The sequence below is a fragment of the Ailuropoda melanoleuca genome, chromosome 1 (assembly GCF_002007445.2).
Source record: "Ailuropoda melanoleuca isolate Jingjing chromosome 1, ASM200744v2, whole genome shotgun sequence".
NCBI lineage: Eukaryota > Metazoa > Chordata > Mammalia > Carnivora > Ursidae > Ailuropoda > Ailuropoda melanoleuca.
Window position 1 is genome coordinate 101,802,630 of NC_048218.1, and position 72,089 is coordinate 101,874,718.

The 72,089-nt window shown below is 37.2% G+C and overlaps 2 protein-coding genes across 3 annotated transcripts in view; both read right to left on the reverse strand.

Annotated features, from left to right (window-relative positions):
- Positions 1–1,900: 1,900 nt before the first annotated feature.
- On the reverse strand, positions 1,901–33,279 carry MLF1 (myeloid leukemia factor 1). 2 transcript variants are annotated; one of them, XM_019799227.2, is made up of 8 exons: positions 33,092–33,279; positions 15,499–15,646; positions 12,850–12,891; positions 9,031–9,114; positions 7,790–7,918; positions 5,923–6,082; positions 3,953–4,091; positions 1,901–2,199 (listed from the first exon to the last, which is right to left on the reverse strand). In XM_019799227.2, the coding sequence occupies exons 1-8, from the start codon at positions 33,136–33,138 to the stop codon at positions 2,097–2,099; spliced, it is 852 nt and encodes a 283-aa protein (XP_019654786.1). In that variant the 5' UTR covers positions 33,139–33,279; the 3' UTR covers positions 1,901–2,096. The 2 variants fall into 2 exon arrangements, with proteins under 2 accessions (XP_019654786.1, XP_011222722.1); XM_011224420.3 differs by lacking the exon at positions 12,850–12,891 and having other exon boundaries at positions 33,092–33,272.
- Positions 33,280–52,672: 19,393 nt separating this feature from the next.
- The window catches only part of RSRC1 (arginine and serine rich coiled-coil 1), a 411,289-nt gene continuing 391,872 nt past the window's right edge, over positions 52,673–72,089 (reverse strand). The window contains exons 7-9 of the mRNA XM_019799225.2: positions 61,650–61,756; positions 53,969–54,115; positions 52,673–53,324 (exon numbers count right to left, since the gene is read on the reverse strand). Of these exons, the coding sequence (XP_019654784.1) occupies positions 53,232–53,324; positions 53,969–54,115; positions 61,650–61,756 (347 nt within the window). The 3' untranslated portion in view covers positions 52,673–53,231. The remainder of the gene's footprint in view (positions 53,325–53,968; positions 54,116–61,649; positions 61,757–72,089) is intronic.

Below are 72,089 nucleotides of genomic sequence, written 5' to 3' on the forward strand. Positions count from 1 at the left end.
CATTCACCAAATTGTTGCTATCTTTCCATTCCCAAAAGATCCAGGGTTCCAGTAAGATCAATGGTTGTCCACAAAGGAAAAATAATATGAACTACAAGCTACAGAGAACCTTCTTCTTACACGGTTGACTCCAGCAGTATGGTAAAAATAATTCTTTTAAAAAAATTTTTACTTTTTTTTATTTTTTAAAGATTTTATTTATTCAACAGAGAGAGAGACAGCCAGTGAGAGAGGGAACACAAGCAGGGGGAGTGGGAGAGGAAGAAGCAGGCTCCCAGCAGACCAGGGAGCCTGACGTGGGGCTAGATGTCAGGACCCTGGGATCACGCCCTGAGCGGAAGGCAGACGCTTAACGACTGAGCCACCCAGGCGCCCCAGTAAAAATAATTCTGAAAAGAGGCAATTTCAGCAACATGTGAACATAAAGAATTGACATTTAATCTATGTCACATAGTTTTATGGGTGGCCCCACATGAAGCACTGTGTCATAAGAAGAAATATATATTTAATTCAACTTTTGTTTACTTTCTATGATAAATTGGGAGGGAAAAAATAGCTATAAATGCTCTAACTGCTATATGATGCGTAGAAGTTACACTGTTTTAAATACAATTATTAAAGTGTGTTTTCATATTTGAATATAATGATTCAAGTTATCATCAGTGTAATGATTTAAGCAGAAAAAAAATAATTACAACATCTGTTCTATTGGGATTTTCTCTATCAAGTAAATTTATGCAGAAGTGTTATTTAGAATTTATGCTTTATGACAACTTCCCAGTATGTTATTAGTATACTAAAGTATGCATAAGAGGAAAATGTTAACATCTTTAATTAATACATGCTCAATTACTTTTTGTTATAAAAATGAACAGACATGTATGCATCTTATTCTAGTAACTAATTACAGGCATGAAACACACTAATAAAATTAACAGGATGTAACATGGAAAACTAGGAGAATATAAGCACAGTCACAGAGTTCTATTTCCAAAGTGAAGAAAGCAAGATACTAGGATTATAGAGTGATAGTGGATTTTCTGTTCTTTCTTCCCCTCTGAAACAACAAAATTTAAGGGTTAAGATTTTATATTCTCATAAACTTCAAACTTTTCCTAAAAACAGATTAATGCTTGAATTCTAGAATAAAAAAGCTAAAGCTGAATTTTTAAATGGTATAAAAGGGAACGACTGAATTATTAAGTATCTTGCTCAAACACACATATCACCTGTCTAAGAAATTTTGAGACAATCAATCATTCAGGTTTACAGAATACCAAATGCATTTTTCTAAATGTCACAAAAAGGCTGAGCAGAGTTTCTCCAAGGACACTCCAACTTTAGAATGTTAACTGTGGAGACAGATTAAGCTATTTGTGGGAAAGGAGAGCGGAAATATGCTACCTTAAGAAGTTAAAGAGAAAGGTCAATGTAAAGTCTGATAAATGTTAAGAATGTAATATGGAACAAAAAAGAATACACTGTGTAAAGAAATAAGAATAAAACTCATATATATTAGCAATTTAAAATCTCTTTCCTTAAAATTCAGAATTATTTATTTTAATGTAATTTATCAAAATAATTTCTCATAAAACAGTACTAGGATAATTTCACTTTATTTTTTAAAATCTTAAAGCTAGCTGGCTATTATATAACACATAAAATCTGATTTAAATAATTTTACCTTTATTAACATCACTGTAGTATTGTGTTAGTGAAAACTGAGACTGTTTTTAAACATTTTACTTTCTTATAACTAATACATATGATAAACCTAGCTAGCTGTACATTCAATCTTGAATATATAAAAGAATACATAGCCAATAGGGAGATAATTGGGTAAGCAAAATCAGCTTTAAAAATTAGTATGTTTTAAGAGTTTTATAGAATGTTTAGCAACTTAAGTTGTTGAAAATCAAAGTTTTATTCCTAAAGTACGGACAATATAAAGCTAGCACATCCAAGAACATTCAGATATCAGAAGAAAGTTAAGTACAGTACTGATTTAACAAGAGATTGGTCTTATGTGTATAATCCAGCACCATTACTTTCTCTGTTAAAACAATCAAAACTAAACATATCAAATGCAAGGCTATTTATTTTTTGTTGATTTTCACAGGTGATCCTTTGATGTTGAGTTTGTCCACAAAAACATTTGATCTCCTTCCACGTTCAATGGCTGGACTTTGATGTTTCTCTCTGAGAAATAGAATATGAACATTAATACCATTTTAAAATGGCCAATAGTTTACAAATTAATACAAACATGATTTAACAAAAAACCAATGCAACTTATGGAGAGTTTTATCTAAAACTTCCGTAATAGCTTTGAAAAACATATGAGAGACTATTTCATTAACATTTAAGAAAGCAACAGCTGCTTTCCTGAGCTAGATTGAACTGTTTAACCATGCCATTCAACATGGTAGCCACTAGCCACATCATTTACATTTAAATTAATTAAAATAAAATAAAGTTTAAAATTCAGTTCCTCAGCTGCATCAGCCATATTTCAATGTGGTTCAACAGCCACATGTGGCTCTTGGCTGCCATAATGGACAGTATAGATACACAACATTTTTGTTATTACAGAAAATCATTCCTGAGAGTTCAATTGGACAGTGTTAGTTTATAGAAAATGCCACTGATAGGGCCACAGATTTATAGATCATCTTTATTTTTTATTTTTTATTTTTTTTTAAAGATTTTTATTTTTATTTATTCGACAGAGATAGAGACAGCCAGCGAGAGAGGGAACACAAGCAGGGGGAGTGGGAGAGGAAGAAGCAGGCTCATAGCAGAGGAGCCTGATGTGGGGCTCGATCCCATAATGCCGGGATCACGCCCTGAGCCGAAGGCAGACGCCCAACCGCTGTGCCACCCAAGCGCCCCTATAGATCATCTTTAAAGAGCAAAGCTTTCTCTAACAGGGACCTGGATTTCATAGTCAAACCTAGCACTATAAAGTTTTTTTTATCAATAAACTTTACAAAGTGAGACAAATATTGTCTGAAAGTAATATGGAAGCTAATTTTCTATGGAAAATATTAGAGTTTTAAATTCCTAAATAAGTATATTAAAAGATGCTAGCACATAAAATTCTGCTCAAGGCTTCTGATTTACTTGATACCCACTTGTCCACCGCTGATTCTGTGAAGCCTTCCACCTTTCGCAGCAATCCTCCACTCTCTTATGGCCTAGAACAGATTTCTGTTTTAAGGCCTGATGAGGCCTCTCTCTCTCAAGTGTAAATTTAATAGGAACTAGGTATTGTTTTCCATTTTTTCCCCAGAGAAACAAATTAAATCTTAACTCTAGAGTATACTAGAATATACACTAAATGTACAAAAATCTCTATAATCTTTAAGGTGTGGTTTCAGCACAGCTATTCCAATGGTAATCCTAAAGGAGGCTAAAGTTTTGGAAAAATGCTTCCAAAATATCTAATTTGTAATACCTAATATAGGTGCAAATAATGTTATATATTATGCAAGTATCTAAAAATGCATTTAACATTGACTTGCTGGGAATTTTTGTTAAGCTTTTCAAATAGAGGCCCTCTCTCCTTATCATATCTCTAGATACCAGTATCTTTACTTGGCATGAAATGTATGACTCCTACTATATTCAGAGTAAAATCTGTTTTATAAGAATAACTACATTATAGTATTTCACTTTTCCTTAGAAGGATTTTAGCCCCTATCTTCTGAGGCGTAATTTGCTAGTGAGTTACTAATCATACAATCTTAAAATATTATGGGTTTTTAGATACAAATTCAAATTTGTGTGGAATGCTAAGATATAAGGTAAAATCATTACATCCTTCACTAAAGATACTGTTGATACAAACAACGGATGTTAATCAAAACTTCCTGACACAGAGGTAAAGTTACATAACCTTTCTTCTAATTCTTCTTAAAAAAACACAATTTATTTTAGAAATAACCTTTACCTTCTTTTAAGTTCTCGGCAGCCTGAATTCTCATGACCAACACTTCGCATCCTAGGGTTTTCTACATTGCGCCATTGTCCCACTGGTTTGTACTTCAAAATCTCATTTTGCCACTCATTGTCAAAAGCATGAGCATCACCTACATTAAATATCAAAATAAAGGGGCAAGTATTAAGATATCAACTGTCAGTAACCGCCTTGGCTCCCACATACTTGATTCTGGCCTTGTGCTTCCATCAGCCTAACCTCAAGATAGAGGTGGGGAACTGTTCCAAATATAAAGGTTTTTGATTCAGAGTAATATTTCCTTTTTTGTTTGTTCCTCTTTTATTCCTATTGGTAATTTGGTTACTGACGATCTGGTTTTTCATGCACCTGCTGGATATCATATTATTCTATCCAATGAACCCTTTGACCCAATTACACTGACTTACAGTCTTTCTTCCTGGATCATCTTCCTGGTAATCATGCTTTTCCTCTGTACTTGGGCACTTCTCCTGTAACTAGCACTTCCTATTAACCTCACTGTTTTCCTACATAACTTGGCCTACCTGGAAAGCTTCTGTTGTCAATTTCCTAAGACAGGTTACTCATCTCAACTGTCAATTTGTTATGAAGTAGGTAATCTAACTTCAATAACAACAACAATCAGTAAATGATAATACTTGTTCCATCAGGTGGCCTTTATAATAATAATGTGTTCCCTCACTAAATTTTTCTTCAAAATGTTAATTACTGTGAAGTATTCTGTGTACATTTAACTATGACAAAACTACAAAGGTTAAAATTAAAGAAAGGTTAAGAAGTTGTAGCTTCTATCTCATTACATAAGAATTATTTTCTCTAAGCCAACCATAAGAGAATTTCTTTTTCTAAAATGATATAATTTAAGCCATTTTCATTCAAAAAATTTAAATTTAAAGTGACAAAACACTTTCATTCAAAATACTTATTGAAAGTAGGAGATGAATATAACCCAAAAACTACAATGAGAAGAGTTAAAACACTGGAAGGACTTAAATGCATTGAAGAATGAATATAAAATCTAGAAAATGGAAAGACGTACTTGATATATACATGATATATTATCTAACAATACAAGAAATTAAAATCTTATCTATACAAAACCTGAAGTGTCCAACAATACAGAATGGTTTAAATAAATTATGGCCCCTTCATGAAAACTTTTAGGTAACCATTTAGAATGTTTTTGAAAAATAATATCATAGGTGACTGTTTTCACAATTATAATGGCGAATTAAAATAAGCACAATATAAACTAGATAGTAAAATATCAATTTTGAGAAAAAGTGTATGTGTTTATATACACATAAAACTACTGGGAACAAATACACTAAAACATTAGTAGTTATTTTGGGTTGAGATTATGGATAATTTTACTTTTCTTCTTTATACTCTATAATACTTTTCAAATATACCTCAGAAATATTTAAAAACTCATTTTGCCTACTGGAAGTCTTATTAAATGGCAATCCAAAAGATTCCATTTTCCAAGTATTTTTTTAAATTTTTTTTTAAAGATTTTATTTATTTATTTATTTGACAGAGATAGAGACAGCCAGCGAGAGAGGGAACACAAGCAGGGGGAGTGGGAGAGGAAGAAGCAGGCTCATAGCGGAGGAGCCTGACATGGGACTCGATCCCATAACGCCGGGATCACGCCCTGAGCCGAAGGCAGATGCTTAACTGCTGTGCCACCCAGGCGCCCCTCCATTTTCCAAGTATAAAACAAAAAAAATAACATTACATAAAAATCACTATAAAAAAACAAATGTACTATGAAACAATGAAACCACAATTTTATTATTTTGATAAGGTAGTCCTTACACATATCATTCACAAAATACCTCAAAATGACATCTTATGAAATGTTTCTACAAAAAACATTGGGTTCTACCAGTACAGCTGTTATTTTAAGAGGAAGAATGCTATTTTCTGTGACAACTTACTTTCATTCATATTGATGAACTCTTGATTGACCTCTTCATCTCCAGTCTTGTTGTTCTTTGACTTTTTAATGACATGAGCTCGGTCATGAAGATGATGACCAATAGCCATTTTTTCTAGTCCACTATCAGAATCTCTCATTGCTCTCCTAGTTTCCTTTATCTGTAAAAATGAAGGAAAAAAATTAGTTATTACTTAAATATACAGAGAATGGATGTAATTCTCAACTCCTCAGGACCTGTTTACTTACAGAGGTAAGACCATAAATATACAGCTTTAAAAACACTGGGTACTCAGTTCCACTACTAACTTGCAGTAAAATTGTGGTAATTGTTCTCTGATATTTTCAGAACTGCTTAAAATTAAAATGTCTAAGGCAAATAGAACCAATACAATTTAAACTTTTTCTAAGTTATAATCAAATAGTATAACAAATAATAATTATATAAAACTTAGTGCCTTCAACACTGTCCTTAACACAGTGTAATAATTGGGAGTACATCCCTATTAAGCTAGGGCAACTGATTATTCAGCAGTCATGTTGATGGGCTTGAATCTCATGGGTCCTACATATCAACTCTATGGTTTATGAGACTATTCATGATAGCCAATGACTATTAATATTAGCATGGTTTGCTATGGGATGTCTACAACTGAATTGTTTACATTTAAGATGTATGTCGTTTTTAGCAAGTTAAAATGAAAATGCACTATGGCAAGAGCATCATTAAAAGTTATGTCTTTATATGTAAGAACTAAAAAATGAACTATTCATACCCACTAAACAGGCAAACCTAATGGTTTTTTGCTATAAATACTAATGAGGAAGTGTGGAAATGGGAACTCTCATACCAGACTTTGTGGGAGCCAACTGTTTCAATCACTATGTGAAAGTAACTTAGTAATTTTTACATAAAGATGAAGACACCCACCTCCTACAAATCAACAATACCATTCCTAGACTATTTGCATAAGAAGACATGGGTAAAGATAAGTGAAAAATTAGAAATACCTAAATATCAATCAACAGGAAAATAGATTAAAAACTGTTGTATATTCATATTTTGGATAATACATATAAGTCAAAATAAAGAACTAGAGCTGCATATAACAACTTGAATAAATCTCAGAAGCATATTACTGAGCAAAGTCAAGTTGCAGAGTACACACGCAGCATGAAACCATTTATATGAAGTTTAGAAACCCATAAAATAATTATCATATATTTTATGAAAGCATACATAAGAAAATTATAAAAACATACATGAGAATGATAAGTTCCAGATACAAGAAAATGGTTGTTTTGTGGAGAGAGTAAAAGGGAAAAGGAACCAGGGAGGGAACAGTGCACTGAAAGCTTTAACTGCATCTAATATTTTTGCTTAAAAAGAAAACAAAACAAGAGACAAGTTAAAGCAGATAGAGAAAAATGTTATGATTTGACTAAACTGGGTGGGAGGAATGTGGATATCTATTATATTATTTTCTATATCTTTTCTGTACACTTGAAGTATTTCAGGAGTTAACAAAACTCATTTACTTCAGATATAAAGTAAAAGTAGACATTTATTCATGAGACAAAGACTTCTTTTAGTGTCTGCTTACCTGGTCAACATGTAAAGGTAATAATAAACATCAATAGATATTTACATGAAAAAAGGCACCAGAGGTAGGGGTTAGGGGTAGGAAAAAAATGCCTTAAACTAAGTAAATACAGTTAGCATTATTGTTTTTCACAGTGATATGTGTCTTCTTCCCTCATCTCTACCCCCAGAGTATCAGATCAAGCTTTAATAATTAAAATCCAATATAGGTGATCTATCATTCCACAACTTTATGAAGTTCCAAGAATGCTCAGAAAATACTTACTCCTCCTGGAGCCCTACGGGTTTGAGTTGAGGCCTGGAAAACCTTTGGTGGTTCATCTCCTACTTTGGAATAAGTCATAACTGAGGAAGAACTAAATGAATGTCCATTTGGATCCACTGAAAGGTGACCCTAGAGGTAAATATAAATTTTAAGTCCAGAGAGCTTAGTCAAATACGAAGAATTGACATCAGAGGATTCAAGTAAGTAACAATACTAGCTAAAGTTCTACTAAGGATACCATACTATCAGTATGGAAATCCAAATGGCACCCCCAGGAAGATCCTCATCTCCTTCCATGTTAGGTTACAATTCTCACTCTCCTTGTGAGGAACAGTAAGAAGTGACTCACTCAGAGATCCTTAAGTCTTTGTGACCAAAGACTTGCAGCTCAGATTTAAATACAGATGCTGTGCCCTGAACCCTATGATGCTTTTACAGTCAGTGGTTGACCCCTGTGTGCAATTTTGCCAATGCTGAGCTAATTAGCCATACACCAAGAAGTTTTATACCTCCTGTGGGTACCAGATTGTTAGATTATGAAAATCATTAATAATGCCATTAAGAATGATTTGGACATTCTGAAATGATCCTTAGATTCTAAACTGGATGACTAAAATAATATGAGTCTTCTTCATATTGAATCAAGTTAATTTTTTGATGTTAATATTATGAGTAGAAAAGAGTATTAGCACTAGTTTATGACTATTTGGACTTTATGGATCTAATCCAATGCCTAAACATCATTCCTGAAATTTCTGTCTTCAGCTTTTTTAAAGAAAACACTAAAACTTGATTTCCTAAATGTTACAAATCCTTTTAAGTAGACAAGCTAAAAATAACTAAAAAGTCTAAATTCATATATAAAATGTTCATTTACAATAGTGATTTTCAGCAGGATAAATGTTTTTGAGGTTGTTGTGTTTTTTTTAATTTTGAAAGTTAATTAAAGCTTTTTCAAACTCGTAGGTTGTGAAATCAATTTGGTGGGTTCTGACCAGGATTTTTAAAATATGAACTAAAATAAAAAATAAGAGCACACACTGTAAATAATATGATCATTTTCTCACAAAACTTCTGTTTCAGGTTTATTTTTACAGTACACAAGTATTGTGTACTAGAGGTCATACTGTTAAGCTACATTTTTCAGCCACTGTGGACCACGATTAAAAAAGTTGAAAGCCACTATAATATAGGGTACCAATAACTGAAAATAATGTTCTCATCAATTTTTTAGTACTTACAAAGTTTCTTTGTATTTCCTGCATACTGTTTCGCATATTTAACATCATTCGGTCCATTGCCTGAAAAGGGTTGACATCTGTACGCTACAGGACATTAGGAAGTATGTTATTAACTATCAGTACAACACAAAAGCAGCAAATAAACCTTCCCAAAACAGCTGAAAAAATTTTTTTTCTTGATTTACTCAGTGGGAGCTCATGCAGCAATTGACCAGGCAAAGATAATTTAAGAACTATACAAAAAAGCGATTTGTTAAAGAAAAAATGGAAGCACATACAAAATCTCAAGCAGCCAACATATAAATGATTAGGGAGTTGCAACACTATAAACACATGCATACATACATGTGTATATATACACATACATACATGCATGAACATATAAACACATTTATCAACTTTCTCAAAACACAATTCAGTTAATATTTAAGTACTGAGTGGTGTATTCTGGGCTGGGACAATTCTAGCATAGAATAGTTTTCAAGTTTTTCCTTCTTCCCTCTCAATATCTCACCATGCAAATCGATAAAACTTGGGTATAAGATACCAATGTTACTTCCACCAGTACAACACAGCTGATAGAAACTGCCTCTGAGGTCTCCAGCTCTCCTTTACATAAGAGGATCCAAGTAACAGAGGCTAATTCACTCTACTCGTAGACCTGGAATTTGCTGCCTACCGTGGAAGGCTCAATAGAACATTCCCTGTAGGCATGGCATATGCTTCTTTAGAAGAATAGTTAATTCCTCTAGAACTGTGGTTTCTTAGTAAAGATTGATTTTGACTCCCAGGGGACATTCATTAATAATTATATTCATTTTTGTGTGTCACAACTGAGGAAGGGGGTATGACTGTCATTTAGTGAGTAAACGTCAGAGACGCTGCTAAAATCCTACAAAAAATAGGACAGCCCCCCTAGAATAAGAATTATCTAGCCTAACATGGCAATGGTGTCAGGGGCTGAGCGGCTCTGCTCTCGAAAAATCTTTTAAGTTTTACCATTAGAACAGTCACGAGAAATTAAAAAGAGAAGCACACATTTTAGTGTGCCACCTGATACATTGTTTACTACTATAAAACAGAAGGAGCATTTGATTCAAGGAACTCCTCCACTCAAACAGGAGTCTTTTAATCCTGTAAGACACTGTAGTTCAATGCCAGTATTTCAGCCCCTCTAGAGATTCTTTTACTATAAGCCAAGCTGGGACTCAATAAAGAATTATCAAAGGCCTGTCTACGTCTCTGCCTTCCAATGGGTTTTTATTACTTGTAACAATGGGAAACAGATGAGAAAACCAAATTCTTCTTTAAAACCTGCACTTAACACCATAGGGAACAACAAAGGCACATTTAGGAGATACTGATATATCTTTGGGTACACAAAGGACTGCAGTAGAATTAATCTGCATTTCAGAGATTCAACACAATTCAGGAAACATTCTGAATACTTTGTTTCAACACCAGGTTGAGAAATCAGGGCTATATAAGAGATAGAATTCCTGAGTTGGAAAGGCTAACCCAAATCAGAGGAGAAGGAAGAAAAGATCAGATGTTTGGGTATATTCTGCCCTTTTCTCAATTCACTGTCAAATCACCATCCAAAATGTACCTGTACTTGGCCCAAAACCTTGGAGTGACAAAAGTGTGGGAACAAATTAGAGCTAAGATTCCAGTGGGCTCCTAAAGACTTTGGGAACTTTGTACACATGCTCTTCTCTCTGCCTGAACGTTTTTATCCTGACTCTCAGCATAGTTTCTTCTCATTATTCCAGTAACACCTCCTTAGAAGGGCCACCTATAAAAGTAATCTCTGCTTCACCTCCCGTCTGTCATTATATCATTACCCTGCTTCATCTCCTTCAGAGCACTTTGAAGTACTTTATCTGAAATTATTTTGCTTTTTATTGCCTGTCTTCCCACTCCATAGAAATCATCTTTGTGAAGGCAGGGCTATCTTCTCTGTCTTATTCATTATTATAACCTCAATACTTTTAAAGTAATTCCCTGGCATATAAGGAGGGCTCAATAAACATTTGCTGAATGAATGAACAAATTATCTCTAGCTTGGCTCAAACCCATATATTCAATTGTTCACCAGATAAATCCACCTGGACATACTACAGATGCCTCAAATGCCCAACACCCCAAACTGAAATGATCCTTTGACCACCCCTGCTCTCATATCTGTACTGTATGAATGCGCCATTCCTTAGCTCAGTGGCATTCCCATCTAGCTAATTCCTCATGCCAAAAAATGGGCGCAGTACTTTCCTTTTCCCTCTTTACTGTCCTTTCAACCCAGTAAATCCCCGAGTTTTACCCATTTCACCTCTTTAACTCTCAAATGAGACACTGCAGCCATTGCCCTAGTAGAACCCATTACTAAATTTCCCAGAACACCCCAACAGCCTCCTGGCCTCCCTGCCTCAACTAGCGTTCCCTTCTAATCTGTCCTTCCACTGAAGGCACAATAATCTTTCAAAAATGAGAATCTGCCTCTATTACCATTATGCTGAAACTTCATCAACTGATTCCCCTGTTCTTTTTTTTTTTTTTTTTAAAGATTTTATTTATTTATCCGACAGAGACAGAGACAGCCAGCGAGAGAGGGAACACAAGCAGGGGGAGTGGGAGAGGAAGAAGCAGGCTCACAGCAGAGGAGCCTGATGTGGGGCTCGATCCCACAACGCCGGGATCACGCCCTGAGCCGAAGGCAGACGCCTAACCGCTGTGCCGCCCAGGCGCCCCTGATTCCCCTGTTCTTAAGATAATGTCCACAGTCCTTACCAGGATCAAAAGAAGTCCCTGGTTACCATCCTATCTTTATCTGCTCTCCAACTTATGCTCCAGGGCCAAGTGATCCTAAACATCTTTGAGCTCCTGAGCCACCAGCTCTTGGCACATGCTATCTCTTCTGTGTTGAACACTCTTTTTCTCCTCTCCCTGCTTTCCCTTGCTAACTCCTATTCAACCTTAAGGTCCCAGAAATCTTCTCTGATTAACCTCCACACCACCACCCTACCACCAAAAGGTCTGGGTAACCGGGTTTTTTTCCTATCTGTGCTTTCATAGCATGCTAAACTTCCTGATCATTTTACTCATAACTCTGTGCTGTAACTGCTTTTTTAATTTGTCAATTTGTCCCACTGTAAACTCTGGTGAGAAAGGACAAATATTAGGTATGTCAGACTTTAAGGAGACAGATAAGTCTAATACAAGAAGAAACTTTTTCATAAGAGAATAGATGCATCCATAGGAAATGTTCCAAAGTCATGCTATTCTCTGCTACTCCCCAGGCTGCTTTTAACTGTATTAGAAACTAGCATCACAGAAAAGAAAGAAACACAAGTGGGAGAAAAGCTGGTTGTAGAGTAGCCATACTTAGATGTGGGAAAGGAAAAGCTGCACGAACAAATTAACTTTAGAAACTTTTAGAAAAAGCAGACAATCTGAGCTTCTCCAAATGTGCTCCTCTAGGTACAGTTTGGTGCTTTTGCATCTTTTGGAAAGTCATCATAAGCATGCGGAAGTGTCCAAACTTTCAAACAAACTATGGGAATCCCTTTTGTAAATCAAGCGAATATTCATCTGTTAAAATGTATTTTTTCTTTTCTGAAGACTGATTTTATATATGTTGATGTGACTTAATTCAGAAAAAACATGCCTGAATACTCTAATACATAAAACAGGTTTCAGTACAAATTCTAAAAAGCTATTTTGAAAATAAGTGAAACTGCATGCCAATTCACCTTGAGTTAATAAAAAATAAATATTTGTCAGAAAATATTGCTAAAATGGTTTGTGTCTCATGATACGAACCATACCACCAAAACTGCCAAAAGGCACAAGAGAATTCATTGCCTAGAAAAAAAATCCAGTTAATTTTGGTTATGATATTTATTATATAATAATCCCCGAAAAACAAAGAAATGTACTATATAATCACATAGTTCAGAGCTAACAAACTTAATAAAAAAATCCTCAAAATATATTTTAAAAACTATCCACTTATTATTCATCATAGAGCTTGACAGGAGCCTGGAAGACAAACAGGGAGACCATATACCACTTTTAAATGTGACTACTGTAGTATTTACCAAGGGCAGTTGAAAGAAAAAGTCTTTGCTGTAGATCAAGACAAACATTTCTCAAAGAAAATGCAAATTCACACAAAATTAATTAAAACATAAGGCACAATGACTAAGATCTCATCTTTCCTTTGCTCAACTATTCCATATTTTTAAAAGATGAGCTAATCTTGCTTATAACCAATTACAAATAAGCAATTATTTACATTAATAACATTTCAAAAATAGAGATATTGGGCAAAAAAATTAATGAATATCTCCCAAGAATTAATACATGGAATAAAAAATATAGACTTCAGAAAGGATCACACACAGATTTAAAAATATGCAGGGTCTTTGATAAGCAAAAGAATGTTAAGTATAATAGATGGAATTAACTAATAGTTCACAAATTGTATTCCTCAGTAGATACAGATAAGTAAAAATAAAATTTTAGACAAACATATATACACATTAAAAACTTTCATTACTTGGAAGTTTCAAATACTGAAAGTAAAATTTAATTTTTTGGGTAAATGGTATATATAAAGTTTTACCATCATTCAGTGATAATTTTCTTGTGTAAATTATGTTGAAAAATAGAGAAAACTGTGTATTTATATTAAATTTTATAATGAATGTTATCAGATTACATATATTTATACTATATATTTAGAACAGTAATCTCCAAAGTGTATTGGATGCATCAATATAATTTCTCTATTTCTTTTCACTGAAATCAAAAACATTGTAGATTGACTCTGGTGCCATCACTCTAAATGTTAGATAGTCGCATGTCATACCTTGAATTATTTTTTTTAATTTTTTTTTTAAAGATTTTATTTATTTATTTGACAGAGATAGAGACAGCCAGAGAGAGAGGGAACACAAGCAGGGGGAGTGGGAGAGGAAGAAGCAGGCCCATAGTGGAGGAGCCTGATGTGGGGCTCAATCCCATAACGCCGGGATCACGCCCTGAGCCGAAGGCAGACGCCCAACCGCTGTGCCACCCAGGCGCCCCTGTCATATCTTGAATTATAAACTGCTTAATTAAATATATTTACAGATTAAATTATCTAGTTTTAGGGGCCTCTGGGTGGCTCAGTCAGTTGGGCAGCCGACTCTTGATTTCAATTGAGGTCATAATCTCAGGGTCATGGTATCGAGCCCCAAACTGGGGTGTGCTTGTCCCTTTCCCTCTGCCCCTCCCTCTACTCCTCCCCGCCCCCCGCTCAATCTCTATCTCTAAAATGAATAAGTAAAATCTAAAAAATAAAAAAAATTAAAAAAAAATAAATTATCTAGTTTTAAGCAAAACTAATCCTCCTAAAATGGACAAGTGGTTTAAAAATATGCCCATAAAGAAATCATGAACTAAAGAAAATGCTAATAATATAAACAAGAAAATAGCATAGCTGATGCTTCCCCTATTTCTGTAGGAGTCTGTTTTCCTTCATAAAATGGCTGATAAAGATGACAAATGTCAGAGAGCCTGCATGGTTCAGTTGGTTAAGCTTCTGACTCTTGATTTCAGCTTAGGTTATGATCTCAAGGTCATGAGATCGAGCCCATCATCAGGCTGTGCACCGGGCCTGGTGTTTGCTTAGGATTCTCTCTCCCCCTTTCCTTCTTCCCCTCCCCCCACTCATGCGCATACATGCACTCTCTTTCTCCCTCAAATACATAACAAAAATCTTAAAAAAAATTTTTTTTAAACTTTATGGCTTCACTAGAGAGAGAGAGAGAGAGAGGTTTTCTATGAATTTTTATTAAAGTTTAAATGGACTAGAACTGCTCACATGCTCAAAAAAGCCTATTGTTCTCTTGGCTGTGCTCTTTTCAAATAGCAGCAGTATTTCCCATCTTCTGCAGTCAATTTCTTTTCTTTCTTTTTTTTTTTTTAAGATTTTATTTATTTATTCGACAGAGATAGAGACAGCCAGCGAGAGAGGGAACACAAGCAGGGGGAGTGGGAGAGGAAGAAGCAGGCTCATAGCAGAGGAGCCTGATGCGGGGCTCGATCCCAGAACGCTGGGATCACGCCCTGAGCTGAAGGCAGACGCTTAACCGCTGTGCCACCCAGGCACCCCTAAAAGTTAATCTAAGTTTTGAAGGCCCAAAGTATCCATGCAAAACAAACTACAGACACATGAAAAATGATGGTTTAAGTTTGGCTTATAATATATAACTCTATGGTCCTAAAGTTTGATAGTGCAGTGGAATTTCATAAAGCTAACAATTCATTGTTAAAGGATTCAACTTTCCAACAGGTCCATCTTTTTATATAATAGTTATTTCTATAACATAAGCATTATTCATGTCCTAACATCATAGATATATTCTTCCGTAATAATTTTCCTCAAATTCCATAGGACCTTCTCACTAACTTAAAATAACTTACAGTCAAGGAATTTTCACCATCATCATGTCTCATATGATTATGAGCTCTTCCTCTACCATCAGAGATGCTGAGCAAGTCTCTTCCAAAAGGTTCAGAAAAACTTCTCATCATCTGTCGCATACTTTCTCGGTGTGCAATAAAAGAATCACTGTTGAAAAGACATATAATCATCCAAGAGTAAGTGTTGGAATTTTAATAATAAGTAGGCAGCTAAATATTACAAAGAATTATTTTGAGTTGATATGCTTGTTAAAGAGACAAAAGAAGAGTTTAGGCAAATGGAATTATCTCACAAAGACCCATTACTTATGAATACAAAAACTGTTCCATTTGCTATCTACTATAATTAATCTATGTATAATAAAAATACACCTTTATTTATCCCTTAGTGTATAAAAATGACAAATACAAAGTAACACATCTCAGGTAGCTTAAGCCAGCATTAAGGGAAATGGCAAAAAAGGACTGAAAAATACTGCTACCAGGTAGAGCTCATTTAGGCAGCCAAAAATATAAATTCTAGTAAGAACCAATAAAGAATGCTGGCTTATTTAGTTTTTAACTCTTGTTTATGAAATATGAGCACTGAGAACTATAGCTATGTTATGAATACTGTAAATATACATTATTGTAATAGTCAAAAATAAAGCTATAGATCACCTTTATGAGGCTTTTGTTTCTAGGAACTCTTCGTATCAGAAATCACCACATAGTAAAAATATCTCCTAAGTCTTTAGATAGCTGTTCTCAAACTTTTTTTGAAATTACCAAGTAACCAATGAGCAGGTTAGAAATGCAGATTTCTGTCTCCCAACAATATTCCAGTTGAATTTACTAGTTCTGGGTGTGATTTGTGGACATGCATCCCTGGTGACCTTATTTGAAGTAGTCTCTTCACCAAACTTTGAGGAATAGTATCCCTTCTGTATATGAAGTACCTGAATTAATTAGAACCCAAGCCTTTCTCCCTGAACCTAAGTTTCCACAGCTGTAAAATGAGGATAATATTGCACATTCCTGGTGTTGAGATTAAAGCACGTAATCTGAAGGCACAAAGCATAGTATGTGGTCCATAGAATATGTTGAATGTTAATTTCCCTTACCTCTCTTCTTAACTCATATATGAATGCTACTCCCTATTATTCTATTAATAATATTAAAAATCTCTCATTGAAAAAAGATATGTGTTTTATTTAAAAATACATATAACAATAATCATGTTTCAGGCCCTTTTCTATTTGTATAAATATCAGTGTTCTTAATCAGATGTTATCCCATTCACCACAAGTCCCATTCAAGAATGTGATATTTTTACTGCCTTATTACAGTGTTTTTTTAGCTTCATTTCAGTTGGAAAGTCACCCACTGGTCAATTCCTTATTGCTCACTCTTAGAACTTAAGGCACATCACCATTGGAGCGTACTTTACCAAGGCAATCTTAGTCTTCCCCATAATCTGTTGGAGTCCCCTAATAGCCAGTCCCCCTTTCAGACTTCTCCACCCTAGTGTCATCCTCCTTATGTCACTCTTCCCACTTATAATTCTAAACTCCAATCTTCTTATGTCATCACGAGAAAGCTCAAAAATTCTGTCTTCCTTCAGTAGTCCCAGGCAGAAAAACCTTTTCTTTTTAATTCTGCAGTATTTGTATACAGAAATGTATTGGTCCATTTATCATTAGTTCATTCAGCTTTATTGCTAGGTACATTGTACGTATATGACTATATCACAATGTAATCATAAAACTGTTTCTAGTTTTTTGCTATTGAGAATAAAGCTCCTATGAACATTCATCTGTTGTTTGCGTATATGCAGTTTCATTTCTCTTGTGTAAAATAACGAGGAGTGGGATTGAGTGATTAACTTTATAAAAAATGTGAACTGAGAGTTCTAGTTGTGCTACATTCTTACTGATAGTTGGTACTGTCAGTCTTTTTAATTCTAGCCATTTGAGTGGTGGTGTAATAGTATCTCATATTTTGTATGTCATTCATAGATCTTCTCTGATAAAACAGGTGTTAAATTTCCCCCCCCTATTTTAAAAAACCAGGTTGTTTGTCTTATTGTTATGGACTTGCAAGAGTCCTTTATATATTGTAGACATAAGACTTTTATCAGATATTAGTCTTGTAAGTATTTTTTTCCTAGTCTTGGTCTTGCCTTCTCATTTTCTTAACATCAACTTATTCAGCCACATAGCTATGGATTTTTGTTAGGTCTTCAGTTTTCACCAGACTATGACTTTTGTGTAGTTTTATTTCTGACTAAGTTTTCTATCTCCGTCTTTCCTTTCATCTTTGTTCAATTTCAATTCTTATAACATTGTACATATTTCTATAAGCTGCTTTCAATTGTTTTTAGGAGATGAGGGGTAAGTACAATTTTTAAAATGAAGGGACGAATTGGAATAGGAAGTTAGAAGTAGATAAACTGAGGGAAGTATGGTTTAAGAAAGTAAATTGTGTTATTTTAATGTACCTTCTGAATTTACTCTGTGAAAGTTAAAAGGCTTCCATTTTTATTTTATATCTTCTAATATAAGAAATTTATTTGTGGTTTTCTCACAAAATGTTTGATATTATTAAACTTTATTTCAGTTAGGAATATTATAAACTTGATTATCTAGTCTCTGGTAAACTAATGAACTCACTAATTTATATGGGTGGTAGGCAGCCTCTAAGATGGCCCCCAATGATCCCCTTCCCTTAAGTATGGGCTGGATTTACTGACTTGTCTCTAATAGAATGTGGCTTCTGCTTGGTCATTGTCTTAGCAAGATAACTCGCTCTGGGGCAAGCAGCGGCTACGCTGTGATGTAGCCCTGTGAGGCCTACATAAGTGAGCTTAGAAGCAGATTTTTGAGACCAGTCAACAACCACGTGAAAGAACTCGGAAGTAAATTCTCCATCAGTCAAGCCTTGAGATGACGGCAGCTTTGACTCATGACTTGATGCAGCCCCCTAAGAAGCCCTGAATCACAACCACCTAGGTAAGCGGCTCCTGGGTTTCTAACCAACAGAAATTATATATTAAATGTTCGATGTTTTAAGCTACTAAATTACAGCAGCAATAGATTACTAATACATATTATATCCCAAGGAACAGTGCATTAACACATCTAAAACTGTGCCCATTCTAAGTCTTCAATTTTGCTGGTTTTTAATCTAAAGACTGGGAAGGAAATGAATGCAAATCCATAAAAATAAGTAGTTTGTAGGTCTGTTTTGGCATTGTGAGGAAATTGTTTTTAGATTTTCAACAATTTGGAGACTATGTTTGGGATGGTACAAATTAAAATATAAGCTTCTATAAACCTCAGGAGTATGGGGTTTCTCAGACAGCTAATCTTACTCTAGAACAGTTGAAACGGAGGCACAAGAACCCCATGAAACTGTTGACTAGAAGATATAAGTCTCATGTATTAAAACACTGGAGCCAGAGAAAACCAACTGGTTTAAATGAGTACCCCTTCTCCAATCAAAAGTCACTAAGGAAGAGGTTCAGAACTGCAGGTATTGACTGCAATGCAGCTGCTTCTCTATGTAGCATGACCCAGGGGAGTAGGGACTTTAAGAACAGGAAGCAACTCTCCCCCAAAATGATGGAGACACCACCTGATAAGCAGAATGATTCAAATTCAGTAAACATGTATCATGTATACCGTGTGTCAAGCACAGACGCTGATTTGTGGTCTAGAGGAACTTACAGTCTGACAGAGAAATGAGACATATGTTTTAAAACTAAGATTATAAAACTTGGATATTAGTTTAGCTAATGTAAGAAATTGCCATAAATTCAGTGATTTAAAACAACAAATTTACACTTTTATAGTTCAGAGGTCAGAAGCCCAGAATGGATATCACTGGGCTACAATCAAGGCGTTGGCAGGGCCGGGTTCATTCTGGAGGCTGTGGGGGAAATCTGTTTCTTCCTTGCCTTTTTTCAAGCTTCTAGAGACTGCCCCTATTCCTTGGCTTGCGACCTATTTTTTTTTCCATTTTCAAAGCCAGCAGCATAGTATCTTCAAATCTCTCTGAGTCTTCCACATTTAAAGGACCCCTGTGATTAAATTGAGCCTACCTTGGTAATGCAGGTTAATCTCTTATTTTAAGGTGATTAATAATCTTAATTTCATTTGTAACCTTAATTCCTCCTTGTCATGTAAATGAACATATTCAAAATTCTGGGGTTAGGACATGGACATCTTTGGGAGAAGGGGAATTATTCCACCTACTACAGACATATTCTTAAAATCACATTTAAAGCATCCCAATTGTTCTTCCTAGTCTGCATAAAAGTCTTAGAAGATTGAAATGCTATAAAATACACCTGTGATTAACCTGGCACTAGAATACTGAATGGGATTTCTATGACTGATGATTAAGACAGTAATAAAGAACATAAGCCTACATTACGATAAGCCAAAAAAGTTCTTGAAAGCATCAGCTCCTGAAGTATCCACCTCAATGGCAGCATTGTCTCTGCACTAAATGGCCTGATTTGCAACCATTATTTCTTCTTATAATTCAAAGTGACTTTTGAGGTCCTTTTCTTAGACTACTAAAAGAAAAAAAAAAGTAAGAACTTATAAGGAAATCCTACCAATGAAAACTACCTTCTGTTCTTAATGTACCAAAGTAAGGCATCTAGTATACTTCTCTGCCCCACCAACCCCATTTCCTTAAACTCTCTGAGCTACTGTCTCCTTCCCTTTAGCAGTTAAAATCTTCCAGTAGTCATCTACACTTGTATCCTTTACTTGGAGCATTCACTTTATTTTACAAATGCCCCTTCCCTTCCCTTCACTTCTGCATTAAAGCTCCAAGGAGTCCCTCAACCTTCCAATTACTGAAACCCAAAGGTCATTCCTGTTCCTTGAATACGCAGCATGTCTAACTTTGGAGCAATGTATTGTTCCATTGTCTGATAAATGTCTCCTTTAAATTCTTTCTTTGTTCATTTTCCTTCTCATGCTTGACAGAGCTTCCTGAGTGTCATGGATAGGCAACTGGTGTGTAAAAATGTTGACATGCTCAGCCTTGAAGCAGTTGGTTGGGGCCTGAACCCGCCAAAACCCCTGGCGCTGGTTACTTCTGTCTTTCATCAGTCTTTCCTTCTTGTACCCCAAGATGCTTTGTAAATATTTTCTAATTGTGAGTGACATTAGAATGTTAAAAACTACTGTCTCCTAAAGACATACAGTTCCCAACTTATGATGGTTTTACTTAATGATTTTTGGAATTATGATGGCATGAGAATGCTACACATGGCTTATCTGGGCATAGAAATCTAGATCATTTCTCCTATTTTGAGGACCTATATTGCTTCATTATCTTCCTTCCTTAGTGTTAAGAGAAGAGTAATGACAATCTGGTTCTCATTCTTTCTAAAGAATCTACACTCTCATGGCTCAGTCAATACAGCATCTGCCTTCAGCTCAGGGCATGATCACGGGGCCCTGGGATCGAGACCTGCGTTGAGCCCGAGCCCTGCCTCCGGCTCCCTGCTCAGCCAGGAGTCTGCCTCTCCCCCTGCTCATGCGCTCGTGCTTATTCTCTCTCTCTCTCATAAATAAATAAATAAATAAATAAATAAATAAATAAATAAATAAATAAATAAATAAATAAAATCTTAAAGAATCTACACTCTCTGGAAGATCTATGGTTCTTTTCTTTATATATATATTTTAATGTATCAATTACATTATCATGCATCCAAGTATAGAACTTTTAAAAAAATCCTGACAACTCTCAAATTTCCCTTTCCGATCTGTGTTCTAAGGATTTCAGTCTTTGGCTAGTTTTAGAAATTGTTCTCAAAACATTTCTTTGTATATTTACTATTCTATCTGTTCCTTCTTTGTAGAACTTTGAACCTTCTGTGATTTTTGTCCCACATATTGGAAGAAATTCCTTGGCTCAGTTTCCCAGGTTACTAATTTAGTCTTTGTGAAAATTTTACTTAACTTGTTTTTTTTTCATTTTAAAATCAAAATTTTAATTTCTGGTATCTCTGGTTAGTTTGTTCAAAACAAATGCACTATCCTCCGACATCTCTAAAGTTTTTCACATTCGATCCATTTCAAACTCCTCTCAATGTGCTTTTCTATACTGCAGACACTAGAAAGCTTAAGATTTAGTTTCCTAGACTCTATTGCAGCAAAGTTTCTGGATTTAGGTTCTGCCAATTATGGGCATTTGAGAACTGGAAAGCAGAAGTGCGGCAGAGTCTGTGTGTGTACTATTACTTCTCTTATTTGGTAAGCATGGACACAGAGGTACAGTCTTTCTGTAGCAGTGTTGCCAAAACTCCGAGGGTGATCACTACAGCTTATGGGTATTGGGGGCCAGGCAAGGGAAATCCATTTGGCTGGCATGGCTCCTCACAGGTACACCATGACTTTAGAGCCCCCAGCAGTAGCAGCAGCTTCCCAATTCAACAATTCCTAGTGCGGGAAGTGACCACTGCTCCCTCCGTGGTCTGGACCTCTGACATGGCTTTGGGAGTCATTCCTGAAAGTGCAATCGAGAGGCTGTTTCTTAGGCCATCATAATGATTCTCCAAGCTGTTTAAAGCCCTGTAAAAAATTCTTTTCTGCCTAAAGTCAGTAAATTTTGTTTTCTACAACTGAACCAATGTAAGTAGGAAAGTATACATTTACTTTAATCCCACTCTAGCACTTCTAAGTAGTATTGATTATTCAAACTATTTTAACATGTTTCTTTTAAGTAATCTTTTCTTTTTTCTTTTCTACTTTCTTTTCTTTCCCTCAAAAAGAAGGCATAGGTTACCATTATTTCAAAGGGGAAATTTTTTAAAAATTCAAGTTAAAAATAGTCTTATTTGTGTTAGCCCATCCTCTTCATAAGTAAAGACTATTGATAATAAAATAACATACAGAAAATACTGTTCGTCTTTTCTGCTAGATTAAAAGCTTCTGGAGAATCATGAACGTCTCTCTCGCTCACTCCACTATCCAAAATTAGCCTGCAGATGTTTCTTTACTGACTGACGGAACAATAACTAAAAAAGGACAGGAAAAGAGCCATTAAAAACTTTTCAGCATTTTTAAAAGAATTTAAATGGAATATTATGCCACCTTTAAAAGAGCAAGGCAGATGTTTATGGGATGACATGGAAGGATTAACAAGATATACAGTATACCTCCATTTGTGTAAAAAATTCATATATATATGCTTATAAATGCACAGAACATATCTCTAGGAAGCTATGCAGCAAACTCGTCACCGTGGTTGCATTCGGGAGGGTAACTAGATGGTTGAGGGCCAAAGGTGAGAGGGAGTCTTTTTTTTTTTTTTTTGGTCTCAATAACCTATTTTATTGAAGTATAGAACACACAGAAAAGTACATAGATCATAATTGTATAAATCGCTGAGCTTTTTTCCCATCTTAAGCACTTTTTTTTAAAGATTTTATTTATTTATTCGACAGAGATAGAGACAGCCAGAGAGAGAGGGAACACAAGCAGGGGGAGTGGGAGAGGAAGAAGCAGGCTCACAGCAGAGGAGCCTGATGTGGGGCTTGATCCCAGAACGCTGGGATCACGCCCTGAGCCAAAGGCAGACACTTAACCGTTGTGCCCCCCAGGTGCCCCCCATCTTAAGAATTTTTAAATGCACAGTTTAAAGTATACTTACATTGTTGTGGAAAGGGAGTCTTTTATAACCATATACCCTTCTGTACCTTTTGTTTTTGCCATAAGCATGTATTACGTATTCCCAAAACACACTTTTGAAAATGTAAAGTACCTTGATACCTTATAAAATAAGGTACTAATTACCAAATGTTGGATGTTACTGAATTTTAAGTTTAAAAAAATTTTTTTCGGGGCGCCTGGGTAGCGCAGTCCTTAAGCGTCTGCCTTCGGCTCAAGGCGTGATCCCGGAGTTCTGGAATCGAGTCCCACATCGGGCTCCTCCGCTGAGAGCCTGCTTCTTCCTCTCCCACTCCCCCTGCTGTGTTCCCTCTCTCGCTGGCTGTCTCTCTGTCACATAAATAAATAAAATCTTAAAAAAAAATTTTTTTTTTCAAGTCGTCTAGTGCACATGTAAATATGGAAAATTGATATGGGAAAAGAGTTCTGCAATTCCAAATCATATGCAAATGTTCATTCCAGGCTGTATAAATGTGTTTTTCTTTCTTAATAGTAATAAAGCTTATCTCTTAGCAAATCCCACTAAAATGCTGTAAAATAAAGTATGCCAATTTATCTTATTCTGTGAAAACCCTAAAAGTATATTAGCTTGTCAAAGTTTGTGGTGAGATGCTACTAAATTTTATGTTTTAATGATGTAATAGTTCCCAACTGTTATCAATTAGGTATTAGTTTTAAAAATATGCTAAGGCAGAAACTGCACTCCAAACACATTGTGTAGTTCTGAGGCCTTATTGCCTTGATTAAACTTGGGACATAATTCCTGAAAATTGAGTGTAGAAATGTTATATTGTTTTGAATGATTGAGTCTACCAAATATGGTGCAAAGGTGAGTGTTTTTAACTTAAAGGATTTGATTTTTTTTAACTATGGTGATTAACTAACACTGCTTTGCAGTTCAGAAACACGGTGTCTCAGCAGTAAAGTTTTACTAAAAATAAAGAACAAGGTGTCAATAGTTCCATCAATCACAATTTAATCTTCTCAGAAAGCAGTGCCATTGCCCAGGTACACTTGATGATATTACAAAGTATTAAAAATAAAAAGATGAGTATTCTCTAAATAAATCTAACAGGGAGGCTGTATATGAGAGTGTTTCTAGACTACTTTTTTTTTTTTTAAAGATTTTATTTATTTATTCGACAGAGATACAGACAGCCAGTGAGAGAGGGAACACAAGCAGGGGGAGTGAGAGAGGAAGAAGCAGGCTCATAGGGGAGGAGCCTGATGTGGGGCTCGATCCCATAACGCCAGGATCATGCCCTGAGCCAAAGGCAGACGCTTAACTGCTGTGCCACCCAGGCACCCCTCTAGACTGCTTTATTCTACAGATTTGTTTATTCTTTTTTTTTTTTTTAAAGATTTTATTTATTTATTCGACAGAGATAGAGACAGCCAGTGAGAGAGGGAACACAAGCAGGGGGAGTGGGAAAGGAACAAGCAGGCTCCTAGCAGAGGAGCCTGATGTGGGGCTCGATCCCAGAACGCCCCTGTTTATTCTTGTCCAATATCAGTTGTTTTAACAGAAACTGTTAAATAGAAAAAGATAGTTAATAATGACTTAAATATCGGGGTGCCTGGGTGGCACAGCAGTTAAGCGTCTGCCTTTGGCTCAGGGCATGATCCCGGCGTTATGGGATCGAGCCCCACATCAGGCTCCTCCGCTACGAGCCTGCTTCTTCCTCTCCCACTCCCCCTGCTTGTGTTCCCTCTCTCACTGGCTGTCTCTACCTCTGTCGAATAAATAAAAAATAATAATAATAATAATGACTTAAATATCAATAGCAGGTTACCCGCTTACCTGACCAACATGATAATTTCCAACCACCTCCACATTAGGACCACTGCTGCTCTGGATGATTGATAACCACTTTAAAAATCACTTGTTTGACAAATCCATATTCTAAAAAATTGTAACATGTCAGTACTCTTACTTCTCCATTTGCTCTCCTGCCATAACTCTCTTGTCCTCTACATACCAATCCACTTAGGAACACTGCTGTACTTTCCAGCCTTCTCCCTGCTCATTGACAAATTTTATGCAAAGTCATAAAAGGAAAGTGCTCTCTCCAGTGTGTGCAGGTTGAAGATACTCTTATTGCAACTGAATACAAAAATTTCTACAGGAAAATTAATTAATCAAATTATTAACTGAATCTCTCAGAATGAAGAGTCGCTTTAGATAAATGTTGGGTATTAACTGGAAAAACATAATTGTACTAAATTCACTCAGGAAATATAAAATGAAGACACCAGACATTAGCTTTACTTAGCTATTATATATATCTTATTATTTCCAACTAAAGACAGACTTTAACGTATTAAGAAAAAAAAAGATATTATACATACGATGCAGAAAAATATCATAAACAAGGTCATTTTTCCATGAATTCTTGTGGGATTTTTAGTTTGGGATTTTTGTCTTATTGATAAGAGTGACAGGCACAGAAAATTTAACAGACTACTATTCCTAAATTTTCCACCTGTTAAAGGTTTCAGAATCACTACTCTAACAGGATCGTAGGTAACTAGCGTTATAAGGAAGTTGCAACATTTTTTTTTTAAAGATTTTATTTATTTATTTGACAGAGATAGAGACAGCCAGTGAGAGAGGGAACACAAGCAGGGGGAGTGGGAGAGGAAGAAGCAGGCTCATAGCAGAGGAGCCTGACGTGGGGCTCGATCCCATTAACACCGGGATCAGGCCCTGAGCCGAAGGCAGACGCTTAACCGCTGTGCCACCCAGGCGCCACAGGAAGTTGTAACATTTAAAAATTAAATGGATCAATGGCACACAGTGAGCAACTCAGGTTTGAACATACTGGAGAGCAGAAAGGGAGTTGTTTCATGCTTCTGAAATCAAGGTCTGAAGATCAAGTTAGTTTATAATTAAGGAATCAGAATTTGGTGTCTGGATCTCCCACGTTTTACTGAAAGGAACAGAATTTCAAGTAGTTCTAAGACCCATAAAGAGTTGTCTAAGGAACAATTGTTTAATTCTTACCTCAAAAACTAGATTATTCCAAACTACTTCATATCTAGATGATGCTTAATGCCAAATGATACCAAGCAATTGGAATTATTTTAAGTTTTATTACATGTGATATGGTACTGTGGTTATGTAAGATAACCATATTTTTCAGAAATGTATTTGGAAATACACAGGGGTTTCATGACAAGAAATCTGGATTTGTTTTAAAACACATTTGAGATATCAGCAGAAATAGAGATAGATAAAGCAAGTATGAATTTTGAAATTCTGGGTGACAGATACACAATTGTTATACTTTTATAGTATATGTTTGCAACGTTTCATTAAAAAATTTTAAAGAAAAAGAAATAGAACTATGTGGAGTTAAAGGATTTCATACCATCTGATGTTTTAAAATGGATGATTCCAAAGACAGTCCTTTTGCTTAGAGCTCCATACTCACTGGACATTTATAGCTTAGAATATGGGTACCAGTGTAGAGATTAAAATGTTCATTCTTATTAATATGCAGTCACTTAGGAAAACCAGTCAACTTTCCCTTTAGATATGTGGATGAGATTCAACTGCAAAGAAGAAAAATACTTCAGAGAATACTAGATTTTGTTCTGTGAACAAGTGAGTATTAAGCAGCTATTATTTTCCTGTAGAAACATGTAATTTAGTGAGATTTATTTTTCTGATTACATTGTAATTGGGCTACAAATTCAACAACTAAATGTGGCTCATTTAATATGTTGCCCAGGTTTCTCTTTATTTAAATAGAAGTAGGTATATTTATATGTAGAACAACTGTTAAAAACGTCTTTATATTTTGAGTGACATGAACAAAAGGCTGCTTGTTGGAAAAAGCATTAAGACAAAATTGTGCTCACAGTCTGGCTTTTGCACCTGTCTAAACCATTCAGGAAGAAATCTGGCTGGGCCCTGAAGTGAGTTCAATTCTTGTCTACCCAGAACAGCAGCTGTCCAGAGATAAGACTTTAAAATTTCTCTTGTTCAAGCTTGAATTCTTTTTTATCAAAACCAAAAATCTCCTGCAATAGCAAGGAACTATTTTATTATTTTTAAAATTAACCAAATGCAGAGTTTCTTTTCTCAGGTGAGAAGTCAATCGTTTTTATATTTTTCTACCTATTCATATTATTCTCTTGAAAATTAATGTTTCATTCTAGGAAAATAAATTGGATATATGGCAAGGCTTTAAAAACTTCATACATTATAAACTGGTCATTTCATATACATAAACTAGTCTAAAGTAATAATTTGAAACGTGGTTAAAGATTTAGAGAAAAATAATCTTCGTACATCCACAAGATGCAATACTTTGCAGATGCTAAATTCATATTCTAGAGAATATCTGAAGACTAGGAAAATGATTGTGGTATAGTAGAGGAAAAACAGTATATTTATGATCATAAAGCTTTGTTCTAATTTTGGAAAATATTTTTCATATATGGAAAATGGAAACAAAATATACCAAAATGATAAAATCTTGGTTGCGTGATTTCCTTTACCAAACTTCCTATAGTTTTCAGATTTTCCATGAGGATGCACTTTCATTTAAATCAGAAAAAATTTACTTATACCATTATGATAGCCATACTACCTCTTTTAGGATTGCTGCACAAACCACAACCAAACGGAACGATATTTTGCACCAAATGTACCTTTTCTACTCCATATTATTAACCTATCACAAGTTATGAAAAATAAAGTTTGCCCCCCCACCAAAAAAAAAAAAAAAGAACTCTTAGATTGGGAATAATTTCAAAATAAAAGGTTTCTTTTTAAGGGATAGTAAGTTTTACTTCCAAATTAGGTCCTGTTTTTAAGACCCTCTCAAATATATACTGACCAGTTACAATTTTATTTGACTAGTACAATACTATAGCAAAAAGCAATACATTATTCTTTATACATAAGGGTCTCAGATAAATGACATGGCAGTTCCGGTTATCAAGAGAAATTCCTTCCTTCCACTATACATAGTGGTGGCAAAAAGCTTATCATCACATTGTTATAGCTCTCTTGATCATAAAGAAATGTTCCCTAGTTGCAATGAGGTGTAAAGATCCATAAAGAAAAAACATTAGGTGATCCAAGTTTTGACACTAGAAATAATGCATATTACATTCATAAGAGAATCTTGAGGGAATAGGCCATGGCTTCACAAATTTATAATAGAGTTCACAGCATTAGGCATATAATAGAAACCTAAGAAGTATTTGAAGAACAAATTACATTTCCATAGGCAATTCTTTATTTCCCCACTGTTGAGAAGCACAGTTTAAAATGGTGGTGTGGTAGAAGGCTTTTATACTAAAAGGGGTGTAGGAATGGCTATGGCCCCCTCTCATCCTATAAGTACTTTCCTACTTTTGTGTGGATATTTACAACGTTCAGTGATAGACCCAAGCACTCTGATAGGATTAGATGCTACCAAATGGCATTCCTTGATCCAGCAACTACCTCATACTCAGGTTGTGCTCCTTGGCTCCTAATTCAATGGTTTATATCTAATGAACCACAGAAAGCCCCCGAAGTCTACCTTAGAAATTCTTTCAGTTCAAGGCTCATAATGCCTCATTCTATCAAATATGATCTTGAAATCTGCAAAGTTCATTTATAAGAAATATCTGTATTAGAATATTTCTGAGAACAAATTTTTAAGTGCTAAAAATCACAGAGGCTGTTAGGTGTCTTAACATAAAATGGGATCCTGAAAATCAAAACCTTAAATTTTAGCTGAGTACTCTCAAGCTGCCTTTATTAAATGATTAAAATTGTGGCAGAATACTAATTAGCACCAAACTATGTCATCTTGATGAAGACCCTACCTCAGACTTTAAGTCTGAAAACAAGTACGTGAGTAACCCAAACATTCATTGTTCACAAAAGCTTATTTAGAAAGGTGATTTTATTTCCCGTTTTATTTATTTTTATTATTTTTTTTTAGTTTTTAAAGATTTTTATTTATTTATTTGACAGAGATAGAGACAGCCAGCGAGAGAGGGAACACAAGCAGGGGGAGTGGGAGAGGAAGAAGCAGGCTCATAGCGGAGGAGCCTGATGTGGGGCTTGATCCCAGAACGCCAAGATCATGCCCTGAGCCGAAGCCAGACGCCCAACGACTGCGCCACAGGTGCCCCTATTTCCTGTTTTATGACAATATTCTCAATCAAGAAAATATCAGTGAAGGCCTGTCTTGTACATGGAATACATTCACTGTCAACTCAGTCAGTGAGTAAGTGAAAGCCTACCTCTAAAGGGCAAAATAATTTTTTTTAACTTAAAAAGATTATAGATATGTAAGTTTTAGCTCCTGCTAAGAGCAAAGAGATGGAAAAAGTAACATCCCGTGAATATATGTAGGGGTTCTTTGACCAAAGACTGGTCGTTATACATAGGGTGCCCTTAAGGAAATGATAACAATTTATAATTAAAAATGAGGCTGATAGATCTGTCAACTTGCTTCTGAGCCTTTAATATCTAATAGCTGATACATGGTAACATAGCTATTCTTTGTAAACCTGCATGATCAGACTTTCATTTCTGTAGCTCAGAAGATTCAAAGTTCATGCTTCTGCACAAAGTAGAAATTTTTAGACTGTACCAGATATAGGTAAATTTTTATACTAAATAATCAATGTTTTTAGAATATAGGATAGATGCCAAAATCATTTGAGCCTCAAATTAATTTTCCTATCCATACATATGTGTTTCTATTTCTTAAGCAAATATAAATGGGAAGGGAAAGTAGTATCCTTGAGAAAAAACTGCATGCCAGAAGTGCCAGCTTTTTGGCTTTTGTGTTTTGAACGAAATTACAAGTATTATTTACTTAAGAAGTTATATATGAGGGTACACTTGGCAACTTCCACTGAATTTCAGCTCTGCAACATCAGGTACAAAAGAAATTTTCCAAATATATCATAAAACACTAAGTGTTTAAAAGTGATATGTTGAAAAAAACTTCAGCATATCACCTTTAAAGTTTCCTTTTAATTTTCTGATGAAACATTTAAGTTGCAACTTTTAGGGTAAACATTGAAAATGAACATATTTGAATTCAAGACTATAGATTTTAATCGTTTTTTAATTCAAATCTTTTAAACATCTGACAGTTAGATTACAGTATTTTACCAGTTTCAAATTATTTAATAATTCTACTTTTATGTCCAAAAAGTATCTGTCTGCCCGCTTTTGAATAATTAGTAAATTAGTAGATTGTGCTTGTTAACATCCTTGATACTGAACTAATGGTTAGACAATGGTAGTGGTCAAATAAGAAAGTATCAACATCAACAACAGCATGTGTTGAATGCAAATACTTTCAGCAACCAACTAAACACCAGATTAACTACAATACAAAATGTAAAGGACACGAGATTATCATTAAACAACATTTACTGAATACTTTTTACATGTCAGATATTAATTTACCAGTAAAGGAAACCAATGACACATTATGTTAGCAATAGGGCTAATATTCATACAAAAGATGGTGGGCAAGGAACCCTTCTGTGTTAAGGTCAATGAATGATTTGATAAGGAGTCTGTAACCTTTAAGAATATTTTATGTTGGACTTATATTAAGTAATGCATACTCATTTTGTTTGGGTTAGAGTAAAAGGGGTGGGTCAAATGACAAATTACTTGAAATAAACAAACACACATTCTCTTTCTTTCTTACTCCCCCCCCCATTGTGTTTACTCTCTATACAGTTAATTGTGGACAATGAAATTATAAGCATTAATCTGTTTTATAAAGTTAATTACAAAAATTTTATCCTAACTTTTTATGATATGGCTGTCTGCATTTGAAGAAGGCTATGGAGAGTGACGACTGAAAGACCCACTGACATGTAACCGACGGTCCTTTCCATCCTTAGCACAGAGAAGAGTGTTCTTTGATGTATGCCTACTATTTGTGGTCTGTTACTATTTCTGACCCTGACTCTTGGGTTCATTGCCTTTGCTCAGACAGTTACCCAAGAGTTTAAATTACACTTTTGCTAGACGTTTTAAAAAAGGTACTAATTATACACTCACAGTTTAGTTAAGGCCATTGCTGTTTTTGATATAATTGAGGGCATAATGCAACTCAAAAGTTGTCTATCATAATCTCCTTAACTATTACCCATTGTAGTGATGTCACAATTACATAAGAATCATTTCAACAGCTCAACTAATCTATGGATATATTTAGTCCCTACTCTCAGAGACTTTTAAAAGAGCAAATCATAATACAGCACAAAATTTAAAATTTGTTAAAATGGCATTAATTGTAAATGTCCCAAAGCTCCTAAACAAGTCAACTAAAACAGCATAATAAACCTGCCTGAATCTACACACCTCTTAATTGTAATTTACAACCTTTAGAATAAGGTTGTAAATTTTTATTTTTCTATATTTTATTTTTCTATATTAGTCATTTCATCTTTTTTACCATTATTCTTTCAATTGTTACTTTTATGTTATTTGGTTTAAAAATAGTACTAACACATGTAAGCCAACAAATTTTCCTTTAAAAACAACAATACTATGTAGTAAACTGTTGACATTTTTTTTTTAAGATTTTATTTATTTATTCGACAGAGATAGAGACAGCCAGTGAGAGAGGGTACACAAGCAGGGGGAGTAGGAGAGGAAGAAGCAGGCTCATAGCAGAGGAGCCTGATGTGGGGCTCGATTCCATAACGCTGGGATCACGCCCTGAGCCGAAGGCAGACGCTTAACCGCTGTGCCACCCAGGCGCCCCTGACATTTTAAACTTAAAAAAAAAAAAAAAAGTCCCCGAGTTGCACAGTTAGAGATTTTAATCGATCAAAATTAATTAAGACACCAAGTCAAGATTCAAACTGGCAAAACACTTGGGCAAAAAAGTAACACAAGACATCCCGTCTTAGGAATCCAACTAGATTGTGTTATCATTTTTATATAATCGCCAAAGCAAGAACTAAAAAAAAACCCAAAACCAACAACCTCCCCCCCACCAAGAAAACTAGATTATAATGAAGCAACTAATTAAGTTCTGGATGCCTTCTTCCTAAGGCATCACGTTAATTCACTTGGAACTGTCCACAGGTTTGACATTTGTTTACCTGAGGTGTTAAGCGCACCCACTCTCTGCTTCCCTGCACCATTTGTACTTTTGACAGAGAAGTCCCTTTACAAGCAAGACTAGCTTTGTAACAAAGCAAGCAAAGAAAACAAACAGCGCGCTTGGCAACCTCCAACCACTTCGACGTGAGACACAGCACAACTCTCCAACTTTGCTGTGCTCTCAGAAATGCGCATTTATGAAAATGCTGTTTTAAAATGTTTTCCTTTTCAAACAGTTGTCATCTTGTAAGACATTCCCTGCCTCTCACTTGGAATTGAAACACGTGTGGATAGGGTCCTCTAAGCATAATTCTCACCAGAAGTTCCACCTAGAGGGCAGTTACCATCACCTGCAAAGCTCGGCGGCTGCGAAGGCGGGCCTCCGAACGCGGGAACCCACCCAGGCACCCGAAGTCCGGCCAAGTGGAGAGCAGCGGGCACTTGGGTTTGTGTGCAGGGGGCCGGCTCGCACCTCTCCCCACCTCACGCTTCCAAATCCTTCTCCCCCCTCCCTCCCACATCCCCGATACTTCTCCCTCCCCACCGCCCCCCAATCCTTCTCCTCTCCTTCCCACACCGCCAAATCTTCCTCTCCCTCCTCAACCCCCCCATCCTTCTCTCCCCTCCCTCCCACATCCTTAAATTCTCTTCTCCCTTCCCTCTCACTCCCTCGAGTCCTCTTCTCCAAGCCGCCTCGTGAAGTTACTCAAATTCTCTCTCGCCTTCCTCACAGTTTTAACTCGCACTTTTCCCTTAAAATAGCTCCCTTCAAGATCCCTAACTCCCGCGCGACCGGGGGCTCGCGTCTCCCGACACTCACGAGAAGAAGGGATCATCCTCAAAGCTGCTGCTCAGCATCCCGAACATCCTGGCTCTGTCACGGGCGGCGGCGGACGCGGACAGACTGGAAAACGATGTAACTCGCCGCGGCCGCGACCCGAGCCAGCCTTCCTCACGCGTCAACGCCACTCAGCCGGCTGAGAAGGCGGTGCCCGCCGGGGCTGTGCGTGACGCCGAGATGATTTCCCATTGGACGCTGGTTTCCTGACGTCACCAAGACGAGGCGGGGAATAGTGCGCCGCTGCCATAGCAACTGCGATCAACACAGTGGAGGCGAGAGGTTTGGCTTCCCGCCAGCCAGGCAACCCTTCATGAAGCTTTCTGAGGGACGAGATAGCTTGTTCCCTGGCCTGCAGGAACACAAAAATTAGACCACCCTCTGCGTGACCTTGGGCAAACCGCCCTCGGCTTCGAACCCCAACTCTCTTTTCGGGAAAATGGAAACAGGTCAAGATTTGGGCTAGATGGCTTCCAAAGATCCATTCACTTGCCGCATTTTGTGATCCACGGGATCAAAGTCTTATATCCAAAACACTCTGTGGTAGTTGGTCAAGAGCTGTGCACAAATACTGAGAATAAATGTGCAACAAGTTTTTGAGTACAGTTAATAAACAATGTACTCAGGGCCTGCTTGAAGGAAATGAAGCTTATAAAATTTCACAAACTTCTTTGCCTTATGTGAGCCTAAAATTCAAAGCAATATTTCCCGAAGTGGGAGTGCTTAAGTTTTACGTAGACATGGTATTTAAAAACAAAATGAGCAAGTTGCTCTCTTTTTGGTCCTCCTTCCAGTCTCCATTTCAAGGAACAAGTCTCACTTTGATGCCAGCACGTCTTTCACACTTCTCCAGCATTCCTTGACCTAACAGAGTAGGACCCAGTCACAAGCCCTGCACCATGTCCAACTAAAATTCCATTACTATATAGCTTTGTTTTAATTATATTTAAGTGTGAGTCTTCTGTTTATGGCAAGTGAAAATGGTTTTAAATTTAAAGCAGTGTTAATCATTAATAACTAGTCTTTACAATGTAAGTGAAAAAGTGAGCTAATTTAAGGAATTAGTACAGGTGGGATTTGGACATGTATGTTTGTATGTCTACCTTTAACACAGTAGGCTCCCCAGCCTCTCTAGGGGGCTGTCCTCTGGAGACAGAAGGCCATCCCAGGCTCCACAGGGCCTCCTGGCATCGGGCCAGAGAGGTGGCACTCTTCCAACATGAAGAAGCATGTAGGACCTGATTTGAGGTGACAGGAGTACTCAGAGGTTATTTTGGGAGTTGGAAATTTAATTCTTTGGACCTCTTACCTCCCCACCTTTAGCCAAGTTCGCTGGCAGCCTCCTTTTCCTGAGACTGGTGATGTGAGGTAGGGCAGATTTTACACTGTCCAGGTTAAGATAGCATAGCCTTTCCAGGGAATAGGCTATTTTCTTCTCCTCTGTCGTCAGAATGAAGTTCAGAGAGCATATACATATTAGGGATTTCTAAATTAGTTTCAAGGCAAAAAAATTTGTTTTAGGAGACTTGATATTATTTTCTCTTTAAAATAGTACAACCCAAGATTTTAAGGAAGGCCACATTGTTTAAAAACTAAAAACAAGAGTGCCTGGGTGGCACAGTTGGTTAAGTGTCCGACTCTTAGTTTCGGCTCAGGTCACGATCTCAGAATCCTGAGACTGAGCCCCACCTCTGGCTCTGCGCTGGGTGTAGAGCTTGCTTAAGATTCTCCCTCTCCCTCTCCCTCTGTTCCTACCCCCCCAAAACAAAACAAAACACAAAACAAAACACCCTTAAATGAAATGGGGTAGATTACTGGTGATAAAGGATAGTATTAAAATCGTTTTAGATCAACGTCAAGTAAAGCAACTTGTAAGAACAATTTCCCCCTTGTTCCCATGGGGATTTGACTTAGACCCACAGTGCTAAAACATGAAAGCTTTAGTCCAGGCACAGGTTATTCGCAGAGTTACCTGGAGATCCCAAAAGCAATTTGGGCCTAATAGCAAATGCTTTAAAAAAAGGGGGGGGCTAATGAAAGAGGCGAGTGGAAGCTGAAGAGACAGCCTAGTTTCAGATCTGAAGGAAGTAGGAGAGGATGACTACCCCAGCAGGAGCAACAGGGACGCAGAGGAGAATTAAAGGGCAGAGGGTCCTGGGTTCGGCTGTCCATAGACTCACAATAGCTAATATTTATTGATTGTGTGTCAGGCACCGTCGAAAGCTCTTCATGTGCATTGGCTCTTTGAATCCTCCTAAGATTTTGTGGAGGAGAGATGGTTTTCATCTTCATTTTTAAGTGATGCAACCAAAACACAGAGAGGCTAAGTAAATTGCCAAGATTCACACAGCTAGTTACCGAAAAGGGTTGGTGGCCTGGAGTTTTCCCTGGTGTGGCTGGTTGCATGGAATGTGGGTGATGAGCCACGCTGAGGGATTCAGGGTGAAAGCAGGTAATTATTTCTCAGAATCATGCTGACAAACTAAATAATGGGTCCCAACTAAAAAGCATAAAATTTAGTAGGAATATATTCAAATCAACAATTCAATTTTACAAATATTTATTGAGTGCCTACCTTGTGTCAGGCACTGAACTAGACATTAAGGTGTTGGTGAACAAAGCAGACAAAAATCCCTGTCCTGGAATTTATATTCTTGTGAGCACGGAATAGAAAGAAATGGCACAGAAAGCAGTATGTTAAAAGGTGATAGGTGTTGGAGGGAAAGACTGAGCAGGGTAAGGGGGATGGACTTGTGAATTATGAATGGGGAATCCTGTGTAGGCCACTTTGAGAAGGTAAATCTGAGGAGATTCGCCGGAAGAAAATGGACTTCTGTCAGAAAAACATTCCAGGTCAACGCAAAGGTCCTGAGGTAGCATGTGCCTGGTGTATATAATATACAGTCTATTCCTATGTCCTGAAATTACCTTCAGAGGAATGAGCTGAGCTAAGTAAAGTGAAAATTATATATTGGGATAATAGCTCCTATTTATACTTCCTCAGTTCCTGGCATTGCATTAAGTGCTTTACATACATTTACTCATTTAATCCTTATAGCAATCCTGTATGCTAAGATGTTTATCCCACTATTACATGTGAAAAAGCCGAGGCCCAGAGAAATTTGGTACATGTCCAGTCAGTTCGAGTCCAGATTAATCCTACCCCAAAGCTTCTATTCCTGCCACCACCCTACTTTGTCTCCCTATAAAAAAAATTAACCATTTGCTGAGTGCCTCTATGTACATATATAATCTTTAAGTATACTACAACTTGTGTCTCATTTGCAAGATCACTGATTGAGTTGAGAAAACACAGAGAAAAGTGTAAGACCCATGCCAAACTTACAACTCTTTAACAGAGTTGAATACCAAGAGTTCCAAATGTCAATGATTCCTCTTTTCTTCCATCTATTAATACATCATCTGTTTATTAAGGACCAATTATATACCAGGCACCACTCTAGGCATTGAGGATACAAAGCTTCCTGGCCTCTTGGAGCTTCCATGCTAGAGGGCAGCTCTTTCAGCAGCTAATTCTGCAGTTACCGTTGTTACATTGGGACTTTTCAAATTGTTTTCAGAGAAATTATCTCAAGTGCCCAAGAAGAAGTAAACAAGCCTTAAAGATAGGATTCATTTTCTTCCTGGTGTTTATCTGGGCAGCAGTGCAGAAGCTTGCAGGGAAGAATTGTCCTGCCCTAAATGCCCATAGCGCCCTCTCCTTTTGAGAAATACTCTCAAAGGGAGTATTTTCCTCCAGTGACACAGAAATTCAAAGCAAGTTTGAGTTACAGAGGGAATTTTCCAATATTAACTTCTTTTTGGTGCCTGCTACTGAGGCTGGGGCCTGGAGTTTTCTTCACACTGAAATGCAAACAAGCTGCAGACTTTCTCAGTCGTGTTTGTTTTCCATCTCTGTGGACATGTATATTCATGGCTGGCTGTTTATTTTTCACAAACTGTAATTGAGTTATTTTATTTGGAAAAATGTAGGGACTATGTCACCTTCTGGGATTTTGGTAACGATGATCAGCCTTTATGGAAAGATGCTTTCGGCAGCCTCTTGGGGGCGGAAGTGGAGGCTCCAGGCCCTGGAGCGGGACCAACATTCAGGTGGCTGACGGGGAGTTCCGGAGAGAAAAGCAAAGGAATGTTCTGTTGTAGTGATGGAAGGCCAGAGAGGATGGACATATTAGAAAAGGCTGGGGAGGAAGTGAAGACTCACTGTAGGGTCAGGGCTGAACCAAAGATTATACCAGTGTTAATAAAAATGTGCAAAAGTTTTGGCTTTTCCTACACTTCTTAGATGTAAATCTTTGGGGCTTGGAGACTTTGGAGCATGTGTCGTGCGCTTTTTAAAATAAAGACTTAGATAAATGCTGTCTTTCATTTGGCAATAGTTTGCATTTAAAAAGTGTGTAGCTCTTTTTGTCAAAGGAGTCTCTCAACCCTATGAAGGAGGAATCGCCTTCATTTTGCAGATAAGAACACAGAGATTCCGGGAGCGAGAGTGATTTGCCAAGGTCCTCTAGCTGGCCACTGGTAGAATAGGGGTTCTGATCCAGTCTAACCATCTCAAGGCCATTTTCTTCTCACTGCACCCATAGCCAACTCTCATACAAAACAGGACTCAATGGTATAGAGTTATGGAAACATGAGGCTTCCAGGATTGTTCAAACTTGACATGGGTTGTTGGTTTAAGTACATGAAGAGATTTTTAAATTTTCCTGAAAAACAACAAAATGTTACTTTTTAAAAAATTTATTTGAGAGAGAGGGAGCAAGAGAGACAGAGAGCACATGCACGAGAGTGAGCACTAGTGGGAAGGAAAGGGCAGAGGGAGAGGGAGGAGCAGGGAGCCAGGAGCCCATCATGGGACTCGATCCCAGGACCCTGGGATCATGACCTGAGCCGAAGGCAGACACTTAACTGACTGAGCCACCCAGGCGCCCGAAAGTGTTACTTAATGAATAAAACAAAGACCATTACTCTAAAGGCAAAGAATTTTAATGACAATGTAAAATACAAATATGTTATATTAATTTTTTTTTAGTGACAAAACTCAAACTTTCTACAGAGCCATAAAAGACCCATGTGTAGTTGATAAACACATCCAAAGCCTGCTTCTTTTTTAAAATTTACTTTTTAATTTACTTTCTAATCCAAAGTGTACAGCTCAGTAAATTTTTACGTACAAATAAACCTACGAAAACACCATCCAGCTGGAGATCGAAAGCATTTCTGATGCCCCAGAAAATTCCCTCACACTCCCTCCCAATCTCTCTCAAAGGTAACCAATATTCTGAGATTTGTTTCTTTCACTTAACATTATGTCTGCAAAATTCATTCATCTTATTACATAGAGCAGTGCTTTATTCTTTTTCCTTACTGTGTAGTATTTCACTGTATGAATTTACCCCAAGTTACTCAACTACTGTTGATCAATTTTTGTTCCTCTTCTTTCTTCCTTTTTCTTCCTCCCTTCCCCTCTTGCTTTCTTTCTTTTTCTTTCTCTTTCTTCTTTCTTTTTTTTTTTTTTGGCTTTTAAGAATAAAGCTGCTATGATCATTCTCGTCTATGTCTTGATTAGTTTTAAAAATTGATTTAACATTCAGCTATTTTTTAATCTCATTGTCATTGAGATTCAGAAAGCTTTTCTCTACAGGCAATAATTTCATAAGGAGGATTTTCCCACTGAGTCAACACTTTCATGTTTGTGACTGTCTATTTCTTTTGTGGGTGGAAGAAACACTTTTTTCCTTCTTCTAAGAAATGAAAAATTTTAGATTCATAGAGCCTAAAACAAGTTGAAGAGTAGAAAGTATTCTTTAAGAAATACTGTTGAGGTCATCTGTTCTCAGACACTGTTTAATGTGACTGTCTACAGTGCTATTTTAAAAGTTATTTTTAAATCTTTGATAAGATTTGGAGAGAATTCAAGCTGTGGGTGGATGTCCTGCTGTGAAGGCAATGATTTGAGAAGTCTGTCTAGGGGTTAAGGGATTATTTTGGAAAACATTAAGAACTTGAAATGCCTTCATCCTTTTGTCATGTGCTTAGATGCTTTTATTATTTGAAATGTAGGGAAAAAATCTGCTTCCATCTTAGAAGAATTGTTTTTAATTTCAAGGCCATGCAAGTTTTAGTGCTACCTAGGGTATATATTTTAGGGTAACAAGATAAAGGGGTTACAGGGGATTATTTATGAGTGGCTCCAAGCTCTACCTGGTTTTCTCCTAATTCATATCTCCCTCACCTAGAAAGCCCCTTGGGACACAGCCTCCAGCGAGGCTTATACTACTGATTGGTACTGGCAGCCTGCTGGGAGAAACCGAGTGACCCAGGCCCAGGGAGAGTGTTGTGGTCTGCTGTTCTTAATAATAAAACCTGAAAAGCTGAAACCTACTATGTGCTAACCCACTGACTCATAACAGTTCCATTACTACCTTACAGAAGTAAGGAAACACGGGCTTTAGAGAGTTGAGTAATCTGTCTAAGGACTTACTGCTAGGAACTAGTGGAGTTGGGATTGAAAGGCAGCTTGTCTGACGGTAGACTCTGGGCTCTTATTAACACACCAGGCAGACCTGTGCTAGCACTTAGTAGGACTGTCTCCTTTCCTCCCGTTGAGGGTGGGGCTGTACCTAGAGCTGGAGTCAAAAACACAAGAGATGCCAGGCAAGTAATAAAAGAGGGAAGTGGGATCGGTAGGATGTTAAGAATTAGTAATAATCAAAATAACAACACACGTCTATTGGTTGCCACTGTGCGGCTGGCACACTCTAAGTGCTTTACATGATTTAGCACTCTCAATCCCCTGAACAATCTCACAAGATGGACGCTATTATTATGCCCCTCGCACGTGAGAGGAAGCTGAGGGTCACAGAAGAGAAAGCACTTGCTCAAGGTCACACATCCAGGAGTCCGGCCCGAGGGCCTGCACTCTTAGCCCTGTGCCTATAGCTGTGGGCTCCTGGAGGGGTGCACAAGGGGGCACTGGACATGCTTCCAGCAAAGGGGGAAACTGCTACTCAGCTCCAGATGATTGCCCTGCTGAAATTCATGCCCCCTGGTAATATGGAATTTCACATGAAATCTCCCAATTTTTAAAAGTTAGCAATTAATTAAAAACAAAATACCTGAGCAGGGCAAACAAAACAAGCCTGGGGGCTGAATCTGGCCCCTAGGCTTCGAGTCTGTGATCTAGTTACGGAGAGTGTGAGTTTTCATGGCATGAAAGGATACCCGAGCCCAGTAACATCCGCATATTGGCTTCTGAATGTAACTCAGAACTGTGTTGACAGCAAGTCCTGTGTGGTGAGAGCTGAGAAGTGTCCTGACTCCTCACAAAAGGCCTTTGTGAGTGGACACCAGTCACCACCACATTGCTGGCTGTCCAGATCTTAAAATATTGGGGCCATGAGGCAGTAGTTTCCTTTCTAAAGGATATTTAGATTACAAACTAATGTTTTCATCTGGCTTGCATAAGGCTAGCATAAATTTATCAGGTCCTGGGTATTATATTAACTTACTAATTCTGTTCAGTCTTAAAGGGACCTGAAATCATCTTGCCTGTAAACTATCTGCTTGTATTCCAATTTTTTATTTATTGAAGACTGTCATCCCTGTACCGCTTTGGAAACAGTAGAATCTAGCAATGTATGTAATAAAATTTCAAAAGGCCATTTATCCATATAAAAATAATCTGTTAAACTAAATGTGACTGGATGCTTTTTTCCCCTCTTAATATTTGCCACTTGTTTACTTGATACTTGTTTTGTCACCGGCCAGCATGTATAGGGGAGCCATAGGTTTTATTTTTTATTTTTAAAGATTTTATTTATTTATTTGACAGAGAAAGAGCGCACAAGCAGGGGGAGCAGCAGGGGGAGAAGGAGAAGCAGGCTCCCTGCTGAGCAAGGAGCCCGATGTGGGACTCGATCCCAGGACCGGGGATCATGATCTGAGCTGGAGGCAGATGCTTAACCCACTGAACCACCAAGCGCCCCGAGCCATAGGTTTTAGACAAAAAGTTTACTAGGCAACATTTTTAGAATTTTGTTTCTTTTACTTCATTTTTTCTTCTTTAGGCCTTTATGTTCATTCTGGGCATATAGTCTAGGCTCTTAAGAAAACATCTTTAAGTGCTGTTCTGAGTTTCTCAGGGCTGTCATAACAGAGAACAGCAAACTGGCTGACTTAAACAGCGGAAGTGTATTCTCTCACAGTTCTGGGGGTTCCAAGTCAAGCTGTCAGCAGGGTCATGCTCCCTCTAAAGGCTCTAAGGAGGAGTCCTTCCTGGCCTCTGCCTAGCTGACAGTCCTCAGTGCTCCCCGCCTTATCCCTGTAACACTCCCGTTTGTCTCTGTCATCACATGACCTACTCTCCTCTGAGTCTCTGAATCCAAATCTCCTTCTTACAAGGACACCAGTCACTGGATTTAGGACCCACCCTAATCCAGGATGAACTCCTCTTAACTTGATTCCTTCTGCGAGGACCCTATTTCCAAAAAAGGGCACCGCAGGTTTGAGGTGAATTTTGGGGGGGGAGAGTGAAATTTTTGGGAGGAGCGAGGACACCCTTCAACCCAGCTCATGCATCTATTAGTAAGCTGTACAAAAATAGTCAGAATAGGTACAGAACAAAATTCTTAGACTTAATCATTAAATAAGACTTGAAATACAAGCCAACAGTCGGCTGGCAGCTTGAAAGTGCACACCTTTATAAAACTTTACAGTATGCTTTTTGGATACTAACCTGATTCCTTCTAACTTCTTCCTACCTTTCTACTCTCATTCCCTCCTTTGCCCTATTTTCTTCATCGACTTGTTAAAATTTCTCTTTTATCTTGCCATATTCTATGCATTTTTATAAAACACTTGATGCTTTTCTGGAAAAAAAGAATGGTAGCAATAAATAAAATAATAACCACTGTTAATTTGGTGGTAGGGTTGAGATATTGGCCTCCGTTTGAGAACAAACTCATTATGAGATGCTTTCTAACATGATAAAATGCCAGTGTAGATCTCAGAGTGATGTCTCTAATTGCCTAGACCTTTTTACATTAGGTATCTGCATGAGTTATAACTCCTTTGTGAAGATAAAAAGGTTGCTGCAAGAAATTGCCCCAGTGCTGGGAGAGCTGTCAGACTGGAGGGCATCTCAAATGAGATTAATGATGTCTGCCTTAATGTAAGAAGATTTAGCATAACCAAGATTATGGATTCTGCAGAAACCTGTCAGCACTCATTTATTTGGAATAAATATTATTTTTAATTAAAGTCCTAAGGTAGGTTATTCCTGAACTAATGAGATCTACAGTGATTTCCTTTGGGAATTAATTTTCTTTCTTAATTCTCAGTCATTTTGATGATTATGGTTGATTCAATCTTATGCGTGGCAGTCAGTTTTATAGGACATGCTGATTTCTAGCTAAGGGCACTAACTAACCCTGTATTTGTTTTTACATGGCACTTTCATTTTCTAATTATATTTATCATTTAACCCAAATACTCTTAAAGGTTTGTCTGTCCAACTTAGCTGTCTATGGTGAGTTGGCTTTCTAGAACAAGATCACTCACAAGAGGGTAAGCTTCTTTCTAAGTGAAATGACAGGGACATAAAATCCGAAAATCATAGCATTGCAATTTTAAACTATTTTTTAATTGATTCTGGTTCTTTGGTAGGCACTGTGCTGAGTGTTTTACATACATCAACTCTAATCCACATAGGAACTCTGTAAGATTGGTATTACCATTCCGTTGTGTTTTTGAAACACATTTTATTTATTTATTTGTTTATTTATTGAGAGGGGGTGGGGCTCACGTGTTGCGGTGGGGGGTTGGGGCTCACATGCTGTGGTGGGGGAGAGGGGCAGAGAGAAAGGGAGAAAGAGACTCTCAAGCAGACTCCACGCTGAGTGCAGAGACCCACTGGGGCTCAATCTCACGACCCTGAGATCATGACCTGAACTGAAACCAAGAGGCCGCTGCTGAAAGGACTGAGCCACCCAGGCACCCTGCCCCCCTCAATCCTGCTTACTAGATGTTAGAGCAGAGATTCAGGAAGCAGATTCAGTAGACAGCTCATGCTCATACCACCATGCCACGCAGTCTCGACAGCAGCAATCGGCCAGCAGCAGACCTGCACATAACCATCAGTGCTTACCGGTGTGTAGTTCAACCAGTTTTCAGTGACTCCATGGGGTTGGTGTTCTGACGATTATTGCTGTGCAACAAACACCCCCAAGCTTTATGGTGCAAAAAAGCCATTTTATGACACTCATAAATTCTATGGGTAAAGAATATAGACAGGGAAATGACTATGGTTTATCTCTGGGCCTCAGCGAGGGAGCTCAGAGGTTGGAGATGTCTTCACTCACACGCTGGGTGTTGGCTGGAAATCAGACAGAACTGTCAGCCAGAACACCAACATGTGGACTCTCCATATGGCCTGGGTGTCCTCACAACAGGGCAGCTCCTGGGTAGTTGGTCACCTTATAATGGCCACTAGGGGCCCCAAGGGTGAGGATCCTGAGAATTAGGCATGGGCCTTTCCTGAACCAGGCTTGGAAGTTAGGCTGGGCCACTTCTGATACATTCTTTTGGTTAAAAGATTCAAGGAAGGGGACCTAGACTCCCACCTTTCAATGGGAAAAGTATCAGAGAATTTGCAGACGTGTTTTAAAGCCATCACAGCGTATAACAAATACTCTACCCCTGCTGTCTCTGGCTTACAGGTTGGATTTGGGGTTCTCATCTCTCTCTCTTGTTGGACCCCATCCCCTTCTGCTGACTCATTTTGTTCCCAGAAATATAAACAAGGGCATGTTCCAGGCAAATGTACCTCTATTACTAGTTGGGGCTTCTGCCCCTAATTTCCAGCTGATATGCTACCTTGATACAAGGGTTGGGAGACCTCTTTTCAACCATTTCTTTTAAGGACAGAAAGAGACAGACTATGCCTCTCATTTACCTTAGTTTGTCTTGGCTTTTCAGGACCAAAAGCAGGCTAAAAAATTCAAATTTATTGCTTCACTCACACACAATGATGTACCTGTTAATTCAATATTTAGCAAATTAAAATATTTGTTGACAAGACAGAAACTATTGATCAAGTGGTTGATTGGTAAATGTAGAATTAGAATTGAATTCAGCATTTTCCATGTGCTCACAATATAAGATGAATGAAAGGGTCTTTTTTCCCTTTCCTTTAAAGGAGAAAAAGTTGAATAAAGACAGGTAAACTACTTAAATGTAAAAGGAGGTGGTTAGTTACCAGCGTTAGAGTGATGATTTGGTGACTCCTTCCCCTTGGATCCTCACCCAAGAGATCATACCAGTATGACATAAAGTCAAGCTGAAACATGGTTGCTGCATCTCTCTAAAGGTGATACATTCACGCTCAGAGAACCACTCTTACCTGATTAGTATTGGCCTGCAATAGAGCAAAGAACAATGGTGATTAGGAATTCTCAGGGTCTAAATGCCACTCATGTGGTGTTTGAAACGTTTACATATAAACTATTACTGTTACTGCTTAATATAACTTCATGGAAAAGGTGTCTAGTAGCCTTTGGAGACCTGGGAAAGGGAACATGCCACCTCTAGCAGTATTCCTAGAAATTGTTTTCTGAATTAATGGAAATTTGAATGAGTAGATGGGATATGTAGCTGGGTTTCTTCAGGATTTTGCTAGCTATATTTTTGTTTTTAATTAGGTTTTTATTATAATTCCAGTATAGTTAACATACAGTGTTATATTAGTTTTGGGTGTACAATACAGTGACTCAACAATTCTCTACATTACTCAGTGCTCATCACGACAAGTGCACTCCTTAATCCCCATCAACTATTTCACCCATCTCCTCACCCAAGTCCCCTCTGGTGACCATCAGTTTGTTCTCTATAGTTAAGAGTCTGTTTCAGGATTTTACTATATTTTTAAAGGAAATATTATCTTACGATTCATAATTATCAGGGTATTTTCTGCTCTGACGAGCTAAAACACTACATTTCCCAATCATTCTTGCAACAGGAGTGCAGTCATTTGATTAAGTTTTAGTTGTGTTGTAAACTTCCAGGTGTGATATAAACTTCCAGGTCTCTTTTAACTTCTTAGTCTTCCTGAAAGGCAGGGAGGACATCTTTCTGCTGCCTGCAATGTGGGCATGTGGAATGTGAGAATGCTAGCTCCAGCCTCAGTCAGACTGAAGCACGTGGTGGAAGTCACCGACCAAAGAGCCCCAGTCCCTGATGTCTGACTCCATTGTAACTGCCTTAAATGTCTTTTCCTTGAGAAACATTTTTCCTATTTAAGCTATTGCTTGTTGTTGCTATTGTTGTTATGCTATTGTTATGAAATGGATATACTTAATTAATCCTAATTGATACACTGCCCTTGAAGATAAATTTTATCAGTTTTGGTCTCAGCAGGGAACAGAGGACATAGGTAAAAGCGTTTAATGAAGGTATTAAATACAGGGATGTGGGCAGGGGTAAGGGCCCCAATCAGGGAGTAGTAGCTATAGGAAACTGTTCCAAGCCCCAGGTCTGAGGGGCAGGAAGAAGGAGCTGTTACTAGAATATGGTGAGAGGTGCACCTTGGGAAAGGGGCTAGCCTACTAGAGCTGTGGCTTTCGGAAAGCAGCACAACTGAAACATGGCCCAGCAAAGGGACAGAGACCCAGTTCTCTCTGCTCCTTCCTCTGACTTCCTGCCAGTGCCTCCAATTGGCGGAACCCAACCAAAGGCTGGAGGGCAAGGGAAACAGGATGTTGCAGTCTATAAGGTCAGCCTCCTGGGAATTGTGACCAATGATTTTAGGGGGAATATGGAGGGAACTAGCTGCATAAAATGTATCCTATTTAAAACGTGACTTTTTAGTTCTTAAATGATATGAAGAAGAGAGTGATACAATCTTATTTTGCATAAAGTAATGTAATTTGAAATTTTATTTACTGTTGCTATTATAGTACAAATAAAAGGTACATACTCTATGGCTTAGCAGTTTCACTTTTAGGAAATCTATGCCGCCATTCGAAAAGAATGAGGCACACAGATGTACTGCTTCAGAGTTATCCAAGGCAGCATACCAGGGGAAAAAGTTAACCGCAGACCAATCTGTTTCCATGGTCTGAAAAGGGAGCCCATATGTCAATATCTCTACAGAGATATATTTGTTTAAACATAGGGCAAGTCTGGGAAGGACGGTTAATAATGGTCACTTGGCAGGGAGACAGAGCAGCAGTGTAACAAAACTGGTTGCATATGGATGACTTGACTTTCCTGTTTTATAAAAAAATATTAAATAAAAACCTCAAGTCACAAAAATGTAGAAGATATCACTTAAGAAAAAGGTTAATTCTTGATATAACTTTCATTACGTATATTCTTTAACCAGGCTGATGTTGCCTGTATTTATACAAGGCCAGCAAATGAGCACATTTAATAAATTATATGTGACCATTTGCTAGCTGGCACATTTAAATTATATAATTTATAGAAAACATATACATGATGATCGAGTACACTTTGAAGTACTTAGAAACAGAATTAGTTTAATAAAATAGTGGCCATTCACATTTAATATACACATTCCACATTGAACCAGAAACCAAAATTCAAATCTCCCAGTGACATTTAAACATTAGATTGATTTTTTATCTCTAAAAGTAAAAATACACTTTTATGCTATGCTGTCTTTGCTGGCAAAAGGACAGAGATTTTTGTCATAGACTGTGAGAATTTTAAGGTAGTTTTTCAAAAAATAAGAGAAAAAAACATATTTTTGTAACTTTTTCATTGCTCTTTAAGGTCTGTTTAAATGCCTTTCAAAGGATTTAGAAATTAATTGAACAGAGTCTCTTGGGCATTACATTGCACAGTTATTATAGCAAGATGAGAATACTTAGAAATTGGAATTTCGTTTAGGACAACAACTAAAAACGAAGTCTCTGGTATTTTCTGAGGTACGGTGAATGGTAACAGATTTGTTATTCTCTTGTTAATTATAAAGAAGGGAAGTTAAAAGTCTCTGAGCATCTTTTTCTGAAAGCAGCCCACAGGACCTCTGAAACACAAGCCTGGTTGTAGGAACAGTGTTAATGTGAATAGGTATTTATTTGCCTTGAAATGTTTTGGTAGAACAGCTGTTAAGTAACACAGGACTTTGGATGCTGATTATGCTCTATGGTAGGTCCACAAATTTTAATGAAATATTTTAAACATGCAGAAAACTACATTTATGGGAGAGGATAATTTTGGATGACTTTCCATTTTCATCTCATATACTGAGATTGCAGCGGATTCAAATACACAGCATTTTGAAAAGAGTATTTTTTCAAAGTATTAATAGTTATGAGTTATCTTCTCCAGGCCAATTAGACATACCATAGCAGAAAGAGAAGAGAGAAAAGCAACAATGGGGCTAAATAAATAGTCCAGTTACTGACTTTGTTCAAAAAATCTAGGAATTTTTAGCAGTAGTCATTTGTCCATTGTGCTGGTATTTGGAAAACATTTATTTCTCAATTATTTATGTTTTCAATTCCATTTTAATTTTATGACATAATTCTTGTGGAACACTCACAGAGAGATAGACTGTAGTTATGGAGTTTACTCCACAGTAAAGACATGGGATTTTAGCAGCTCATTTTTAAAAAGATTATGAAGGGAGCCCGCACTCTACTACGTTTTTTACACTGTGGGATTTCAGCCCAAGTATCGTGTTACAAGATGCTAAGAGAGGGTCAGTTCAGTTCATCGTTCTGTCTGAGAGCTGTAGCAGGATCATTTTGCCATTCCTTCTTAAGATCTAAAAATAAAATGGTACACTGTTGAGTTTACAGTGGTGTATTACTATATTGGTAGCCTTTACTTCTTGAGTACGGGCCTATAGCCTGCAAGGACAGCAATCCCAGGAGCCAGCAGGTGGGCCCTGAAGGACCACATCCACAACATCTGAAATATTATTTAAGCAATAAAAAAATTACACTAGAAAGCCTGGTCTAGTGTAGAACTAGTAAGATCCCTGCTTAAACTCTACTCCACTGTTGTGGCCCCAAATGCAACAGAAAGCCACATGTACTCTGTATTTACCCGTGACATTTATTTAGGATTTTTTTTTTAATTGTGGTAAAATACACATAGCAATTACCATCTTAACCATTTTTATGTCTGCAGTTCAGTGTTATTAAATACATTCACAGTGTTCTGAAATCATCACCACCATCCATCCCCATAATTCGTTTCACCTTGTGGAACTGAAACTCTTTACCCATTAAACAATAGCTCATTTCCCCCTCCTCCAGCCTGGGCAACTACCCTTAAACCTTCTGTCTTTATGATTTTAACTACTCTGAATAACTCATATAGGTGGAATCATAACAGCGTTTGTCTTTTTGTGATAGGGTTATTTCATTTAACATAGGCTCATCCAAGGCTCACCCATGTTGTTGTATATTGTAGAATTTCCTTCCTCCTTTTTTAGTTAACGTACAGTGTTATACCAGTTTTAAGTGTACAATGTAGTGATTTAGCACCTCCATACATCACCCTGTGCTCATCAGAGGTGCCTTCCTTAATCCCCATCACCTATTTCACCCATCCCCCCACCACTCTCTCCCCTCTGTTAACCATCAGATTGTTCTCTACAGCTAAGAGTCTGTTTCTTGGTTTGTCTCTTTCTCTTTTTTTAATCTTTGCTCATTTGTTCTGTTTCTTAAATTCCACATGAGTGAGATCGTATGGCATTTGTCTTTCTCTGACTGACCTATTTCGTTTAGAATTTCCTTCCTCTTTAAGGCTGAATAATATCCCATTGTATGTATACGCCACATTTTACTTATCCATTCATCCATCCATGGACACTTGGGCTGCTTCCATGTTTTAGCTATTGCGAATAATGCATTATGAACGTGGGTGAGCAAGCATCTCTGAGACTGTACTTTCAATTCCTTTGGTATATACATAGGTGCATACTTATTTTTTGTACTGGTTTCAAATAGCTTGAGTAATTTAAATAACCAGACTGCTAAATAGACTGCTCGTTTGACATGGGCAAATTCATTCTCCTTTCATAGGAAAATATTTATTGAGAGCTTTCTGTGTCAGGAATGGGCTAGATCTTGGGGGTACAACGATAGCAAAAATAACTTGGAAATACAGATGATAAGAGCATTTTCTTTGATTTAGAAAAAACCCACCAGCTAAATATATTGATCAATGTCCATCCCTGTGATAAAAGGTGAAGATGGTTAGAGAATTCACAAAGTGTCCTTTCTTACCTTTGTATTTACTCCTGTTCTGCGGTGAAGACTCAAGTATTTTCTTATGAAGGTGATGAACTTTTTCATTATTCCATAACTGAGTTCCAAGGAGTCAGGCTTACATTTAAAGGATGGCATTTAAACATTTTCTAAATAATTCAAGTACTGTATCAATTGAGTAATGGCCAAGAGCTGGTTTAAAATTCCTTCTGTAGGGGTGCCTGCGTAGCGCAGCTGGTTAAGTGTCCGATTCTTGGTTTCAGCTCAGGGTCATGATCTCAGGGTCTTTGTGGTCAGCACAAAGCCTGCTTAAGACTCTCTCTCCTTCTCCCACTGCCCCTCCCCCCTGCTCTCTCTCTCTAATAAATAATTCTTTAAAAAAATAAATAAAATTCCCTCTGTAATACTCGCAAGGAGTTTTGGGGTAGGGAAAGGGGGAAAGGAAGGAGTAACATGGGCACAAGAATTCCCGATCAATTCATCCACAGTTCAGTGATAAAAATGTCACCTGTCTCGTTCCATTTCCAGCTTTTGTTACTATCTTATTTGTTCACTTAAAGATTTTCACTGGATGCCCAAACGAAAGGAAAATTTGGGGTAAGATCTAACCACAGAGAAGTGGACCCTATTTTTTAGTTCCAAAATGATGCTTTCTATAACAGTACACAGTGGAAAAACAAAGAGTATCGGGGAACGCACAGTGATCCACACAGCTGTGCAAGGCTTTACTGGCAGGTGCGATGCTCTCTCAGAGGTACTGAAAGTCTCCTTTGAGTTACCTTTCCACGTCTTGGCTCATGTCATTTTGGTGTTGATACAAGACTGTTGATGCCAGTGGCCAAATGAAGGCTTGGCTTATTCATCCAATTCTCTACCAAAAGGAAGAAATGGTCAGAGAAAGCCAAAGGTAGTAACAAGGAACCTCAAATTTTGCCTGGATTTTTCCTGAGAGTGAGAGGCAGGGCCACCTGGGTCTTTCAGAAGAGGGATTCTTCCCTGGATTAGAACTGTGATAGTTCCCAGCCTCCAAGGCAACTATTAGGAAAATGGAGGGGGATGGCTGTGAGTCCTTGTGGCTCCAGGAGCCATCTTATCCTTCAAGTCTTCATCAGTTGTGATTTCTTCCATGAAGTCTTCCCTAATTTTCTAACTTGGAGTAATTTCTCTTTTCAACATGGTTGCAACCATGTCCTCTCCTCTGCCGCTAAGTATTATATTTCTTATGTCACATACCGGTCTGGGCTCCTAGCCAAACCTGTTGGAGGCAGGATCCCCACTAGATTCACCTGTGTATACCCAACTGCACTTATGGTGCCCAGTGCAGCCGAGGTATTGAAAAAAAAAAGATTAATGAATAAGTGGCTAAATTTGACTGAAGAAGACCTGAGATCCCTCATGTAAGTAGACGGTATAGGTCATTAACTGCAGAGCAAATAGGGTTTCCTGTGTTCTTGGCCAGGAGGGCGATCAGGGAAAGCTGGGGACAAAGCTGGATGGAACCCACCGACCACGGAATTTCAAGTGCATACATAAGGAGTACACTGATGTTGGGGTGCGGCTTTTCACACCATTACCCACGCAACTATTTGTTCCCTATTTCATTAAGATGGCTAGCATGCTAAAATGTTACGTTGGCATAAACAGAATACTTCTTCTATGAAGGGCATTCTTTTACGTTATTTTGCTGAAAGATCAAAGAAGGCAGGTCCACTCTTAGCATCCTCATTTTATAGGTGAGGATGCTGAAGCAAAGCAGGTGAATGACTTAATGTTCTTATGCCATTTTCCCCGAGAATGTAGTCAGTAATGAAAACCTAACTTATATTACTAGCACTCATCATTTTGTATGAAATCAATGTTTCAATAAACACCAAGGTCTCATGTAAGTCCAAATTGTTATCATTAGTCAAGTGACATAAAAGGGATTGTTGTGTTTTATAGACTCATTATATTAGGATATTAAAGAAGGCCAGGATGCATCATCTAGCTTGAGTATGGTGATATATTTGATAGTGTTCTCTGAAGTCTTTCTCATTAAATTTGATTTGGCTTGTGTGGTAATATTGTAGTCTTCAACAGGAATGTAGGTAAATGAAGTTAATAATACATTAAAATGAATCATACTGGGAATCAGGAAGGAGGGGAATAGTCATTGAGTTCCTTCAGGGACTAAAGTTTAGTTAATTAAAGAAATAACTTGATTCTCCATCTCTGTGAAAAATTTAGCTTTAAAATACAAATCAACCGTAACTTCTGTATTTGGGCTACTTGCCACAAAGGAATACTGGTGTTAAATATAATTAACGTAGATCACAATATTTTCACTAGTTATAGGTAAGGAACATCAGGTATACTGGAAAAAAATGCCTAGTCCAGGTTCTCTGGAGAATAACCGGTGGCCCAAATGACAACCCATATTCTTGCCTAGACCACTGAAATATACTTTCCAAAAGAGTGAGAATCTTTTTACTGTTGAAAAGTGATGCAAAGAATGAAATACAAAATATCTCAAAAATTGTAATCCCTTTTTTTAGTCACTAAAAATGTGTGTATCTGTATTAAAAATCACACAAATCTGAGTTTATGCTGGGTACTTTTACTGACAGCTAAAAAAGAAAGGAAAAGAAAAGAAAAAAAAAAAGAGAAGAAAAGAAAAAACCACTAGGACCTCCTTAGAATGTGAACCATGTTTTACGAGAACAAGTATTTTGTCATTGGTCTATTTTCCATGCCTTTTGCAACTGGAATCTTTGTATTTTTTAAATTTTTTAACAGTAATTAGAGTTTTAGTAGTTTCACAAATATAACAAAGATGGCTTTAAACTGTCCTATATATTGGTAATCCTCTCCCAAAAACTTTCCAGGTTTATCTTGTATTGTAAGGCACAGTCTTCACAGAGATCAGATTAGAGAGACCAGACAACAGAACAAAACAGAAGGGAAATATTCATGTCAGCTGTTGAAAACTAGTTTTATAAGGCAAGGCCTAGAAATCCTTATCTCTGGCATGTTTAGTATGGAATGCATAGTTGATTTTCATTCAGCTACTAGAGAAAGGTATTTGACAATGACAGATTGCCTTATCAAAATTACAATCAGCTGGCTTCCTCTGCAAGGAATAGCAGTTGGTTCAGTAAGACTGAAGTGAGAGCTCTTACCAGGTTTCTCAGAAATGATTTCCCCATCACGGGTATTTGCCCAACTGATGATGTCTAGTATGAACATACGGTTTCTAGAAGAATGAGCTGGGATCTGCCATCATTTTTAAAAGGAACACTTAGTAAATGCTGATCTCTAAGCAATAAATCATCAATTTATTTGATTTTCAAGAAATGTTTTCAAAAAATATGTTTTTCCTGTAAGATTAACATGCTCATTCTGCTTAAGATTGTTTAGAGTGCTTTTCGTTCTGCCTAAATTTTTACAATAAGGTGAAATGAAAGATTCAAAAATGGTTTCATCATGCATGGAAGATGAAATCTCACATGGAGAGCATATAGTTTGATTCTTACTTATGCATTATTAATTAAAATTATGTCCTTAAATGACGACTTGATATTTTTCCAATTTTACTCAAACAATACTGTGTACCATTTATTTTACCACTGATATTTTTAGGATTAACTTTATTAACAGTATGACATTTTCATGCATTGTTAAATTTTACACTAGTTTTAACGTTCACAATGTTTGATTAAGTTCAAATCAACAAATATTCAAGCCTACATGAGAATGAATGAAACATTACCTTTTCACATAATCAACTAACTGCTTTTTAAGAGTAAAAAGTTAATATTGGGATTTAAAAACCTAAATTTCCAATGTTAATGTTAATTCAACCATATGTACATTACTTAGGCCACAGGACTGCCCATTAACCTTTCTTGTCGGAGAGCAATTAATCTCTTGAACCACTTTTCCTCAGCATCAGCTTTCTCAATAAATAACTGAAATAAGAAAAAGAACAAGGAAAAATGTTATTGTTTGCCAATTACTTGGATTAGACCTTATGTAACATAAATTACCTTTACAGAATACATCTTTTAGCACAAGATTTGGATACTGTTTAACTTTTGGTGACTTCTCAACTAAAGAAAACCTATTTGGAATTAATAATGCTCAGAAAGTCTTGGAGTAAAAGGACTAATATCAACACTGTTCGTTAACAATTTTACACCGTATTTTGTGAAGTATATTTTCTAGACCCTTTCTCAGAGACACAGTGGAATGACACCACAGAGAGCACAATATGATGTCCGTGACATGCTCTGTTCAATGAACCAAATTAGAGGCAGAATTAAATCTTTTAGGGTCAGATTTGAACAACAAACAAACCAACCTCTTCTTTTTGCCTATTTTTGTTAAGCATAGAAAGAATACTTCTAAAAGTCAGACAAGTGATTTGGACCATACCGATTCAAATCTGTGTAACTGCTCTAAGGGACGGGGGTCAGCTGCTTGTTTCTAGCAAATAGGAACGTATGAATCCATTTCCTCCAACAGTCTCGTTGCCAGCACAAGATGACAACAGTTTGAATTCATTTCCGTCAACTAGATTTCAGCGGGCATTCTTCAGATCTAAGGAGCTTACATTTGGATGGGCCAGAGAATTGTCATCTTGGTACTTGATGGCGGTGGGGATGCTGCTGGGGTCTATTTCTTTTTCCCCGCTGGGAGGACCAGCAGCTGCTGGTGCTGACGGCACAGCTGTGTGCTTCACCTCACCGGGCTCCACAGACTGAAACGTGTTATGTAAATATTTTATTAATTAGGTCACAATATACAGTTAAAATTTTGCTTTAACAAAATTTCTTATTTTGAATAGTAATAGTTCATTTAGTCTTCTTTGAGATAATACTAATCATAAAAAGACTCTAGGTGACTGAATAAGAAACAATTCTTCTTAAAACAAGCAAACAAATACAAAAACATGGAGAAAATATTAATCATTTTTTTATGATATTTTTCTTCAGAAATTGGGACTTATGAGTCTACACTACAGAAAAACATATTTCATGGGGTGCCTGGGTGGCACAGCGGTTAAGCATCTGCCTTCGGCTCAGGGCGTGATCCCGGCGTTATGGGATCGAGCCCCACATCAGGCTCCTCTGCTGTGAGCCTGCTTCTTCCTCTCCCACTCCCTGCTTGTGTTTCCTCTCTCGCTGGCTGTCTCTATCTCTGTCAAATAAATTAAAAAAAAAAAAAAAAGAAAAACATATTTCATAAATCTAAATTCTATTAGTCAAAATAAGCAACAAATCTCCAGCATTCATTTGGTCTCTTTAGAGATGAAAAGCAAATTCAAAGGTTATTTTGTTTTTGCTTTTTAAATCACAGCCTCAGTGAGATATAATCCACAGATCACAATTCACATAACTTTTAGCATATCCACAGTTTCACAACCAACACCACAAGCAACTTCAGAATATTTTCATCCTCCTCCCACAAAACCCTGTACCCATTAGCAGTCACTGCTCCCCATTTCTCCCAGCCTCCCCACCCCTATGCGACTACTAATCTAGTTTCTGTCACTACGGATGTGTTTATTCTGGACACTTCATACAAAAGATCACACATTCTGTAGTTTTTTGTTGTCATTGGTTTGTTTTGTTTTCTGTGACTGGCTGCTTTCATTTAGCATGCTTTCAAGGTTCATCCATGAAAGGCTGAAGCATGTATCAGTACGTCATTCCATTTTATTGCCCCGGGATATTCCATCACAGAATACTAGGTGCCAGGCCCTGGGCCCAGGGCTGCAGACACGAGGACTGATAAATCGTTGCTGCTGCCTGCAAGAAGCCAGCAGTGTTGTGCTCTCTTGGGTTAATTCCCATACCTCCTCCTCTGAGAAAGGGAAAGGCCAGGGAAAGTGGCTAATTAGCAGCAAGGCTGCAGGGTAACATTTTGCAATGGACTTGATGAGAAGCTGAAATTGAAAGTTAAAATAAAAAAACCCAAGATGACTGGGAGATTAATTCCACCACTCAGCCTTTTTTCTACACCTACTGGTTCTATATGCGTAGTTTTTGAACCTCCATTTTATTTTAATTTAGCTACTTCTTAACATCCACTTCTCTGAATCAAGGGTAAAAGAGATGGCACTGGGAAAAACATCTAGAAAATGAAATCTCCATGAATTAGTTGATCCTTTCTTAGAATGATTTATCTTAGAACTGGATATCCATCTATTTAGTATTTATTGATGCTATTAACTGCTAAGCACTGAGTACACAAGGGAGAGTAAAACAGGTATGTTCCCTGTACCAAATGGGGATTACATTTTGCTAATGGGACTGGCAGATTACTAACAAATAGATATCAAAATAAAGACATAATCACAAATTTTAACAAGGGACGTAGAGATACTTAAAGAGATAACTGTTAAATTTGGCAGTTTTCTTCCTGTATTTGGAAGCCAATACTCCCCCAACCTCCACCCCTAGGTGTCAAACCTTTCTGCGTCTCCAACATACCGGGTCTAGAAGGCCTACAGCCCTGTGTGATATTATACTGACCCTTTATAAAACTGAGGATGTAGATCAGTAAAGCCCAACATTCTGCACAGGGCAAGGTGGGAAGTATGCTAATCTACTGAGGTCCAGACATCATTTTTTGGTAGTCTATGCTTCCATGCAGAGAACAGAAGGGCATGTCATTCTGCCTGTCTTAGCCATGCTTTGACAGGGCTTAGCTAGGAGACCGGCAGTATTGAACTGCCTTGAAGAATTGTGGAGTGCTGTTATTCTAGCTGTCAAAGATGTGGATCGCACATACGCAGGTGGTGGAGATAACATTCTATTACAAAAGTGAAGTGATCTCGTTTTCTTTTTACCTGCCGTACATTAACATTTTCTTTGAGAAGTGCTTATATACTTTTCAGGTAAAGTTTTTAAAGATTAGGATCAGAGCATGGAAGTTATTATTTAAATGGGTAATTAAAAAATGTATGACAGGAATCATCAATTGCTTCTTTATTTAACTGAGGAAAACTGCTGGAGAAAGTTTGACTATAAAAAACCCACAACATGGCCACGATCAAGTATCTGGCTTTGAGTAGCACTGCCACCTGGTGGTTCAGTTTCTTGTTTTAAAATGTACTTCCAAGAAAGAGTAAGTTAGACCCTGCTGCTTAAGGTTATTTACCCTCTTTCTGAAGATAGGTGGATATCTGCCAGCTACAACAATTTTAGGGTTGAATAACTGGCAATAAGCTTATCTGGAACAGCAGTTTGGAAATAAACCGCCTCTTGGTTCCTGAAGTTGATGATACAGCAGGAGCTATCAGATTATCTCCTCACGCAAGAGAGATGCGATTGCAGAGTTAACCTGTTAAATCGATATGTGTTGACGGAGACACAATGTCTAGCATGTTGTTGGTAATAGCCAGTTTCTGGTAACAGCTCCTTAGCTTAATTAGTGGAATTCACACAGCTTAAGAAAGACTCTACCAACTGAAGGGGCTGTTAACACAGAGAAGCCTTTTCCAGAGATACAAACTTTATACCAATGTGTGTAGAACTGTCCAGAAGAGAAAGATGTTGAAACCTGGGTCATGAGTAATTTAGTCCTCAAGAGAGTTAGTCTTTGCTATGCATCAGGGATAGCCCCTATCTCCCCAGGATCTGGATGAAGTGGTCCTCAAGATAATTTACCTCCCTTTGCTAAGTAATCGCCTGATAAATAATTCAGCTGCTCAGGCATCCTGAATCGCTACCTTATATTGCAGACACAGACATTTTAGAAACTGGAAAGGGATATCATTTTCTAAACTAATAAATTGGACTTCTGTTTTATATTACAGCTGAGTGTAAATTTATTCACTGTTGGCCCATCACTCCTTTCTGATCATTTTGAAATGCAGTGACTAATAAAGTCCAGTGTTGGATGGCTAATACTTCAGACTCTTGTATGTTCACCAAGGTAAATGCCACCTTCTTCTTCTTTGTTTTTTTTTTTTTAAGCATATTCCCCCATTAGTGAATTCATGCTTTCTTTATACTTAATAGGGAATGTGCACTGAGCTCACAATTATGAGAGACATTGGATGAGTAAAAACAAACATGGGCTCTGGAGTTGAGTCAATTTTGTGTGGGTGCTCTTTCTTGTCATTTATTGGCACTTTGACCATGGGTTATAAAATTTGCTGAGCCTCAGCTTGCTTATTTTTAAATAAAGGTTACCCGGATTTCAGATAACTTATATATGCTAAATGTCTAGCATTAACGGTAGCCACTATTAGTTCAGTCACTTTAAGTTATTCAAATGTAAAAAACAAAGTGGGGTTATGTTACAACATTGTGTTACATCATTTGCTTAGTGCTTTAATGTTTCCAACTGCTGTGTTGAAACAAATTGGCCCAAAGCTGACGTCTGTACACTAAACCAGTAAGCTACTATGTAAAGCTGTGAAGTTGTGTTTTAATTATTTGCTTAGTAATGCAATAGGTCCCCAAGCCTCCAATGAGAATTTTTAGGGTCTATAAACCATAAAAAATTACATAAAACAATATGTGACCCAGCCAGAATGAGAATCTTTGCATCTCCAATTCCTTTTCAGAAAGCCACAGCCAAAAGCAGCCTTCAGCATTCGGGGAGAGGAAGAGGTGGAGCAGAAGCAGGGAGAGGAAGAACAGCAACCGCTTTCCTTTCCTGAGTGTCAGGCACTTGGCCAACTGTTTCATGTGAAGTATCTTGCTCATCCTTATACAAACTTCTGCCAGGGGTATTACCTCCCTTTTAAGATAAAGTGAGCCATGGGGTTATCATGTGGCTTAAGGACACACAGCCAGTAAATGGCAGAATCAGCCCTGATCCTGTATCTGTCTGACCCTGTATCTCATGCTTTCGACCACTGCTTCCCAACTGCTAAACCTAAGATTTATTGTTATTTGGTTTTAATTTTAGAGGAAAGAAAAATGTTGGTAAAATATTTTAATTAAATACATTTTTAAGTGGCTCAGCTCAGAGTGCTGGATTAGTATTTCTAGGTTGCTTTTGCTTCTCCATCATGCTTATCCAATCTAGAACTAGCCAGCTCAAGGCCTTCCAGAATTGATTTTATTTCTTTGTGTGAATTACTGTTAAGGGCCACCTCTTTTAAAAGACAGCTGAAACAGTAGATGGGTTTCTCTTACACAGATTCATGAGCATTCCTTATGAAATTGAGAGGCCCCTATTTCATCTTAAAAAAAAAGGAAAGATTTATTTATTTTAGAGAGAGTGAGAGCATGTGTGAGGGGGGAGGGGCAGAGGGAAAGGGACAGGGAATCTCAAGCAGACTCCCCGATGTGGGGCTTGATCTCATGACCCTGAGATCATGACCTGAACTGAAATCAAGAGTCAGATGCTTAAGTGATCAAGCCACCCCAAGTGCCCCTAGAGGTCCCTATTTCATCTTAATCCTCTCTATCCCTTATGGTGGTATCTGAATTAGAAGTGTGAGAAAAGCTATACTGAAGGTGAGAGAAAGTTCCAACTCAGCACTGAAAACTAAAACAACAGAAACTAATTATTAAAAGAATTAATAATGATGGTCCCTTTGATCAGTGATATAGTTGAAATTCCTTTATACTGGTTCCACGGAAAGCCATTTAACTATACAGGGTTTTGTTAGAGATTTAGGAAGAAGACTTTTCCTCTTGGATTTAGTCAGCTTAAAATTAATAACCTTCAGATGTTAAGGGAAATAATCTTTTAAAAACTTTTCTAGGGGATACAGTGAGGTGAAAACATTACTAATTCTGGAATTGAAATATACAGATATTATGACATTTATACCTTTCAAAAGACTTTAAAGGTAAAACCAGATCTAAAGATTTTCTGTGTTTCTCAGCAAGAGGTCTGCCTTACTGGTAAGCAAGGAAACTTGGGGGATATTAAAAACTGTAAATGGGGTAAGGTGTTGATACTTAAGAGAGACTGAGCACCTACAGTAGAAGTTGTTAAGCACTACGCTTAGTTTACAGAATGTGCTTAGATACAGAATAATTTAGGCGCTGGAGTATGTTATTTAAAAATAAGCATTTATTGGATCAAGAGCCATGTTAGATATTTGATACTCATTATATTTACTCTTCAAGAACTCCATTTTTGGAGTTCTATTTTATGAATTTGGAAATTGAGGGCTGAAGAGGTTGAGAAGTTTGCTAAAGACCATAAATCATGGCAGGAAGTGTGAGAGTTAAGATTCAAACTCAGATCTCCTTGAATCCAAAGCCCCATCCTCTTTCCTCTATATCAGGTTCGCTTCTGATCAATTTCCTTGCTCACTGCTGGTTTTGCTAGTTATTGGAAGAGCTGCCAGTACCTTGGAGGAAAAAAATGGACTTAAAAATAAGTTTATTATTATTATTTTAAATAATTTAAAAAATATTTTATTTATTTATTTGAGAGCGAGAGAGTGCGAGAGAGATCTCCAGCAAGGGGGAGGGGAAGAGGGAGAAGACGACTCCCTGCTGAGCAGGGAGACTGATGCGGTACTTGATCCTGGACCCTCGGATCATGACCTGAGCTGACAGCAGCCGCTTAACCGTCTGAGCCACCCAGGCGCCCAAAAATAAGTTTATTATTAATAATTAGTATCAAAAAGGGAAAAGTTGTTTAGAGGAAAACCTGGTGTATTAACTAGAGAGGAATACGTATGTCCACAGAAAGAAAATGCTAGTTTATCTTAAGTGAGTCCAGTAAGTCAGGGTGAACCTCAGAAAACAAATATTAGGAAAGTAAATTTAAAAATAAATTACAATTCTTTTAGGACATATGAATGACCTTTTAATATGTAAGATATTCAAGAATAAGATATTAAATAAAATGAGCAACTATACTTACGGATGTTCATTTTACAGTTCCACCATTTTTTGGAGTTGTTGTGATGGTAAACTACAAACAGTTCAAATGAAATCAGCAAATGAAGGCAGGGGCCACGGGTTAACAGGGCTGGCTGGTGCTGTGCACCCAGCACACAGCACATGCTCAAGTCACTTCTCCAGGAAGATTTTAAAAAGTATAAGGTAACTGAAAAGCTGTGCATGTCACTAGCAACAAGAGAAATGCTACTAGGAAAACAAAAGGTCAATTTTCGCCTGACTACCTATCAGGTCAGAATGTGAAAAAGGACTTGGTGTTAACCAGGGTGTGAGAGGCAGACATCTCCTTGTACTTGTGGGCAGAGTCTGGATTGGTACAATGTATGTGGAGGATGACCATGAGAACATGTGTGAAAATAAATAATATTAACCCTAAGCAAATAACTCCATCTTGAAAAACTGATCTTAAGGAGATAATAATGGATATTTACAAACATATATGTAATACCTTCAAACAACAACCTGAATATCTAGTATCAGAGAAAAAATAAATGAATTATGATAAATTTATGATAACTTTATCAGCAGGATACTGTACAGTCATTAATATATTTACAGATGTAGAATATTTTTTGAGGGGCGCCTGGGTGGCACAGCGGTTAAGCGTCTGCCTTCGGCTCAGGGCGTGATCCCAGCGTTATGGGATCGAGCCCCACATCAGGCTCCTCTGCTGTGAGCCTGCTTCTTCCTCTCCCTCTCCCCCTGCTTGTGTTCCCTCTCTCGCTGGCTGTTTCTATCTCTGTCGAATAAATAAATAAAAAATCTTTAAAAANCAGAGGAGCCTGATGTGGGGCTCGATCCCGGAACGCCGGGATCACGCCCTGAGCCGAAGGCAGACGCTTAACCGCTGTGCCACCCAGGCGCCCCTAGAATACCTTTTCTGACTAAAGGAACAGACTCCTAAAGGTGGCCCTGATAATAATTGAAAGAATACATGCAATATTCAACAGAAATAAAATGCCAATCAAAACTCCTTTTACTGGAGTTGAATAAGTGATAGCCATCTGGGCAAAGAGTGTAGACACATTACTATTGGGTAAGAATCTGTTAAAGCTCTCTTCTAGCTTTCCTCTAGCAGTGTCAATTCAAACAGGAGATGCAGACACTTGAAAAGAAAACTATATGTTCATGAAATGCATATTACTACTTTAGGACTGTTGACATTTTACTTTGTCTTCTCAGTGAATTTTAAAATAAAAATGGCATCAGATATATTTTTACAAGTTAAACTCGAACTGCTTCTCACTGATTCATTCTCTCTCTCTCTCAATAACACGCTGGCACTCGCTCACCCTACTTCATCTATCTGTTAGAAGGAAGCACTTACATTTAAGTAAAATCCATTAATAAAGCATCTCTTCAGTGGGAATCTAAAGGCTTATTCATAATGTCTGGATGAAAACTTACCTTTTTGACTTCTTTACTTGATCTGAATGTCTGCTGAACAAAAGAATCACTTTCAATGGCTTCAATTTCTTTTACTCTTTTTACTTGTTCGACCAGGGTGGCTTGGTCTAAAAAAAAAAGGGTACAATGTCAGTGTATTTTGGTGTGTAAGCTTGTTAACAACACTATTCTAAACAAGGTTCTTTCTTTCTATGAAGTAATTTTATGACTTCTGGAATTTAACTGGATGAAAAGATGTTATAGTTAAGCTCTAACAAAAAACTATTTTCCCCTTGAGATCACTAATATAACATTCCTACACACCAAGGCTCTCACCTAAAACCTAATAAAACATTGCTGAGAAGGCACTGCTATAATGATCCAAGCTAATCTGGGCTAATCTTGTGGGAGGGCTTTAAAAATTAAAAAAAAAAACTTATTATGGAAATACATATAAAAGGAATTAACAGCACAATGAATCCATCTGCACCCATCACCCAGCCCCTACAGCCATGAACTCTCTGTTACTTATTTATTGATCCTCACTTCATTTTCTTGGGTAGACCTGGAGTACTCAAAAGTAACTCCCAGACATCGTGCCATATTACCCGTAAATATTTAGTAGGCATTTCAGATAAGGACTTAAAAAAACCAAAAGTAATATAACTACAATACCATCTTCATATCCAATAATATTATCAATAATGCCTTAATATCATCTTATACAGTCCATGTTTAATTTTCATTGTCTAAAAAAAAATGTCTTTTTACAGGTAGTTTGTTTGAAAGAGGATCCAAACAAGGTCCACACATTAGACTTGGTTGATAAGTATCTTATATCCCTTTTAGTCACTGATAGCCTTCAGGCCCTCCCTTTCATTGCCATTTATTTATTGAAGAGAATGGATCATTTACACTTGAAAATTTTCTACATTCTAGATCTGGCTGATTTTATCCTCAAGATGTCGTTTAACATGTTTCTCTATTCTTCATATTTTGTGTAAACCAATAGTTAGAATAGAGGCTGGATACGATTCTGGTTCAATTTCTTTTGGTCAAGGATACATCATAGGTGATGCTGTGTAATTCCCATTACACTGTATCAGGATGTGCTTCTCCCAATTTTAAAGGTGTTAAGATTGATCAGTGGGTCCAAGGTGATGTCAGCCTGGCCCTATTATAAATTTCTTCATCAACCTTTCACTTAATGTTTTTGGCAGACATTAATGTTTGTTGATTAGATCCATTACTTCATGAAATGTTGCAAAATGGTGATTTCCTAATTCTATTATTCTCCCTGCATTTATTAGCAGGATTCTCTGTAAAGAAGAACTTCCTTTACTGACTGTATAGTCTGTACAGGAAAGGCCGAATAAATGTTTAATTTTTCCCTTTATTTATCAATTTTGATCCAAAGATGAGCATTATGAATTCCTGAATATTTATACACCTAACATATTTTACTCCATGTAATCATTTTAATATTTTGTTGCTCAAATTATTCTACCTTTGGGTAGTGGGGACGTCCTGAAGTTGGCCCTGCATCCTTTTGATATGATCCCTTACAGTTAAGGTATAACAAGATGTTCCAGGCTCATCTTGTACAGTTCCTGCCCGAGACCTGAACTTAGCCATTTCTCCAAAGGGCTTGGACTGCTTTTAGGGGGAATGATATTTAAAGACAGTAACTTGGGCACCAGGGGTGTTCACTGTTTGTGGTTTGTCACTGCGTCTCAGCTTTTTCAGTGGGCGGGAGGGGAAATGCATATTTTAAGAAAAAAAAAAGTAATATGACTTCATGCTAATACTATCAAATTGAAGACGAGGACTTTTAAGATCTCTGATTTTTTATTTGTGTATCTTTTCTCTCATTTAAAAAATCTTAAGTCTTAACGATATGATCAAAAGTACTTAGTTGTTTCTCTTAATATTAAAGTTAAGTATGTATTAGTTTCAAAATAAAAAGATAAATATCACTATAACCAAGATGAATTGTCAAAACAGTATACTCTAAAGTTACCTGAATTAATTCTCCATGTGATTATGCTACCAATTAGATTTATAGCTAGGTTCGATTCGTTTCAGTTTATTTTTGATTTAGGTCTTGCTTTTTCTTTTATTGTCTTTGTGATTAATACATTTAAAAAAATATTTCTTTATTTGTCTGAGAGAAAGAACGCGAGCGAGCACAAGCAGGGAGTGTGGCAGGCAGAGGGAGAAGCAGGCTCCCCGCTGAGGAAGGAGCCGGATGCAGGACCCTGGGATCATGACCCGAGCCGAAGGCAGACACTTCACCGACTGCGCACCCAGGCCTCCCTAATAGTAATATTTTTTATTTGAGTATAGTTGACACATACTGTTACATTAGTTTCAGGCATACTGTTGTTCATAGTAATCCAACAACTATGTTTATGCTGTGCTCACCACAGGTGTAGCTACTATCATAATAAAACGCTACAATGATACCACTGACTATATTCCCTATACTATACCTTTTGCTCCCAGGACTTATTCATTCCATTACTGGAAGCCTGTACCTCTCACTCCCCTTCACCCATTTTGCCCATCTCCCAACCCCTCTCCCCTCTGGCAACTGGCATCTCTGTATTTGTAGACATGATTCTGCTTTTTGTTATTCACTTGTTTTGTTTCTTTAGATTCCACACATAAGTGAAATCATCTGGCATCTTCCTTTTCTGTCTGACTTATTTCACTTAGCATAATAGCCTCTAGGCCTATCCATGTTGTTGCAAATGGCAAGATCTCATCCTTTTTTATGGCTATATTATTCCTGTGTGTGTGTGTGTGTGTGTGTGTGTGTGTACACACTGCATCTTCTTTGCCCATTCACCTATCGATGGACACTGAGGTTGCTTCCATATCTTGGCTATTGTAAATAATGCTGAAATAGACATACGGGTACATACTATCTTTTTGAATTTGTGTTTTCGTTTTCCTTCGGTAAACACCTAGTAGTGGAATTGTGGCGTTACTGGACCATGTGGTATTTCTATTTTTAACTTTTTGAGGAACCTCCATTCTGTTTCCACAGTGGCTGCACCAGTTTTTCTTCCCACCACCAGTGCACAAGGGTTCATTTTTCTCCATGTTCTTGATGACACTTGTTATTCCTTGTCTTTAATATTTATTTTTTAGTTGCATAAAACACATGATTCCAAAGTCAAAACGTAAAACGTCATTCAGAGAAGTCTAGGTTTCCTTTCCTATCTCATTCTCTCAGTTCTTCCCCCAATCTATAGGTAACCATTTTTATTAGGTTTTGGTTTTATCTTTCCTTTGTTTCTTTCTGAAAAAGTAACTATAATCTCTTCTTTCTTAAACAGAATTAACATACTACATATTATGTCTTCAGTAACACTCCACCCCAGTATAGAGACTTCCCCATTCTATTTTACAGCTATACAGTTAACTGTTTTATGGTTTTATGAGTTTTTTCCCACCAGTGCTCCTATTGGTGGTCATTTGAGTTGTTTTAAGTCTTTTGCTTTTCCAATTAGTGCTTTAAGAAATGCACTGTTTCATATTTTTGTTTCTTTCTTTTTTTTTTTTTTCACATGCCGGGCTGGGCAGGAAAAATGCAACATTATGGTTCACACACTCACTGTTTAAACTCTTGCTCTAAGCTGGTATGAATACATAGCTGGATTAGGAACCACCGTATATTCAACAAAGGCATCTAAATATTTTTGGGATTTTAGACTTCATGGACAATAACTAGATTTACATTCTAAGAAACAACCATAAAAAGTGATTTGACAATAAGATAGTTGTTTAAATAAGAGTAATTTTTATATCCCAGCAGATCTAAGCTTAAAAGACTAAGTGTTATAAATATGAGTATGAAAAGAAGTTTGGTTTAATATTTCAATAAAAATTAACAATTTATGAAAAATCTCTGTTCTAACTTTTGGCCAATTGCAAATTATAATCACATAGTACTATGCAACCTCCAGTTTATTTAAGGGAAAGATAGTCTTCTGGCGATGTGTCTCTGACAGCTCTAACTAGTCCTTTCTCGTGTGAAAAATAATGCATGGAATGTTTGGAAGTAATAGCTGCCAGGGCCAACACTCCCAACTTAGGAAGAATATATTTTACAACAGAGAAGCAAGTACTGTCAGAATGTCATGGATGAGCAAATACTCATGCTCTAGAATAAAAGCTCCTGTGGATTTTAATTATGCAATGTACTAATTGAGCATATAAAATGAGAAGATTCTTTGCCCAGCTAATTTATTAATGTGAATATATTTATACCAGTGGATGATATTTTTATTACTTACGTGTATAATAGTGTTAATATGGCAGAAAAAAGTCATAATGGATACCATTCCGTGTGATCCAACTTTAATTTGCCAATGTGAACATACATTTGTTTGTACAGGTTTTAGTCTATTATTTCACCATCATTAATTCCCAACCAAAAGACAGTATTTCAGACTTCAGGATGATGTCTCCTATGTCTCAACTATTTGAAACCTTGGGGTTTTTTTCTAACATATTCTCTCATTTGGATTTACAAAGCACATCATTAGTATTAGAAGTCAGAGGTGAGTTCACAAATAGTACTTGATGTCTAAAGCTTATAGTGTTTGCAGCTTCAAATATAGACATACAACCAGTTCCTAATACAAATAAAAGTATTATCATAGAAGCTGGCCCAGGGGCCAGTATGTTTAACAAAATAGCCTTGGAGAAATTATAAAGGAAGGAAGGAAAAAGATTAGAGAAAACCAGAATGTTATCTTTGTGTTTCTTTAAAGATCACTTCAGGATGACACAAAGTGACAGCGCAGATAAGAGAAGCCAGTTTGCCTGACTTACAATATGAAAACAAACCAACACAGCTTTTGCTTTTTGTGGGAACCATTTTACCAGTGATATTTAAAGAGTGTGATATTTAAATTGAGGAGTAAGAGAGAGAGATTTAAATTAAAACTTGAAAAATTCATGGGAGATTTACATTTTTAGTCTTATAAATAGTTCAGCTTCATGCTGTTTGAAAACAGGCATAAAACATGTTTTAAATGGCCTCATACTCAAAATTCAAATATCAGTGCCCCCAAATATAGGTCTTGAATATAATCCTGTCATTTTGGGAAGCAGAATAAAACACATCAGTAAGAGAGAGTAAATTGTTTTAAATTCAGGTTCTTAAGTTTTACAGACCAATTTGTCATTGAAAAATTCTTTACCAATTTTAAGAACAGGAAAAATGTGAATGAAAACTACTCATCATTTATATGCTTGGCATGAATGCCTAGCATACGAAGTATCTTGTATTCACCAGCCGTGAGGTAAAAAATAAAGACACGGAATAACGTTATTGGGAGAATCAAAATTATAGGATGTTTTTAAACATTAACATGGTAAACACAAAGAAAAGAGATCTATTAGCATTTCATCCAGTCTGATAAACACATTATTGGTAAATAAAATGACTTTCATAGGTAGTTTGTAAAATTTCAGTAGAAGGGATACATATTTCATAGTAAAATAAAAATTACTGGAGTCAGAAAGCAAAGTCACTACAGACTAAAAAAATCCATACTAACTCACCACATGGAAAATAATTTTGTTCCTTTTGTGATAAAAAATTAAAATCAAATATTTCATTCGATACTGTTGCTGTTATACAAATTAGGCTCACCAACCACTTCAAGTTATATTTGAGAATTTTACATGACACAACTTTTACAGAATTAAAAAAAATTATCCAATGGTACACAAATTTAAGATTAATAAGTAAAGATGATAAGGTTCAATATAAACCTTTTATTTGAAAAGGCAAAATTTTAATCTAGATACCATTTTGTAGATTACACAAACCACTCTCTCTAAACCGGCAGCAATGCGAAGCTCAAAGCAGCAGATGGCACTATTACCCAAGATGTAATCATGGGATAGCTGCCAACATGAGTTTATGGAAAGTATCTTACACATGAAAATCTCATCTTCAACTGACTCCTTCTGAATATTAATATTTTATGAATTTCCCCAAAGTTAAAATGCATTTTATGTTACAAAGAGTTTGGGTCCGTTGGCCTCATAGTTATTGAGGTACTCATGCTATTCTTCCAGTAAAAAAAAAATATTTATACACTAATAGTACTACTATAAATACATGAATAATACAAAAGAATATCTCATTTTCAGTTTAAATTGACTTAAATTTTAGTCAAGAATGGAAACATCCATGAAATTCCTCTTTATGGTAAAATACCGATACTGAAAGCAAAACAAGTCTTTGAAATGTAAAGCATTTTCAAGTGCTGTTATAAGAATAAAAACAAACAAACAACAGATTTTGGCCAATAAACAAACAAAGATAGTTATTCAATAAACTCTAAACAAAACCTACTTGGAAAAAGCCACAAAGCTTGCTTGAAATTCTAAAGTTATAGCAATTTATCATGAACACACATTTTAACGAAACACAGCCATTGCTTTCCCTTCAAAACAGTACATTTTAAATAATAAGTTTCTTTCATAAAACATACGCATATTAGAAATTCACCTAACCTCAACATTTTAAGGGTGTTCATAAGACCCAGATTCCTGGGCACAAATTCCTAGAACTGATATCCACAAATAACTTGAAAGAAGAGAAAACTTCGTAAGTAAAAGGTGGCTGGTCTATTGGCCTTCTGGAAGCTGTTAATACAGGACCAGGTTATGTATGTCAATGAGTCTCCCGAAGGCTTCTAATAACAACCCTCCTTGGATAAGGTCCAAGACAGACTAATCTTATATTAAACTGCTTTCTGGATCAAATTAAGTAATAGGAATAACTTTAATATGACTGTACCAGTGAAGAGTTTCTGAGAAACATTTTAATAAGTGCAAGTGAACTGGGTATCAATGTTGGCTTTATTAAAAACAAAATACGCACCGAATACCTCATTTAGCTCCTCTCACCTAAAATGCTCTCACCTTTCTCAATCTACCCTATCACCTTCTCTTCCCACCGGTGAGAAAAGGGCCTCTTCCATAATTCATTTGGCTCTTAGCATATGTTGCCTTGCACTGATATTAATCTCTTCATTAGTGAAAGCTTCATTTCCCCAGCTAGAGGGGACATAACTTTTTGTGTCAACTCCAGGACTTTGTGTGGTATGCTTTATTATTTAGTAAGCAGTCCATAAACTTTCATTGAAAAACTAAAAATGAAAGGGCATTAAAGTAACCATTAAAAAAATAAAACTACTTGGGGGGGAATGTCAAATTACAATAAGTTTTTGTAACTTAAAAAAAAAGAGGGTCTTTAAATGGTTAGTTTTAACAGCTCTGGGTTCAGACTATCTGGATTAAGCCCTGTCTCTGCTATTTACTAGTTGTGTGACCTTGGGCAAGTGGTTCAAGTTGTAATGGTTTCAGTGTTCTTCTCGGTGGCATGGGAATAAACACAGAACAGCTGAGGTTGACTCTCTCCTTCCCTCCCTTCCTTTCTCTCCCCTTTCCTCCTTTCAAATATTTGAGCACATTCGATGCACCAGGCATTGTTCAGCACACAAGGGTTTAGAAACAAATGAGTTTCTTTCCTCACGGAGCCGATACTGGGAGAGATAAATAATGAACATGTAAATAAACAATATAATATCCAGAAAAATAGAGCAGGGTAGAGGCTAGAAAGGAGAAAGGGAGCTATTTCAGATGGTATGCTCAGGGAAATCCTCTCTGACATGGTGAATCCCGCAGAGAAGAATCATGTGAAGGGTCAAGCCAAGAAAACGTAGGAGAGGATACGTGTGCTAGCACAGGGTAAGGAAACAGAAGCACTTAATAAATGACAGACTAGTGATAGTACTCGAGTGCTAATTCAGTCATAGTAGTAAAGACATGGAAGTTGCCTAAAAAGCTTACATATAAACTTCTCAATTTCTGGTCATTCGGTTTCAGGCTGGCAACCTTTTTTGAGTTCAGCCAGGTAATAGTGGCTTTAGCTCACACTTTTTGTGGCATCGCCTGTGGTGTGGCAGGGCTGTGGGAAAGACTGGAAGAGAGGACAGGCCTATGCACATCTCTGAGAAGGCACGAAAGGCCCAGCTGAGTTTTATCACCCGCCAAGACACTGGAGTCCACCCTGACGCACTGAATGCTGCAGGCTAAATGGGGAGCAGTGCTTCAGGGACACACGGCCTCCCAGCCTCCAGCGACTCAGGAGATGGGAGGCCCTGTGGCTTCCTAACGGTGTCCAGTAACACAAACTCCCCAAAATAGTAGTTGTGTGGTAGAAATTGGGTTATAAAGTGAACGTATTTTACTTTAGTGTCTGTAAGTCTACAGACACTTTGTTTTGATTCATCAGTATCCCGGATGCCTTTCCAGTGAGGAAGGTCACAAAGGCTAATTTTTCATTTAAATGGTTGTTGAAAAGGCCAGATGAGCGGCTCTGGTGGAAGGAGTAGTAATCCCAGCAGTAACAGAAGCTTACATTTATGGCACTCTGCGCTAAGAGCTTCACATGGATTACCTCAGTTAACTCTCATAACCATGACGGATAGTACTATTATTATTCTCATTGTACAGATGAGACGCTAAGGCGAAGTAACTTGGTCAGGGTCACATAACTAGTTGGCGGTAGAAATGGGGGATCCAGTCATTGTGATCTAGTCATTATTTCCTCATCTAATAAGTTCTTTACCCACACCTGCCAAACGACAGATTATTTTTTCCCTCTTTTCCATCCATTTACCAGAAATAATAAATGTTCTTGGTATTGTTCTTATTCTGCATTTTAATGCTTATTCATTCAATACAATGTATTGTAGAGCTTTATTCGTAGAGAAGATGCCATAAATATTATCTTGGCCTTCTGGCATTATCTTGAGCTAAGTTACAAACGATATTTTTAGAAGCTTACACATTTGAAAAAGTTTTGAAAGAATTATGTATGTCACGTAGGCTGGTGATGGGTGGTGGGGAGGGCACGTATTGCATGGTGCACTGGGTGTTACACGCAACTAATGAATCATCGATATTTTTAGAAGCTTACACATTTGAAAAAGTTTTGAAAGAATTATGTATGTCACGTAGGCTGGTGATGGGTGGTGGGGAGGGCACGTATTGCATGGTGCACTGGGTGTTACACGCAACTAATGAATCATCGAACTTTACATCAAAAACCAGGGATGTACTGTATGGTGACTAGCATAATATAATAAAAAAATATTAAAAAAAAAGAATTATGTATGTCACATCCCCAAAACTTTTACTAATGTATTAAAAAATAAGTTTTTAGAGAACCTGCATTCTTTCCTTTAAGCCTGAAAACCACCTGAGCAGTAAATTACCACCTCAGAGCTGTTCTTTATTTACCGTGTAGCAATTATTATCGCAAAAACCTAGAATAGCTTCTGTAAATTTGGCTAAACCAGTAACCATTATGTAATCTACTACACACACTATTGCCTTATGCTTGTTTCAAGAGTAACACACTAGGGTAGTCAAATCTACTTTAATAGAATGGTAAGAAAGANTAAAAAAAATTATGTATGTCACATCCCCAAAACTTTTACTAATGTATTAAAAAATAAGTTTTTAGAGAACCTGCATTCTTTCCTTTAAGCCTGAAAACCACCTGAGCAGTAAATTACCACCTCAGAGCTGTTCTTTATTTACCGTGTAGCAATTATTATCGCAAAAACCTAGAATAGCTTCTGTAAATTTGGCTAAACCAGTAACCATTATGTAATCTACTACACACACTATTGCCTTATGCTTGTTTCAAGAGTAACACACTAGGGTAGTCAAATCTACTTTAATAGAATGGTAAGAAAGATAACTCCAACAAAGCTAAAGCTACTGGAAGTTTCTTATTTGAACAGGACTGAAGAAAGGAAAATAATTGGAGGTATACCAGATTAACAGGGCAGAATACAGANATAACTCCAACAAAGCTAAAGCTACTGGAAGCTTTCTTATTTGAACAGGACTGAAGAAAGGAAAATAATTGGAGGTATACCAGATTAACAGGGCAGAATACAGAACCTGAATTTGCTGTTTGCTGTCCATTTTAATTCTAGAATTCTTATTGACTCTAATTAAAATTCTGTAGATGGAAGAGTTGTATGTTTCTAAGGAACTTGCAGTGAATGCTGTCTGCCAGCCATCTCCAAACACCCCATAACCACACACAACTTGCCTGTCAGGAGAGCTAATGCAGGCATCGCAGGGCACACCACATTTGTCACTGTGGCTAATATCAGAGATACGCAGCTCTTTTTTCTTAGCACACAAAAGCAAGATATGTAATTCAATGCTCAATTTACCCTTGTCTCGCAGGAGATTTTTCCCCGCTAATTGATAGAAATTAAGCCATTAATCAAGCCACTAGCCATCATTCAAACCAGAGAAGATGAATACAAACTTTCATCATAACCACCTTCCCCATTTTAGTGTTCATTAGCATTAATTTTTAATGCAATTATGCTATTCTTT

Coding starts and splice junctions, on each gene's coding strand:
- MLF1 (XM_019799227.2), bottom strand. CDS start 33,138: ATGTTCGGGATGCTGAGCAGCAGCTTTGAGGATGATCCCTTCTTCTC. Junction 6,083..7,789: donor CCCGTAGGGCTCCAGGAGGA/GTAAGTATTTTC, acceptor TCATTTTTACAG/ATAAAGGAAACTAGGAGAGC. Junction 2,200..3,952: donor TGCCGAGAACTTAAAAGAAG/GTAAAGGTTATT, acceptor TCTATTTCTCAG/AGAGAAACATCAAAGTCCAG.